Below are 72,089 nucleotides of genomic sequence, written 5' to 3' on the forward strand. Positions count from 1 at the left end.
AAAAGTATTTAGTCATCCACCAATTGTGCAAGTTCTCCCACTTAAAAAGATGAGAGAGGCCTGTAATTTTCATCATAGGTATACCTCAACTATGAGAGACTAAATGAGAAGAAAAATCCAGAAAATCACATTGTCTGATTTTTAAAGAATTTATTTGCAAATTATGGTGGAAAATAAGTATTTGGTCACCTACAAACAAGCAAGATTTCTGGCTCTCACAGACCTGTAACTTCTTCTGTAAGAGGCTCCTCTGTCCTCCACTCGTTACCTGTATTAATGGCACCTGTTTGAACTCGTTATCAGTATAAAAGACACCTGTCCACAACTTCAAACAGTCACACTCCAAACTCCACTATGGCCAAAACCAGAGAGCTGTCAAGGACACCAGAAACAAAATTGTAGACCTGTGCCAGGCTGCAAAGACTGAATCTGCCATAGGTAAGCAGCTTGGTGTGAAGAAATCAACTGTGGGAGCAATTATTAGAAAATGGAAGACACACAAGACCACTGATAATCTCCCTCGATCTGGGGCTCCACGCAAGATCTCACCCCGTGGGGTCAAAATGATCACAAGAACGGTGAGCAAAAATCCCAGAACCACACGGGGGGACCTAGTGAATGACCTGCAGAGAGCTGGGACCAAAGTAACAAAGGCTACCATCAGTAACACACTACGCCGTCAGGGACTCAAATCCTGCAGTGCCAGACGTGTCCCCCGCTTAAGCCAGTACATGTCCAGGCCCGTCTGAAGTTCGCTAGAGAGCATTTGGATGATCCAGAAGAGGATTGGGAGAATATGGTCAGATGAAACCAAAATAGAACTTTTTGGTAAAAACTCTGCTCGTCGTGTTTGGAGGAGAAAGAATACTGAGTTGCATCCTAAGAACACCATACCTCCTGTGAAGCATGGGGGTGGAAACATCATGCTTTGGGGCTGCTTTTCTGCAAAGGGACCAGGACGACTGATCCATGTAAAGGAAAGAATGAATGGGGCCATGTATCATCAGATTTTGAGTGAAAACCTCCTTCCATAAGCAAGGGCATTGAAGATGAAACGTGGCTGGGTCTTTCAGCATGACAATGATCCCAAACACACCGCCCGGGTAACGAAGGAGTGGCTTCGTAAGAAGCATTTCAAGGTTGGCCCACTCATCTTTGCAGAATTGTTGTAATTCAGCCACATTGGAGGGTTTTTGAGCATGAACCACCTTTTTAAGGTCATGCCACAGCATCTCAATCGGATTCAGGTCAGGACTTTGACTAGGCCACTACAAAGTCTTCATTTTGTTTTTCTTCAGCCATTCAGAGGTGGACTTGCTAGTGTGTTTTGGATCATTGTCCTGCTGCAGAACCCAAGTTTACTTCAGCTTGAGGTCACGAACAGATGACCAGACATTCTCCTTCAGGATTTTTTGGTAGACAGCAGAATTCATGGTTCCATTGAATATAGCTCCAGGTTTTATTTCAGGTTATAGTTACAGGTTTTAGCTCCAGATTATAGCTCAGGTTATAGCTCCAGGTTTTAGCTCTAGTTATAGCTCCAGGTTTTAGCTCCAGGGTTTAGTTCCAGGTTATAGCTCCAGGCTATTGTCTTGCTTCTCTGAATATTTAATGAAGGCTCAATGTGCACAAAGTCATTATCAGGAGAGAATCTGGCAGACAAAGTTTATATATATATATAAAAAAGCAGGTCTGTGCCTGTGATGTGTTTTATTTTCATGGATATTATCAGATTCATCCATTTGCATTAAAATTATATATAGTGACACTAAATGAAATCTACAATATGGACTAAGAAGTTCACTAATTAAACAGCTGCAGTACAGAGCGTTGGGCTTGAGCTTCAGATATTTTAATTTTACACATCCAAAATGACCAAAACATTCCAGACATCCACAATGAAATTTTAAATATTCAGAACAGTTTGACAAGTAAAAATTTCAATCCATAGATATACAGGATTTGTGTTGTGACTAATTGTGAATACAGTTTCAGATATCTACAATTAGATTTATGACTGGAAATATTGCAGTTGCAGATATCTGGATATTTAAAATTATGGCTACTACTAATAGGACAGTAGAATCAGAATGAGTTTTACTGCCAAGTATGTTGGACACACAAGGAGTTGGTGCAGTGGCTCTGAGTGAATATATCAACAGAAAATTAATATACAAACATAACTATATACAAAATAAAAATAATAGTAAATAAAAATGCCTTTGTTGGATTCTTACACGACAAGTAAAATCAAAGCTGTATGATATCCTTCATACCATTTGGACTAGGAGAGATTCTGTTATTTAATATATTTATTGGGATTGCTGTGCAAACAGCAAGCCAAAGATATGTTCTTCGTTTTTTCTCTTTATTATTGTTGGGATTGCTGTCTATTATGGTTTTTCTTTAATCGCAGTTTACGTTTTATGGTTTTTTAGGCTTTTTCTGAATTTTACATTGGTGTGTATGGGAGAGAGCTAGAGCTAGCTTTTGCTCTTCAGTTTTTTTCAACTTTTTTCAACTCTTTTCTTCTCTTCTTGCGTCAACTTTCAGCTATATAAACAATTTATATATCAGAGTAGTAGAGATTTTTGTCTTCTTTCAGGTAATGCTGTTCTCATTTTGATAGGACCTACAGTTTTTCCACCAGGTGGCCAAACAGACAGAGAGTGACTGCTCAATCTCTCATTCACTCCCATTATAAAAAAGCTCCAGGAGTTCTGGTGAAAAACACAAATGAAGGCTGTTTCTAACTTGCCACCAATCCTTCATTTTTTGTAATATCTTCACAAAAAGTGGATCAGTCTCTTTGTTGAAGCCTCCTGACACTGTTAGTGAAATAATTATTTTGATAGGTCTTATAGTTTTTCTGTAGTCCTCCATTTTGTGAGGTGAAGTTTTGTTAGCTTCTCTACTCTGGGTGTGTAAAGTGCTGTGTCACTCCCCCTCCCACTCTGGGCTTAGGTCACCATAGCAACAGCTCAACACAAAGCAATAGAAGAACAACAGCTGTCTGTGGTTGGTAATTAAGAATGACTGGCTGCCTAATGTCCACTGCTGTTACACATGGGGACCATTCTCAGTGCACCACAGCATGCTGCACTTTCAAAATAAAAGCCTTTGTTCTGGAGTCTTCCAAAACAAAAGCCAAGAAACAATAAAATTAACTTAAAATGGACTTTGGCTATTGGAATACAGCTTTAGACACTGACCTAGGATGTTGTTAACATCAGCCATCAGCCCAGGAGGCAATGCCCGGCCTTTCACAATATAAGTCTAGTTATTTTTAAGAAGTTAGTATACCTTTGGCAAGTATAATGAATATTCAAAATAAAGTTAAGATTGTAGTCTAATATCATGTGAGTCTCCTGCAGCACTTTGTACTTTCAAAATAAAAGCCGTTTCATAGCATTCTTTCAAAATAAAAGCCAAGAAACAGTAACATGCGCTTAAAATGGACATTGGCTACTGGCATACAGGTTCAGGCACCAACTGAGACCATTTATAATGTCAGCCATGATGTCTTCTTCCAGGAGGACATTGTTGGACTTCCACAATAAAAGTCTACAGTTATTTATAGGACGTTACTGCTCTGGTCTAAAGTATAATAAATATTCAAATTTAAATTTCACATCTTAACTCAAGGTCACATGAGTCTCCTGCAGCATGATGCCTTTTCAAAATAAAAGCCTTTTTATGACATGGCTTCAACATAAAAGCAAAGAAATACGTGTATGGGCTCTTTTCCAGCACATTCTTTCCCTTCCAGCCTTTTTAGCAATGCACATCATTTTATTCTGTTTTTGTGCTTCTTTCACTCCTTACCAAGCACTCCTGGCAAATTGCTTTAGGCACCATTCTGATGTCAGCCTTGCTGTCTTCACTAGGCAGGACATGTTCACCCCCTTTATCCTCCTGTATTTGATTATTTTAGTTACTTTATATTACTAGTTTTGTCTTTCCTCACCTTTCTTTCTTACTTCCATTCTCTTTTGTTGAATACTCACATGTTTTACACAGGTCCGTTGATGAGGAAGTACACAGAGGCGGCTGGGTGGTTCAGCTGATTACAGGTTTTATTAAAACTATACAGAGCGCTCTGGAGATCAACCCTCATGTGGCACACGGAGAGATCTGAGCTCTAGGCGAAATCTATAGAATGTATATACCTTGTAACTTGACCACCGCCCCACATGCCAGTACTTTTCCACAAAAGGAATTCAAACTATTACCATATATGGAGTTGTTATTCCCTTATGTCTCCCCTATAGTAAAGACATAGTGAAGAGCGGTGACCCTGTCACGTGTCTAAACATATAGGATTACACTATACTGCAATACTAGTCACAGAGTGTGTCTGCATTCCCACACTTTCAACCCTTTATTATTCATCCTGTACTTTCTTCGTCTGTCTTTTTCTTCAGTGCCCCTGTTCTCATGCTTACTTCTTGCATTTTTTCCTTACATTCAACTCCTTTTCTTTCATCTTCTTCAACTTTGTCAACTTTTTTTCTTCCTTACCACTTCTTTCTTTCATCCACTTTTTTGACTTTAAAATACTCATCGTATTTTCGGCAGAGTATCAGCTCTCTCATGTAATTTCTTCCGAAATTACCTTTTATAGTTTCATCTTATTCTTCCGTACGTTTTTTGGCGTCTAACTTCGTCCGCATACTTTGTGCTAGAAAGACCATTCAGGTATCAAAATGTTCAGCTTCTTAAGGATATTTATGCTTGTATTCAACTTTTTTATACCTTATACTTTTTTAAATATTCAGCTTTTTTCAAATTTTTTGCCTCATTGAAATGAATGGACAGAATGTTGAAATCCTCTTCAACTTTGTCCTCTTTCAGGTTTAACTGTCAGCATACTTTCAGCTAGAAACACCAATGTGTTAGAAGGCATTAATCTATTAGTCTTGTATTCAGCTTTTTGACATCTGTTTGATTAATCGCAGTTTATGTTTCATGGTGTTTTTAGGCCTTTTCTGAATTTTACATTGGTTTATATGGGAGCAAATGTTCTGAGTGGTGGTGACAGCAGCCAGAGTGGGAGAAGCTGTTAAGTTTATTGAAAATTTTTCTCTCATTTTCATAAAAGTAATAGATAAATTTGTCTGGATTCAGAAAATGTGACCACCAAAACTACCATACTTACACATTTCTTGTCCTGAGCCTCAATAGGACAGGAGTACCATCCAACTGCTCCATTCACTCCGCTGGAAAGCCGAGATGGGGAATTTTGTAAATCGCTCCATAGGCCACATGTCTGACCCTACAGACGCATTTTTCATACCATTGTTATCAGAAGAGTCTTGTCTGTCATAAAATCACAACATTTTTTCAGAAGTAGTCACAGTCTAGTCGTGGTCAGCCAGAGTTTGAGGGGGTTATTTCAGGTTAATCTCTGTCTAACAGACTGTAAACAGGTTACATCTCCATGGTAACTATAAGATGCACACAAACATTCGTACATACACTGAAATACACACACACACACAAACATATACACAGACACCCATGGACAGTCTCATTGACATATAGACACACACATACATTCATTGATGCAGACATGCAACTACACAGACAGACACACACGCATACACACAAAAACAAATACATACACATACCTGTGGAATGACACATTCACACAGGCACACACATTTCCAGATGTACTCAGACACCCAAACACAAATATACATTCATTGATACAGACACATGCAAATTCACACACAGACACACAAAAACAAATACACACATACAATTACACACAGATGAACACAGATATTCATACACATAAACATACAAACACACTCAGACACTTTTCATTGCATTCTTTCAAAATAAAAGCCAAGAAACAGTAACATGAGCTTAAAATGGACATTGTCTATTGGAATACAGCTTGAGGCACCAACTTAGGACATTTTTAATGTCAGCCATGGTTTCTGCTCCCAGGACATAATCAGACTTTCACAATAACAGTCTACAGTTATTTTTAGGAAGATATTACATTTTTGTAAAGTATAAGTTATATTCAAAATACAGTCCAGATTCTAGTATAATGTCCGATGAGTCTCTTGCAGTACTTTGTCCTTTCAAAATAAAAGCCTTTTTATAGAATTTTCTCAAAATAAAAGACCTGAAACAGTACCATGATCTTAAAATGGATGAATACAGCTTCAGGCACCAATTGAGGCCATTTTTAATGTCAGCCATGGTGTCTGCTCCCAGGACATGGTCGGACTTTCTCAATAAAAGTCTACAGGTATTTATAGGAAGATATTACATTTTTGTAAAATACAAGGAATATTCAAAATAAAGTCCAGATTCTATTATAAGATCCCAAGAGTCTCCTGCAGCACTTTGTCCTTTTAAAATAAAAGCCCTGAAAGCCCCCTCAATACAGTTCATAGTTCTTGATTATTCCAACTGCATCAGGCACTTCAAAACTGTCATGATTCCCCTTTGGGACTTCCTGCCAGGACTCTTACTTTGTTTTTGCCCTGTACTGGTCCCTGGCAGCTTTACACACCCAGTTAATCAAGTTCATTGGTTTCACCTGTTTTCAATCACCTTTGTGTTATTCCCCTATAAATACTTCCCTGCTTCCCTTTGTGGGTGTGGAAGCATTGTGTATTGTATGTCGTTTGCAGACAGATCGCAAGTGTTTGTTGTGTTTTGGTTATCGATACCGTTTCATTTGGATTCCTTATGTTCACCGTCTCATTCGGTCGTTATCTGCCTTGTTTTTGAACCCTGGTTCGTGTCCTGCATTTGGGTCCTACCTCTCCTTCTTCTCTCCAGCACACCAACACATAATGAGGACATGCTTCAGCTGTTTAGCGACTAGCGACACAGTTTGCCTCAAGCTTTTTGCAGCAGTCAGCAATTCCAACGCAATTTCTTCAGAAATTGCATTGGAATTGCTGAGTTAATATTTAGTCTAATTACAGACAGGAGTGTGGTTCAGTCATCCTGCCTGTTGTTCTCCACACATAATATATGTTATAGCAACATAACAGATGATAATATGTAAATATTCTGTCTATAATTGACTTTTTGTTATAAAATAGATACGGGGCTCTGTGTGTATGGTCTATATGTAATTATATGTGTAAACCTGCTTTTAACTCCAAAACCTGACTTGGTTTTAGGGTTTGGGTTATAATTAAGTGTGTGTTAGTGTTAGACAGGACTGTGTTATGTGGGTGAATGTCCTCACAGAGATAGCTATACATGTGAGTGTTCTGTGTCTAATTACGACCTCCTCTGTGCTGCACCTCATCACCCCCCAGCAACTCTCTCTCTATAACAAGGACCAGTGAAGGAGCATCATGCTGTGTAACTGTATTACCAACAAGAAGGAGAGGGAGGAGGAGGAAGAGGAGGAGGAGGGAATCATGCACTCCTTACACCTCTGTAAACCTTCACCAGAATGAGAGAAGATCTTGCGAGGAGTCACTGACCGGAAAGAGAGGAAGGAGGACCAAGAGATCTAGTCTGCAAAGGAGGAAAGGTCTGAGGAAGGAGGGAGGACAGAAGTGAAGGTGTTGCTCCTTCTGCTGTGGGACTAAGAGGTTTCTTAATACCTTCTGAAGAAAACCCCTCCCTTTCTCCTTCCCTTTATTCCCCAGGCAGTGAGGCCACGAAGAAACAGAAGAACAAGTGGACGAGCAGAGTTCAGGTGACACACACAGGTAAGGACAAACGGTCTGTTAGTAGGTCAGAGAGGCGTGTTGGCTTTATCTCTTCTCTTTCCTGTGTGTTTTAGGGGCCACTGTGTATTTCTGCATTGTTTATTAGCATTAGCAGTGTCATCAGATTGTATCTTTAAGATTGTGACTTGTTTTTTCGATGGTGTCATATTCTACAGTGTTAATAATGCATGAATCAGCTGCTGCTGGTTTGTTACTAATAATAAGGTCAACTATAGGTAACTGGTATTTCTCAAATGTACTATTTTCACTGTAGGTGATGTTTATTTGAAGGCAAACTGATTCGATGGGTCAGAAGCCAGAAGGAGCTGGTGATTCCAACATTTAACCACAGTCATAAGGAGCCCACATGTAGTGAAGCCTAGTTAGGGTGATTAGTTGACTGATTGAATATCCCTGAAATGATCAGATTGAGTCTCTGCTTTTCCAGTGAACAAGATATTCTCCTGATGAAGACCCAACCCCTCCAAATTACTTGCATACACATTTATTGTACTGTATCTGTTTGAAACACATTTAAATTACCACTGAAACCGAGAGCACGGTGGGTTCGACTCCTGGTCCCTCCCTGGGTACTCACAAACCTTTATACTCTTATCTTGATGTGTTCAGTTCAGGTGTGACCAGGGTCAACATTTATTTAACGCAGTCGGCCGAGGACAGAGACGCCTCGATGGATTTAAGGATGAACTCTGGCTTTTTTTGGCCTTTTGGAAGCATCGAGACCATACATACTGACCGATAAATCCCGTCAGTGTTGATATCTTTGTTTAGAGAGAAAAACACAACGTGTCAGCACCAAACAAAACAAGGTTTCCCACACTGAGTGCTGTGCCTGTCAGCTGTGGTCAGTTTCAGACAGATGGTCAGGGATGGTCAGTGTATATGTGTTCATCCACCTCTTCCTCCTTTCTGTGACCTTCCTCATCTTTTCACTCTCCCTGTGTTTTCTTTCTGTCCACCCTCTGTTCTCTCCTTTCACCCTTCCTTTCCTTCCTTATTCCCTTCACTCAGTGTCCTTCCTTCTACTTCAACTCTCTTCATTCGTCCTTTATTTCTTGCTGCTTCCTTCACTTTTTATTTTCTCTCTGAATGTTCTGTCTCTCTCAGGTTGTTTTACTGTGTGTTAATCTCCAGATGTAAAGTCAAATGTTTAGTTAAAACACACACACACACACACACACACACACAGTCCCTATCAATATTTCAGCATCTAATTACCCCAGCAGAGGTCTGGGACAAAGGTTGTATACAGCCGTGTGTGTGTGTGTGTGTGTGTGTGTGTGTGTCAGAGTCGTGCTTATATTGTTATGTTGTGTGTGCTTCTTATATATCTCCATGGGAGAAATTAGTTAAATTTATATTTGGTTTACAAACAGTTCGTCAACTACAATGATCTGTTTTTTCTCTCCTATTTAATTGGCTGAGGTGCTGTCTGCACTGGACATCACCCTGATCTGTTTTATATCTGTCAAAGGTGTTTCAGTAATTTAACAACAGGCATAAAATATTTGTAGAAAGGTTTTTGTGAATAATTTCTAGTGGGCCAAGTGTGTGTGTGTGTATGTGTGTAGGAATAAATAAGTAAATCAATGTCTTAATAAATAAATGTCCTTATCGTTCCCTTTGTCTTTCTCAGGGTTCTACAGGCGGCTGCTGATGTCCAGTTATAAGAAGCAGAACCATGGTTATTCTACAGCAGGTAAACACACACACACACACACACACACACACACACTGGTAGTGTGTAATCACAAAACACACTGTGTGTATTGTGTGTGCTCTGGCTTCAGTGTCGGCCTTTTTGATGCTCAGTGAATGCGTTGCTGAACTTGTCAGCCTTTCTGATCAACTAATCAGCTCTGACAGCTGTGGAGGCCCAAATGGGTCTAGCCAATAAAACAGTAAAACACACACACACACACACAGATCAACCCTCTGCTGAGACCAACAGCAGAACATTTTCATCTCCTGAGCAGAGAAAAGCAAAACTTTTCCTGCTTTTGCTTCTGATGATTTTGTGATTGCTAAACCTTTGTGACTCATTTAAAAGTTAGTTTTTGTTTTTTACATTACAGTTTTGGATTTTTCTTTTTTACCACTGACGTAGGAGATTTTGAGCTGATTTTGAGTCTTTTTTTATGTATTTTGGGATGTGTCTGGATTTTTCTTCTAAATAAATAACGCCTGTGTATTCAGGAGACCAGCACTTTGACAATATCAACCAGTTGACACAGTAAACAAAAAGGAAGTCTTCGTCTTAGTTAGTTTGCGCATGGTAACCATGACAACAAGCAGGAATGAATCTGATTGGCCACAGGAGGGCTGGGACGCGAATGTCCGCCGTCTCAGCTACAGATCCACCGTCCTCATCCAGGTAAAGTCACATCAGAGGACAGATGTTTCTGAACACCAGAGACTCTGACCTGATTTCAGTTGGAGAAAAAATGTTTTTACGAAGACTTTATGACTTTAAACTGTAATTTACAGGTTGTGATTAGATGTTTGAGCCCACAAACACCTGTACCTGTGTCTCAGTGGCTGATATTTGCAGAGTGAACCTTTGCTATGTCTGTGTGATGTTAAGGTTTTAGGACCCAGTGTGACTTTCCCATATGCAAAAACAAACAGAGAGAAGCTGGACAGTACTGTGGGACCCTCTTGTAGGACTCTTGCATCACGATTCAGTTTTACTGAGTCCAGGTCATAACTGTGTGCACTGATTCCTTTAGTGGCTATTGTGTTGTTTTTGTTCAGTCATGTGTCATGTTCCAGCAAACTGATGAGTCCTGAACCCAGAGGCTGTGAGTCTGTTTGGTTAATAAGGAAAACTAAGTTGTCTGGAAGGTTCTGGTCTCAGTAAGTCAGAAGTTTCGAAATTAAAGTCTGAGTTATTGTCACATACACAATCTCCCTTTGTAGGAGTCCCACAACCTTTATGTTGTTTTATCCAGAATGCTATGGAGTCTGCAGTGTGCCACCAGAGTAAACAAACACTTTGTAGTGTTTAATTCTAATACATTTATTTACTACAAATAAATAAATTGGATTAAAGTGATGCATTAATAAACTCCACAGAAAAGATATTTGCATGTTAACCTTATCCTATGTCCAAACAACTTTTACTTTATATTTTTATTCATATTTTACAGAAATGCAGTGCCAATTGAATCATTTAGTTCAAACTCTCAGCTTTATCTCTATGCATCCATCTGTAAATGTACATAAAAACAATGAAAAAAAACATGATCCCATTATGAGACACTTTATGTGTTTACTGTACTTTTCGGTTTTAGTGTCACTGGAAGCTTGTTTTGTTGTTTCTCTGTGTTGTTTAGTTGTGGAGACCCAGTATTCATTCATTCATTCATGCAGCAGCTCTCTCATGTGTTCACTCCTGCACAAGAGAAGTGAAAAATCAGTCAGCCATAAAGGACAAGGACGAACACAGGCTGTGTTTCACAAATTGTTCTGTCATCAAATATGCTCATGTACTGCACTCAGGCACCTTTCTGAGGTACTTGTACTTCACTTTCATAGCTGCTGGTGGTACAATGTTAGACAGCAGAGGGCAGAGTCCTACCTGAGCCTCTACCTGCAGAGAGAAGCTGTGCAGACTGTAGATACTCAGTACTTTCCCCATTACTGACCAGTTCCTCTTGTCTGCTGGTGTTGGTCTTTTTCAGTGTGTGTGGAGGCGGAGCAGAGACAAATGTTAAGTTGTTCACTGAAGCAGAAAAGGGAGCCAGTCTGTCTGTGGTTTTATGGATGAGTTTAATGCCAGCTGAGTTAGCCTGTCACTATATCTCACCCTGTGACTTTTGACTTGTCTAATGGATCAATCTAAATGCAAATGAGCTGCAGTACCTTCATAAATCACAGTGCTTTGTGCCACCCTGGCTTCAAACGCCCCTAACTCTAATGTTGTTGGATGAGTCTGAGTTTCCAGCGTTTGGTCTCGATGATCCTTCAGTGTTTCAGTCTCATTGGAACAAACTGTTTGGGAACACGCCGCTGCAGAAAATAACGTGAACACCAGCAGAGGGCAGAGCCTGCCTGATAACGTGCAGCCTGCAGTGTGTCCACCTACTGTACACAGCATGGAGAGAGATTTTATTACCTATAGTACACGCTGATGGTAACTTCATACTACAAAGCTGTAGTTTGAGTTGGAGTGAGCCTTAAATCACACTTAGAAACAGTGGTGGGATGTAAAGCATGTGAGTACTTCACCCAAATCCATTTGCATCCATCCATCCATCCATCCATCCATCCATCCATCCATCCATCCATCCATCCATCCATCCATTCATTTTCTATACCCGCTTATTCCTTAACCAGGGTCACAGGGATCTGCTGGAGCCTATCCATTTGCATCTGTAACAAAGTCCTAAAATGATCTTCTGTGCACAAAAACGTAATAATCTGGAGAATATAGAATTATAATATATTTAGAGCAGCTATGATTAATATGTTTATATTGATAGGCAGCAGCTTCCAGCAAAAAAAGCACTACAAACCCAGTACGCAGTGATGAACTGGGGAGGCTAAAACAGAAAACCATGAATACTGGATTTAATTTTGCTGGAAGCCTTTAACATGAATCAAAGGGGACGCCAACCTGCTTTGGACATTAGGAAAAGTGTATGACATCAGTATTGGGATGACACTGTGACCAGTTAGTGCAGGACCACTGTAGCCGGAGCCAGTTACTCAGTGTTTTAATAATTTATATTCAGCTGCTGCGAGTTATTGAATACTTGTTATTCAGTTACCAGCTTGTAATTCACAGGGCTGCCAACATTTAACTCTCCACGAACAGGCAGCAATACAGTTCATGTTTACTGTTTGTTTGGAAGAAGCAATGAAAACAGGTTTTTTAATAAGAGCTGACCCACAGAGCCACAACAACACTTTACCAGACGATTAAAAATCAATGTATTTTCACAGATTATCATTTTGAACATGAATGTTGTTGTTCTGTGGAGGAGTTAACTCTTCTTTAAGGATCTTTGGGGAATGTGCTGTGCATTAATAAGATAGTGAGGACAGAAAATTACAGTGATAAACAGGGAAGATGTTGTTCCCAGTCAGATTCGAACAGGGGACATCATGATTCGTGGTCAGCGCGTTAACCCTAAACCACGGGGCTCCCTGACGGTCTCTGTGAGCTTTGTTACCGCTCCAGCTGTAAACGAATACCTAGTTCATGTCTGGCCTGAATTATTTACCTGAAGAAAGAGACGCTGAGGACACAGGGAGTGTGGACATTACATCAGCGCTGTGCTGCTGTAGTAACACCACACCAGCCCTGAGGTTCGCCTCAGTCATCTTTGTCCACAGCACAGTCTGTGTCTACACTTCCACTGGGGCAGTAGCTACTGTGCAGCACATACACTGAAAACTGCAGCATTTTTAGTTCGTTTTTCATGGTTTAGTAAAAGCTCAATATTTTCTCTTCATTTTTCAGAGTTTCAGTAGTTCAGTTTCAGTATTTCCAGCAGAAATACCCTTGAGCTGTCAGTAGTCATTAAAATGTTTGAAACAGATTATTTGAAGGAGAAATTATGGAGATGAGAACTCACTGTCCGCTGCTTGACTCTCTGCATAAAAGATATCATGTATGATTGTTTCCCCAAAACCTGCAGCCCTGTGTGCTCGGTAAACAGCTGTAGCTGAAAACTGCCTTTGCCTGGTGACATGGATTACTGACTGGGCCTACCAGGCACAGGGCCAGGGGCCCAAGGGATCAAGGGGCCCTAGAGGAGAACAGTGAAGGGGCTGCTAACCTTTACATTGGAAAGCCTCTAGATAACAAAATACAGAGAAAAAGCCCCGTGATGGACTGGTGACCTGTCCAGGGTGGACCCCTGCCTTTCACCGAAAGAGAGCTGGGATAGGCTCCAGCAGATCCCTGTGACCCTAGTTAGGAATAAGGGGGGATGGATGATGGATGGATGGATGCAAAGAAAAAAATTGAATGCAAAATTTGCAAATTAACAAAACCACTAAAAACAACCCCAAACACTACAAAATCACAACCAAAATAAAAAAACACACAATAAATATGGATGCAGAATGACTACGAATAGTGTAGATGCAAAATGAGTCAGAATTGGCACAAAACTACAAGAAAACTCAAACTGGCAACAAATCACATGGTTGCATCTACAAATGTAGGAGCTGCAGGGGCCTCTCACTGTCTGTGTCCAGGGGCCCAGTTTCCAATGATCCGTCCCTGCCTGGTGGTACTTGGAAGACTTATAACGTCATAAATATGGTGTTTTATTTTAAAACACACAAACATAGAGCTGATGTTATCAGAAGCAGAAGTGAAGAAGAGGATTTTGGTGTAACACTGTTGTGGCTCGGTGTGGTGGATAAAACACTTGACTGGACTCAGTCAGTGGGTCATGAATTACCCCATGGCTGTCTCTATTTGCTGCAGTATCTGGTTTGTTGACCTGGGGGCTTTATTGATGTTTAAATGACTTCAGTAACAGCCAGTGAGACTGTCAGCGTGAGGCCGATGATGTGATGGCAGACACTCACAGCTAAAAGCTTTTCCGAGGCCAAACCAGGTCACACACTTTAGTTTAGTCTGTGGTGCTGTAACTACCAGAATCAACAGCAGATCTCAGTGTTGTCGTCTTTTGCTGATTGGATACCAGCTCATCTCAGTTCAGTACAGGAAGACCCACCTGTCAGATCAGAAATGAGCAGAAATGCAGAGATGAATGGATGTTGGAGGCAGAAACACAGAAAACAGACACTGAACAGATCCAGTGTGTTAAATAATTAAGGACTAGGTTTCTGTTGGTCCCGCTCGCTCCTCTGCTCTGTCCGAGGCTGTGGGTGTCTGCCAGGTGCTCAGGTGTAATGTTCAGCCAGCTCAGTTTGCCAGACACAGTATTTACTTAATTAAACTGACATATATATGTAACACACACTCAAACAGCCATCACACACACACACACACACACACACACACACACACAGCCGCTGTTATTCCTAGTCAAAGAAACTGTTGTGGGTTAATCTTTGTCAAATAATTCACTCTGAGTTAATGAAAATGAACTTCATTAAGAATTTGAAGTCCACTGTTTTCACACCAGCCTATCCTATCCCCACTCTGAGAGCTGATTAGACTGTCGTCACTCCATTCAATGGTGATTATCAGCCAGTCTCACTGACATAATGTGGTTCAGGACGTTGTTGTAATCAGTTAATGTGCAGCTGCAGCTTGTAGGTGAGTGAATGATAACAGCCCAGTAGTTTATTTATACCAGGTCAGAGCAGCTGACTGGTTGAACTGAAGGTTGAATTAACTTCAAAATAATCAGACATCAAGACAAAATGACCACGTTGAGGAAACACTGATTCCTCTTGATTCCTCATGTTTTGCCTTTAATAGTTCCTCATTATTAGACTTTCTGTTGTAGAATTCTGTATAATCCACTGTCGCCAAGTGCTTGCTCATAAGGGAATTGTTGGGTTTTTAGTTTTAGTTTTTGTAAAGTGCCTTGAGATGATTTGTATTGTGATTTGGCGCTATACAAATAAAATTGAATTGAATTGAATTGAATAATTAGAATTTGTTAAATAAGAAATAGCAGAATAGAAGAAATAGTGGTGGTATTTATAGTAAAAGCTGTAGTACTCATAGTAAAACACTGTTTTATAATGAGCCTTAATTAGCAGTTCATCAGGAACGGCTCAATAACCGTTTCATTCATTCATTTCTCACTTCTTCCTTAACTGTTTTGACCATATTGTGAAGTATTAAGTCATAGTTAGCAATCATAGACAGCAATCATAGTAAGGACTGGTGTGTTTTTATACTTGTGTATTTACCTGTACAGAAATCCAACACCGCAGACTCACCTGAGGAGGAAGTGGCACTTTGTTGCCATGGGCGACAGGGGAGGCTGTAGGTGAACACAGTATGACAGAGAGAGCGCAGGAGGATCGTCCCAAAGGGTTGGCTGCTGTCTGTTCAGGTTAAAGTGGACGAGGACTAAACAGAGAAATGTGACTTCAGCTGTGAAACCAGGATGTTTTTTAACGTGTGTCGCTGTTTAAAGGGCATTTCAGCTTTTTTAGGTGATGCCAGTGGTGACGTGACCATTGTCCATGGGCACTGAACCTGTGACCAACCGAATCTGTTGAAGATTTTAAACATTTCTCTTTTTTCTGACAGCTATGTGTTTCCCTGTGGACCAATCAGAGTCTTAGTTTGATATTTTATGCGAACTACAGGAAATGACCCACTCATGGGTGTAAAAACACATTCATTTACACACCTTGTGGGTATTTTTCCATTTTTGTGTGAAACAGAGGACTCCTGCCACTGGATGTCACTGTCAGAGTGTGTGTGAGTTTGCACTGTGCACGTGAAGATGTACAAGCGTCGGGATTATGTGGAACTTTATGAGAAGGATCAGGCCAAATGGGTGCTGATTCGCAATGTCAACACTGTGATGAAGCACAGCACGCTGCTGCCGGTCAGTGTGTGTGTGTGTGTGTGTGTGTGTGTGTGTGTGTGTGTGTGTGTGTGTGTGTGTGTGTGTGTGTGTGTGTGTGTGTGTGTGTGTGTGTGTGTGTGTGTGTGTGTGTGTGTAAGATAGAGAGAGAGATGTTCTTAGTTAATTACACATGAATCACAAGGATGTTGTTTTCTTGAATCTGCTTTGAGTCAAGAGTTATAATTGTATGTCTGAAAACAGTGTTTGTGTGAACCTGTGTGTTTGTGTGAACCTGTGTGTGTGTGTGTTTGTGTGAACCTGTGTGTGCGTGTGTGTGTTTGTGTGAACCTGTGTTTGTGTGAACCTGTGTGTGCGTGTGTGTGTGTGTGTGTGAACCTGTGTGTGTGTGTGTGTGTGAACCTGTGTGTGTGTGTGTGTGTGAACCTGTGTGTGTGTGTTTGTGTGAACCTGTGTTTGTGTGAGGGTGTGTGTGTGTGTGTGTGTGTGTGTGTGTGTGTGTGTGTGTGAACCTGTGTGTGTGTGTGTGTGTGAACCTGTGTGTGTGTGTTTGTGTGAACCTGTGTGTGTGTTTGTGTGAACCTGTGTGTGTGTGTGTGTGTGTGTGTGTGTTACTAAAAACATCTTTGTGACACCCTGAACACAGTATGTAAGGATGTACTGTAATTGCAGCCCATTCTTATTTGACTCAACTCCTTAAACTCTATCAACCAGACAGACTTCTGGGGATTTCCAATGAGCAGCTTTTAAAAGTACTTAGGACTGGATGAGATGGGGGGACTGGGATTTTGCAGTAGTGGCTCTTAGGTTATATATATTGTTTACCCCTTCAAATTCAATTACCTAAGAATCTCAATTAAAAACTCATTTTTCAGTCTGGCTCCCAGCTCTGGCACATAATTTATTTTGTTCATATTTATCTTTTACAAAGCAAAGCACTTTGGTCAACTTGTGTTGTGCTATATAAACAAAAAATCAAAAAATTTTAATTTGATTTGGTTTAATAAACCAGGATTTAGCTTGATGTTGTCCACCTTCCTGGAGGAGACCGTTGTAATGTGAGTGGTTTATTTTACGTCATGATGGTACACTGAGAGATAAAATGTTTGTCTTCATGTCCTGTGTGTTATTTAACCTGGACCTCCTCCGATCATATTTCATCTCACTGTAACTGAAGAGACCTGCTCCCATAAATGCAACATCATTATTTAACATAGTATATTGTTGTTTTGACAGACACAAAGAATGAAAGGAAAAAATGCGCCAATACATCATGTGATATAATGTCAGTGTAAAATAATAATCCAGTCAAAAGAGTCTAAAGGTGAGTCTGACTTTATATATTGTTGTCCAAGTGGTGTCCCAGAGCTTCATGTGAAAATCTGAATCAAAACATCCACAGAACTGCAGCACAACAAACGTCTGCTCTGATGATCTGTAGCTTCTAAACACACAGTTTCCAGAAATCTGCAAATCTGTGGAGAAAACTGTGTTTGTGTTTGGCTCTGATTAAACACAGGTGTAAATGTTGGTGTTAGCTGTGATCACATGGAGATGTTTTATTGTTGTTCTCACCGATGTCACTACATCCTCTGCACAATACAAAGGGTTTTAAATCTGTTCCTAAGTAGTGACTGTAACAACATATTGTTTTTGTACAACACAAGAAAAACTTCATATTTTATACAAAAATCTTACACAATATAAAATAACATCAATGGAGACGTTTCCAGATGTCACTTATTTTCTCAAGAACATACTCTTTCCTCCTGATGTTCAGATGAGTCTGAGGATTCTGGGAAAACCTTCTGAACAGCCGCACTAATGTGTGACCTGAATGTAATGGTAATACAGGAGAAAATCATACTGGGACCAGTGGTAGCTGTGCTGCTGATAGAAATATTTCTTGACATGGCTCTGATTTGTCGATACCTGCTCATGACATTCATCCACCTGTACTAACCATCCTTCCTCTCCTGCGTCTCCTACATGACGACTGCCTGTTAGACGTCCTCCCCATCCACCTCGACAGATTCCTGGTACACGTTTGTTGTTTGTTTTTCCAGTGAAGGGATCATCCAGGGTTCATCGTACCATTTTCAGACTGCACCATTTATTTATTTAAATGCTAGAATGAATTTACTGACACTGCTGAGCGTCAGTGAATGTACTGAGAGAAATCAAGTGGAGATGGGTGATATGAGGCCTAATTTAACCCCTAATCTGATCCCTCAGACTGGATTTATCCTGGTGCAGTGTGGAAATGGATTCTAATCATGGGTCTGATTGTTTTAAAAATAGAAACTCCAAATGCACATTCATGGAGACGCTGCAATCAAGGCTCCCTCTGGGTTCTGATTCAGACTCTGATTTAAAGGTTTTGTTCTGTCTCTGATGCTGATTCGGATTCTTTATGATTCTGATCCCAATCTCTGTCCGGGTTTGGGTTCTAATTCTTGCTTCCTTTACAGGGCGACTACGTGTGGTTGGACTTGAAGAGTGGTCGGGAGTTTGAGGTGCCGATCGGTGCGGTGGTCAAACTCTGTGACTCAGGACAGATCCAGGTGGTGGATGATGAGGGAAACGTAAGCACAGAGTATCTTGATGTTTTCTTCAGCTGCTGTGAATCTAACCAAGTGTCTCCACCATAGCAGTGAGCAGATGCTAATTTGATGCTGTGAGAACTAGACTCGTCTTTGGCCTGGAGTGTACCATCAGTGTAGCAGAACCGACTCGTGCTCATCTTGTAAATTTGTGTTGGAGTGAAACAATTAAAGGTTCTGACTCTGCGGCTTGAGTCTGGTCCAGACTTGTTCCCTCTGTCAAGATTATGGTCTTGAAGTCACATGTTTTAATTCAATCATGTGCCCTCACAGTGGGAGTCTAGAAATGACTTTTCCCAATGAGAGTCCAAGTTAATTTTGGAAAGATAAAACTGTTTAGTTGTGCTATTTGCCGTTTGGGATCAGGAGAGTCCTAAAGCTCCAGCAGCTGAAGTAACTTCTCCTCTCCCCCCAGGAGCACTGGATCTCCCCCCAGAACGCCACCAACATCAAGCCAATGCATCCCACCTCCATCCACGGTGTGGAGGACATGATCCGCCTGGGAGACCTCAATGAAGCTGGGATTCTCCGCAACCTGCTCATCAGATACAGAGAAAAACTCATATATGTGAGTGTTCTTGTATTAATGCATCATGATTACAGTGTGTCTGCAGTGACATGTTGTTGTACAGATGACAAGTTAACAAGGTGGAAGTCACATATATATACTACCTGAATATCCCTTCAGGTGTGTTATGACCATCACACCTACACTTCTGCATATTTTGTCCTGTGTCAGTAACAAATCCAACCTCAGGCTTCTGCTGAACTTCCTGCTTCATTCTCTCTTTTTCCACACCTTCTTCTTCTTCTGTTTCCTCTGGAGACAAACTGTGGGGGCAGGGTAAGGCAGCTCCTGCATGTCAGGCATGAGTCTGCGCACCTCATACTGTTTTTGTAATGCAAACACCTGCATGTCCTCAAAACTGCAACAAAACTAGATTTTCTGTTCAGCTGCTCATGTTAACTGCATGTATGTTAGGAAAAATGATGATGGACATGTCACTGGAATGAAACTTCTTTTATTTTATTTTGCTCTGCACAACTTTTGCGTCTCCTTTTTGTGCTAAGTGCCTGTTATCCTGAGTGTGGCGTACTCTAAGACACAGAGTAGACGTCTAAACTAAATGTTGTTCCTGGAGGGGAGAAGATGAAACATCATTTTCTGCAGGATGGGTCAGAATGTTTTATGGGACTGGTTCACTGCATCTGTTTCCAACATTGCCGCCTGTTCTCCCATGGGGACCACTGATCAGTTCTTTTTGTCGCCCCTCAACATCTGATCTCATGTCACCTCATCCCTTCTCCACCTGCCGCTCGCCCAGTCCCATCCCCAAACAGTAGTGTGGGCAACATGCATTTGATTTACAATAATTTAAATAATAAACTGCACATAACAATGTTGGCAAATCTCAGTCTGAGAATCAGGTGAAAAAACAATTTCCATTTATTATTTTTAGTTTTTTGTCACATCAACTTCCCTGCACAGTGAGTGCTGATGGAAATTATACTCAGTATCTACACTAAGTGAAGGCCATTTTAAATCCTTTTTTAGCCGTTTAAGACGTAAGAATTTTAACATTTTTACAATTTTAACACCAAACAAGCTTAGAAATCACACTGCTCTGCAAAGTACGGGTTCTAGAAGTCAGTTAACATTATATGTTTTTACAGATAAAACACTTTTTATAAAAATTAAAAAGTTTGTAGTTTTTGTTACTTTCATTTTGCTGATGTTCCTTCATTAGATTGTGAATGGATACATCATTTGTGACTACAGTATTTTTTCCTAAAGGATCTGAATGTTTCTGCTGCCCAGTAAATCTTACAGACTGTTGCCTTGAAACTGCTGAAACAGCAGCTTCAGTCTGAAAAATCAGCATCACATCAGCCTTAAAAGTCTGTAAATCCGTACGTTGTCCTGGTCTGTGTGCAGACGTACACAGGCTCCATCCTGGTGGCCGTCAACCCTTACCAGCTGCTGCCCATCTACACGGCTGACCAGATCCGCCTCTACACCAACAAGAAGATTGGGGAAATGCCGCCGCACATCTTTGCCATCGCTGACAACTGTTACTTCAACATGCAGAGGAACAACCGTGACCAGTGCTGCATCATCAGGTAGGACAGAGCTCAGGCGGCAGGTTAAAGAAATGCTGGATGTATCATGATGCAGACATTTGTGCTTTTATGAAATGGGTGAACTTTTCATCAACACCATCAGTCACACTTTAAATCTGTCAGACACTTCAGTTTATGAAAAATCATCAGTGGCTCGTGCTGAAGTTGTTTTGGGGGAGAAGCCTGAAGAAAAGCATCAACTGTAGAAGCAGATTGTGTCTTCAAACTGTACAAGGATTATGAACAGCCGCCAGATGTTGGTGATGCAGGTTGTGAATGTAGACTGGACACGTTCACAAACTGACTCTTAGCAGGTTATGACTGGCCTCTGCTGCAGCAGGTAGTCTGGCCGCTTGTCATAGACCTCTGTAAACATGTAGGTCCTGTGTGTGTGTGTGTGTGTGTGTGCGTGTGTGTGTGTGTGTGTGTGTGTGTGTGCGTGTGTCTGTGTGTGTGCGTGTATTAGTGGTGAGTCTGGAGCAGGGAAAACAGAAAGCACTAAACTGATCCTGCAGTTCCTGGCAGCCATCAGTGGTCAACACTCCTGGATAGAGCAGCAGGTTCTGGAGGCCAACCCCATACTGGAAGGTAGCATCACACACACGCACACGCACACACACGCACACGCACGCACACACACACACACACACACACACACACACACGCACGCACGCACGCACGCACGCACGCACACACGCACATACACACACAGGTGATGTACTAATGTTTACTGTGGAATTTTACTTTATCTTCTGTTATAACATTACAGTTCCAATCTTCTCAGTTAAAATACTTAATTTAACATATAATTCTTATATTTAGTTTATATATCACCCTAACTGCCATGAAAAGGCATTTTATTTTTCCTGATTAGCATCTTTATATCAGTTTTTGTGGCTCTGCTCTGTCTAATCCAATGGCCCTTTTAAAAACTCTTTACAATAACAGTACCCTACGCTAAACAGTACATTAAACTCTGGGACACGATGTTTAAATGTGCATTCAGTTTATTTTCAGGTGCACTGTGTCAGTTTCCCAATAAAGCAACACTGGGACATCACACTTCTCCACCTGGGCAGAGGTTTGAACCTCCAGTGTGTCCTGATGTCTGGTCATTGTCACCGGTTTCACTTGATTCTGTTCCAGCCTTTGGCAACGCGAAAACAATCCGCAATGACAACTCGTCTCGCTTTGGGAAATACATCGACATCCACTTCAACAAGAGAGGAGCCATAGAGGGAGCCAAGATAGAGCAATACCTGCTGGAGAAGTCCCGAGTCTGTCGACAGGTACGATGCCTGTCCACCTGCTCCAGGGCTGTGACAACCTGTTTCTGCAAACCTTTGATTTGTTTCATCGCCTCTTACATTAACCAACTTTTTCAAGCTTATTTTTCTGTTTTATGTTATAAAAGATTGTTGTTTTTCTTAGACAGCATCAGCAGATATGACTACATACAAATAAAAATGTTTCAAATATAGAATAATTAAAAGCAAATACATGGATGTAATAGTAACATAACATTAACTACTGTGTTTTACACTTTATTTTATTACTTTTATTCTTCTCATCACTGTTCTTTAATGCCTTTTTTGCAGTCTTTTTATGTTTCTTTGCCTCTCTGGATGCCTCTGTGCTGCTGTAACATGGGAATTTATCCCAGGGTTCAGTAAGTTCTTATTTTATTGTTTTCTTTGATATAATGATGTTTCTAATAATAGATTTATTTTTCTCTGTCCAGGCCCATGATGAGCGAAACTACCACGTCTTCTACTGCATGTTGAAGGGAATGAGCACAGACGAGAAGAAGAAACTGGGGCTGAGTAAAGCCACTGACTACACCTACCTGACCATAGTGAGTATCAGCCTGTCAGAATCAGCCTGACAGTATCAGCCTGTAACTGACACATAATAAGTTGTCACCAAACTGACTCCATTTCCCATCCACCCCTGTGCTCCTGTGCAGGGTAACTGTACAGTGTGTGACGGCCGTGACGACATGAAGGAGTACTCTAACATCCGCTCTGCCATGAAGGTACTGGTCTCCGGCCCTTCACTGGTTTCAGGACAGGAAGTGAACAGGACTCACAGGTTTGCTCTGCTCCCCCTGCAGGTGCTGATGTTCACGGACAGGGAGAACTGGGAGATTTCTAAACTGCTGGCTGCGATTTTACACCTGGGAAACCTGCGGTATGAAGGTAAAACACAGAGCTGGTCTGTCTGCAGCAGCTTCTCTCCAGAGCCTTTGTTCTCTCAGTTGTGACTTCCAGGCTGGTTTCAGTTCATTCTGTACCTGTTCTTTGCCCTGAGTTTGACCTCTCAGGCTTGTTGGGGCAGTAAGGAGCCTGAAATAAATTCCTGCACACACACAAACTTCATGGTTCACATTAAAAAAGCTATTGAATCTTTATTTTTACTTAAGATTATTCATATTTTGCATCTTTGCCACGTCTTCTCTGAGGATCCATGAGAAGCAACATTGTGTTGTGTTTCATTTATGTCTGTGAAAATTAAATAAATGGAACAAAAGACAAAGACAAGGTGATAAGGCTCAGCTCTGAGAACAAGTATCTGTCAGGTATCTATGAAGGGAACTAAATGTGATAGGCAGAGGGTTACAGACCTTTACAAAGCGTTTATAGTTTTATGATGTTGCCATAATTATCGGCACAACCTGAGTTTTTGTTTTCACTTGTAACGTTGTCACTCGACAATCTGTGACGTTTTTTAACCAGCTTCCAATAACAAGTTTGCATCTTTGCATTTATATGTTTAATTTACGCCATCGACCTTTGACCCTGCAGCTCGTACCTATGACAACCTGGATGCCTGCGAGGTTGTGCGCAGCCCTCACCTCAGCACTGCTGCTACGCTGCTGGAGGTGACACACACACACACACACACACACACACACACACGCACACACACACACACACACGATTCTAAATCCATAATATCATATTAAACCATAAAAAGCATGTGTTAGAGCTACTGCAGCTGGTTGTACACGAGGGGCCAAATAAACAAATATTGTGTCCAACTTAAATCAAACCAGGACTGTTCAGTTTTTCTCTCCCCACTGATTCATTTCATTTATTAAAGCGTCTCTTCAGAAGCTCTGACTCAGCAGATACACTCTGACAGTGATGTTGTTTCTCTATAAGACACTGTCTGATGCCTGTTTGACCTTTGTGTGTGAACCTTGTGTGTCCAGGTGGACGGGAAGGACCTGATGAACTGTCTGACCAGCAGGACTCTGATCACCAGAGGAGAGACCGTCTCCACCCCCCTCAGCATGGAGCAGGCCCTGGACGTACGGGACGCTTTCGTTAAGGTGCAACACTTCGTGATCCAACGTGTCCTGCAGTGATTTGTTTGTTAATGCTCTCATCAGTCTGTCGTGGCTGTAAACGTGAGAGCTGCACTGTGGATTCATCCAGTACAGGAGGCCAGTTCTGTTCACTTCCAGTCAAATGTGTCTCTGAGCTCTGACAAATGTCTTCAATGCATTTTACTCAAACAACAAGCGTTTATGTGTTTTTACTCCTGTTGTTTACATTCAACATGTTTACTGCTGTGCTGCTGCTTCTGTTGAAGGCTTGTCTCCACCTGTATTGGTGGGAATGTGGATCACATCATCGTGTGTGTGTGTGTGTGTGTGTGTGTGTGTGTGTGTGTGTGTGTGTGTGCATTCAGGGTATTTATGGCCGTTTGTTTGTGTGGATTGTGGAGAAGATCAATGCAGCCATTTACAAACCCCCGTCCTCACAGCCCAAAGCTCTGAGACGCTCCATCGGACTGTTGGACATCTTTGGCTTCGAGAATTTCACCGTCAACAGGTACAACACACACACTCACACACACCTTGCAGCTCAGCCAGTCTGTCTCATTTCCAGCTTTTTCTCTTAACTGCAGTTTTTTTTGTTTTATTTTGGTTTGTTTGTTTTCTGACCACAGTGAGTAAATAAAAAAACTACACACAGCCTATTATAAGGGAACATATTTTAGGAGGACATATGAAATGACGACATCACAGCCACAGGTGAAGAGGATCTGTGGTGCAAATTAATAAAATTAATTAATAATGAATTTGCATTGATCAGCTCAGCTAGTTTGCTGTGTGTTGCAGCAGCAGCTCATAGTTTGTATGTTGAAACGTTTAGTTTAGTAGAAATGAATAAAAAGAAATAAAATCATGGATTCTGTTGTAAACGGCTGTCATCTTTTGAGGCTCTTATTTTGGAAAGCAAACCTATTCAACAGTTTCTTCAGTTATATCACAAATTGTTGGTTCGGTGATATGTTTTTAGTCTCTTTAATACTGAACTCTTTGGGGTTCCCTGCATTGGAACCTGGTGTGTGAAACTTTGCACTGAGTTGGAAATAAACCATCTGCACTTCCTGCTGTCAGAATAAAAGGAGGTCTGAGCAGCCAGGAATCGACCTGTTCTGTTTCTCGCCTCCTTCCTGCAGCTTCGAGCAGCTGTGCATCAACTTCGCCAACGAGAACCTGCAGCAGTTCTTCGTCCGCCACGTCTTCAAGCTGGAGCAGGAGGAGTACAACCTGGAGCACATCAACTGGCAGCACATCGAGTTCACGGACAACCAGGACGCTCTGGACATGATCGCCATCAAACCCATGAACATCATCTCGCTCATCGACGAGGAGAGCAAGTTCCCCAAGGTGTGTGCGCTCGGGTGGTGGATCAGTTATTGCAGGTTTAGGGTTTGGGGCCGAGCGTTAAGTAAACAGACTGTGCTTGTGTCTCCTGCAGGGCACCGACAGCACCATGCTCAACAAGCTCAACTTCCAGCACAAACTCAACACCAACTACATCCCCCCAAAGAACAACTACGAGACGCAGTTTGGCATCCAGCACTTTGCTGGGGTGGTTTACTACGAAACCAGAGGTCAGAGCCACTTCACACACACCAGACAGAATTTACAGACGCACAGATTTCAAATTAAAATTCCCCTTTATTTCTGCACGTGCATATACAGACAGATGTTTTAACAACTAACAGGTTTCTCCTTTCTGAGATCACTTTTCATTGCTTTGACACAAAATGCAGTCAGTGACCACAACTTTCTAAATTCATCAAGGTTTCTCACTTAAATCCATACTCCACTTAGCAGATGTAAAGCCTGGTCTAAACCAAACGTCACCGTAAGCTAGACATTTATTCCATTCTGCTGAAAACAGCAGTGAAACACTGGTCCACAGCCCACCTCAGGAGGGTGTCACTGTTCCTTCCACTTTGCTACGTTCAGAGGGTGCTGCAGGAAAGACGGGCTGTGATGGGTGATGAACATGTGATGAACATGTGTGTTTAGTAAATATGTATATATGTGTATATGTAATATATTAATTACTATAATTTTAGTTTGTGCACTCTGATCAAAAGCCGCCAAAGAAAGTCTGTTAAAGAATATTTTCTCATGTCTGATGAACCTCTGTGACATATTCTGTAAGACAGCACATTCCTTCTGTTGTAATATAATCTGCTTCATGCTGTTTCACAGTAAACAATGATCTCTGTTGTGATGCCACCTCATTCGTGTTTCAAAGTTTGAAACAAAGATAGTGTTTCGGGTGTGAGATTCATTGTTGTGCTGAGCTGCATGTTGGTCACCAATTGTGTGTGTGTGTGTGTGTGTGTGTGTGTGTCCTGCAGGCTTCCTGGAGAAGAACAGAGACACTTTATATGGTGATATCATCCAGCTGGTTCACTCCTCCAAGAACAAGTTCATCAAACAGATCTTCCAGGCTGACGTTGCAATGGTAGCACACACAAACACACACACACACACACACACAAACAAACACACACGTATTCTGGTCATAATAAACAAAAAAAGTTGAACCTTGTAAAATCTGAACATCCAAGAAATGACTGATTACATAAATACAGCAGTGTTGTCATGAATCACCCAAGTAGTTCAAGTAGTAACAGTCAGTAAATCATAATAGGAAGAGGTCACAGTTTGTCTGAGGATGAACAGACAAACCACCTGTCCAATCTTTTCTTCTTCTCTTGCCTTTACTCGCATGTTCCTCAGTAATGTCCAGCTCAAAGCTAACATTACCTTCTTCTCTGTCTTCCTCCTGTTTGTGTGTGTTTACTTGCGTGTGTGTGTGTGTGTGCTGCTTCTGGGCAGTTTCTGTGTGGTAGTTCAGTAGGTCTACCTGGGAGCATTATCAAGGTAAATCTGAAAAACACATCCCAGTGACTCCGAACACCATCAGAACCAAAACCACTACACCAGCTCCACCTGTTCATTTCCTCACACCTTCATCCTCGTGTTTCTTCTTGTCAGTGCAATCAGAATACAACTCCTTGTCCTTCATCTGTAATGGTATGAGGCCAGTGGATTATTTCTGATAAAATTCATATACACACCAGATCCATCTGTTTTTCTTCCCAGCAACAAAATCACAGCCCATTACTTATATTTTCAATGATGCAAAGGTGCCTCTTTATCTACAGAAATATCTTTGACCAAGTGAAAATGCCACTTGTGTTTGTGTTGCCTGCTTAAACCGCTTTAATGAAGTTAATCACGACTCTTAAGACTACATAGTAGTCTAAGCCCTACACTCAGTTTACTTCTCTTAATTACAGATGGTGGATCACGGGTTTATTGTGAAAGCATTGACCCGAACTGTTAACGTTGTCATCATGTCTAACTTGACGTATAAGTAGCTGTAGTTCCTCATTGCGACCACTAGAGGGTAGTGAAGACTCATTATTTAATATCCACACTATTTAAAACAACTCATCGTTAATACATGTTTCACTAATACTCCTGTTACTCACTAACTCGTGTTAGTGTCTGTCACGCTGATATTAACTGGTTATATTTATTAATATTAGCGATTATTAATAGCATTGATGAATTTTCGTGTAGTTGTTATCACCGTCACCGCCAGAGGGCAGTAAACACTGGAGTCAACAGGAAGTCGGTGCAAAGCCTGAAACAATAAAATACACACGCTTCCTGTGAAATCTTCAAAATAAATGTATGGAGAAAGACAAACAGGGGAACAGTTTGAATGTATTACACGATGCAGATTGCGGTGTTGCCAGATTGGGCTTTTATCCTCTTTTTTCCCGGGGCTGTAACATTAAATTAGAATTTCTGAAGTGCAGATAATGTGTGAGTTGAAAGGTGCAAGTACACACAGGTGTCCTCAAACCAACAGGTAATTTGTTATTATAGTTTACTGAAAGTAAACTGCACAGCTCATGATGGAAGCTGCGTTATAAACTCAAAATACACATCACTAGGTCAGATCTCAACACACCGCGTTGAGTAATATTAACAACAAAAGTAATAATAGTAATCCCCATGTTTGATGGTTAGCTTAGACATCTAGCGAAAATATACATTCATAAACCACATTAGAAATTACACTGTATAAATCCACAATCCACAATTTTCCTTTTTAATTTTCCATCAGTGTCAAAATAACAAAAATCTCTATCAGCGGGTAAAATACTGTTTGATAACTAGTTAGCTTGTTGCAAAATGTGTCACCGCCGAGCTACAGTCAGGTTTAAGTAGTCCTTGATAATAAAATCCAGTTTTGACAAAAAGGGATTATGTTGATGATCACAGAGTTGATGGTTTGTGGTCATGCTGAGCAAAACGCTGACCTGGTCACAAAATTTAACAGGTAACACAACACGCCGTAACACCTTAGACAGGATTAGCGTTAGCAAACGTTAGCGGCCTGAAGTTAACTGGGCCTCAGACAAAATGTCTCGTTTTCTGTTTCTGAGCATTTTAAACACGAACATACATGATGTTACCACTTTAGCTTTGATAGAACTAACGTTAGGCTAGCTGTTTTTACCATTTCTACTGTTTGTGCTGGCTAGGCTAACAGCACGAAGCTAGGCTAGGCTAACAGCTTGGCTAGCACTACCGTGATGGTTTTTGGACTCACGTGCTGAACATAAACACAATTGTGAGGTTTGAATTAGCCTGATTAAACAAAATTATTTAGTGCTTTTCAGTGGAAAAATTGTAGATTTTACTGAATTAGATTTGACAGGTCCAGTTTCCAGAATAGCTTAAAGAGGCCTTGCATTAAAAAGTGTTAAGTATAAAGTTTTGCTTCTCTCTAGTGCTGGTTTTGGATCTCCTCATGTTTCAGATGTACACACCCTGACAAAAGTCTTGTCGCCTATCCAAGTTGTAGTAACAACAAATAATAACTTGACTTCTAGTTGATCATTTGGAATCAGAAGTGGCTTATATGGAAGGCAAAGGCCTCTATATTACGCTTATTTTACCAAAATAAAATCTTATCATGCCGTGATTTTTAATTATTTAATTAAGACAGAAAGGTCACACTTTGCTTAGACAAAAGTCTTGTCACATCTTTAAAGGATTCAACCAGTCACAGATTTGAATGTCACCTGTGACAAACACTGAAAGTCTTGACAAAAGACAAAAGTCTTGTCACTTAACAGAAATAATGTACAGTACAGAACATAAAGTCATGGTGCAGTGGAAAAAGAATATTGTGTATGACTCCCATGAGCTTGGAGGACTGCATCCATACGTCTCGGCAATGACTCAAATATTGTATCTGTCTGACCGAATTAGTTCCTACAACTTGGATAGGCGACAAGACTTTGGTCAGGATGTGTATATCTAGTGGTAGACTTCGCAAAAAGGATGGAAATGGCTGTAGTGAACACGTTTTTCCAGAAAAGGGAGGAGCATAGGGCGACATATAAGAGTGGAGGCAGGAGTACACAAGTTGATTACATCTTGTGCAGACATTTCAACCTGAAAGAGACCAGTGACTTCAAAGTAGTGGCTGGGGAGAGTGTAGCCAGACAGCATAGGATGGTGGTGTGTAGGATGACTCTGGTGGTGAGGAAGATGAAGAGGACAAGGGCAGAGCAGAGGACCAAGTGGTGGAAGTTGAAAAAGGAAGAGTGTTGTGTGGCTTTCAGAGAGGAGCAGAATCAGGCTCTGGGAGGTCAGGAGGTTCTTCCAGATGACTGGACAGCTACAGCTAAAGTGATCAGGGAGACAGGTAGGAGGGTACTTGGTGTGTTATCTGGAAAGAGGAAAGCAGATAAGGAGACTTGGTGGTGGTGGAATGAGGAAGGCCAGGAGTGTGTTAAGAGGAAAAGGTTAGTTAAGAAGAAGTGGGACACAGAGGGTGGAAGAGAACAGACAGGAGTACAGGGAGATGCAGCGTAAAGTGAAGGTAGAGGTGGCAAAGGCCAAACAAAGGGCATATGAGGATTTGTATGATAGGTTGGACTCTACGGAGGGAGAGGTGGATTTGTACAGGTTGGCGAGGCAGAGAGGCAGAGATGGGAAGGATGTGCAGCAGGTTAGGGTGATCAAGGACAGGGATGGAAATGTGTTGACAGGTGCCAAGTGTGATGGAAAGATGGAAGGAATACTTTGAAGAGTTGATGAATGAGGAAAATGTTAGAGAGCACAGAGTAGAAGAGGTGACTGTTGTGGAGCAGGAAGTAGCAAAGACCAGTAAGGATGAAGTGAGGAAGGCGTTGAAGAGGATGAAGAGTGGAAAGGCAGTTGGTCCTGATGACATACCTGTGGAGGTATGGAAGTGTTTAGGAGAGGTGGCAGTAGAGTTTCTGACTGGGCTACTTAACAAGATCTTGGAGAGTGAGAGGATGCCTGAGGAATGGAGGAGTATACTGGTGTACTGGTGCCCATCTTTAAGAACAAGGGAGACGTGCAGAGTTGTGGAAACTACAGAGGAATAAAGCTGATGAGTCACACAATGAAGTTGGGGGAAAGAGTAGTGGAGGCTAGGCTGAGGTCAGAAGTGAGCATTTGTGAGCAGCAGTATGGTTTCATGCCAAGAAAGAGAACCACAGATGCAATATTTGCTTTGAGAATGCTGATGGAGAAGTACAGAGAAGGCCAGAAGGAGCTGCATTGTGTCTTTGTAGATTTGGAAAAAGCGTATGACAAGGTGCCGAGAGAGGAGCTGTGGTTTTGTATGAGGAAGTCTGGAGTGGCAGAGAAGTATGTTCGAGTGGTGCAGGACATGTATGAGAGCTGTAAGACAGTGGTGAGGTGTGCTGTAGGGGTGACAGAGGAGTTCAAGGTGGAGGTGGGACTGCACCAAGGATCGGCTTTGAGCCCCTTCTTGTTTGCTGTGGTGATGGACAGGCTGACAGATGAGGTTAGACAGGAATCTCCGTGGACCATGATGTTTGCAGATGACATTGTCATCTGTAGTGAGAGCAGGGAGCAGGTGGAGCAAAATCTAGAGAGGTGGAGGTTTGCTCTGGAAAGGAGAGGAATGAAGGTCAGCTGCAGTAAAACAGAGTACATGTGTGTAAATGAGAGGGACTCAAGTAGAACGGTGAGGTTACAGGGAGTAGAGGTGAAGAAGGTGGAGGATTTTAAGTACCTAGGGTCAACAGTCCAGAGCAACGGAGAGTGTGGAAAAGAAGTGAAGAGACGTGTGCAAGCAGGTTGGAACGGGTGGAGGAAAGTGTCAGGTGTGATGTGTGACAAAAGAGTGTCAGCAAGAATGAAAGGAAAGGGGGACAAGACAGTGGTGAGCCCAGCAATGTTGTCTGGTTTAGAGACAGTGGCACTGAGACAAAGACAGGAGGCAGAGCTGGAGGTAGCAGAGCTGAAGATGTTGAGGTTCTCTCTGGGAGTGACGAGGATGGATAGGATCAGGAATGAGGACATCAGAGGGACAGCTCATGTTAGATGTTTTGGAGAAAAAGCCAGGGAAGCCAGATTGAGATGGTTTGGACATGTTCAGAGGAGGGACAGTGATACATTGGTAAAAGGATGCTGAGGTTAGAGCTGCCAGGAAGGAGGCCTAGAGGAAGACCAAAGGGGATAGGGTTAAATGGAGGCAGATGATTTGCTGTGGCGACCCCTGAAGGGACCAGCCGAAAGGAAAAGAAGATCTATGAACTGTCCGCACTTGGTTTGAGAGTCAAAGTAGATAAATTATCCAGAATTTCCCCCAAAATATGAAAGATTAGAGTAAACTTTATTATACAAATAGAAATCTGTGCATGACTTTGTTGTTTCTTGTTTCCTCTCATGTTAATTATCTTATGGCCCCACAGGTCTGTCTCCTGACCCTTTAGTGGGCCCTGAGCTTTACATTGGGAACCACTAGACTAAACTAGCTTCCTGTCAAGGACCTTCAACAATTAAATACTGCGTACACACTGTTTCTGTATTAAAACATTGACACTGTCAGATAGGAACTATGTCTGTCACTGTCATTTTACTACAGTGTGAGTACTTTTACTTTGAGTACTTTTAGTACAATTTGCTGAAAGACAAATATACTTTTAAATCTATATGATTATAGATGCAGGTCTTTAACTTGTAAAGAAGTCTTTTGAGTTTGTTAAATTTGTGCTTTTATTTGAGTAAAAGCTATTTTAAATGAAGATGGTCAAATATGTCAAATTAACAGTTTAAAATAAAGCTACTACTAGTACTCATTATTTTCTGAATACATCAGTCCAGAAAGTGTAATAACATTATAAAAAAATGCCTGTACTGTTTCCCACAGACCAAGAGTGTATTTAATTTATTTATTTTACCAGCTCTCCAAAGAGCCCAGAGGTCGTCGGTTTATTGTCTAAGTAAAATCAATTATCATATCTACACGTTTGAGAGGCACCAACCAGCAAGAGTTTATCATTTTGCTTCACAAATATTTGTTTTCTGCTGACTGACTAATCGTTTAACCCACTAAAAACTGCACCAACATCCTCGTGTTCTGTCCTCACGTCTGATCTGTTTTCAGCTCTGAACTTGCAGCGTCAGCCAGAAAGAGACTTTTTATATTTAGAGATGGGAGAGAGGAAAAGCTGTCAGAGCTCAGGAAGAGAAGAGAGAGTCCTCATTGTTTCTGACCCTGACACTTTCTGTGCTGCTTCACTCGGTGTGTGTTTAGGGGGCAGAGACCAGGAAGCGTTCGCCCACCCTGAGCAGCCAGTTTAAGAGGTCTCTGGAGCTGCTGATGAGGACTCTGAGTGTTTGTCAGCCTTTCTTCGTTCGCTGCATCAAACCCAACGAATACAAGAAACCTATGGTGAGTATCTGCACTCTGGGTGGGAATAGAATAACTTTGCTTTTTAGGGATTTCATTGACATGTGGTGCAATAGAGGGTAAAGCCATTTGATTACCAGTAGTAGGGTTAGAGTTAGTTGGAAAACAAGCTGAAGATTTGCACCTTAAGTAAAAGTATATGAAACTAAAAATACTTCAGAGCAGAGCAGGTAAAAGCCCCGTTAAACCCTCTTTACATATAAGTACAGAAGTCTTAGCAACTTAATACATAAGTAGGTATTTACATTAAAATGTCTCTGCTGGTACATATGCTGTTACACATGATGTTATGGTTGTTAAGTGAAAGATGAATGCGTCTGCTGCATTTTACTGTTGCAGCTTCTTGAGGTGGTTTTAATTGCTTCACGTACAGGTAGTTCAATCCTGTGGTTCCCAACCTAGAGGTCAGGACTCTAAAATGGTCACAAGATAAATCTTAGGGGTTGTGAGTCGATCTGCTCCGCACATTTAGCTTCATATATTTGTTGTTATTGTGAAATGTTGTTTTTTTCTTTCAGTGAAGAAGCAGTGGAGCATTATGCTGTTGTTGACCTGACAGCCGTTTAAGCTTTACAGATTATTCATCAGCTGAGGATGTAAAGAGAAGCAACAATCCAACCTGATGCTCACACATTTCGTCCTTGTGTTTGTGTGTGTAGCTGTTTGACAGGGAGCTGTGTGTGCGTCAGCTGAGGTACTCAGGAATGATGGAGACCATTCGTATCCGCCGGGCAGGATATCCAATCCGCTACACCTTCGTAGAGTTTGTGGACCGGTACCGAGTGCTCATGCCTGGAGTCAAACCGGCATACAAACAGGTACAGTGCAGCTGCTCCACATAATGTATTTACAACACAATACTTAAATAAGAAAACAAAACCATAACATGTAAGATGTGACATCCTACACTGTGAGGAAACAAGAGATGTCTTTATAAAATCACCTCAGCTCTGACAGATTTAAAGTTAGTTCTCATCATTAGCACGCTTAGGACTAAAACAGGATTGTGTTCAGCTGCAGCATTTCTTATATCATTAAATACAATTTAAACATTTGGTTAAAGTGTCTTTTATTATATTCCAGTTACAAAAATAATTTAAAGCCACCATTGCTTAATATGAGCTATTCTTTGTATTCAACCAGTTCTACATGAGGTGTGTGTGTGTGTGTGTGTGTGTGTGTCTATGATTCTTTTGCTCACATGTATTTTTCCCTGTTACACTTCTTATTTTAAGAAAATTAAATGAGCAGATGTTTCACTGAGACAGTTTAGTAAATAATGTTAACGTGTGAATGTTAGCATTAAAGTATGGCCTCACAGAGCTGCTAGCATGGCTAAGACGTCAGCAGAATAAGACACACCATGTTCACGGCCCTCTGTCCCATCAGGAGGACCTGAGGGGAACCTGTCAGAGGATCGCTGAGGCCGTACTCGGCAGAGACGACGACTGGCAGATGGGAAAAACTAAGATCTTCCTGAAGGTACCTTTAAGATGGTTAGCAAATTCTTCATGTCGTGGCAAAATGCACTTGGAGGCAAATCTCAGGTTAAAGAATGGCAAATTTAATAGGCAAAGCAACAGAGTCACAACAGAGAATACGGTCTGCAGAACGGGTCAATATCGATTACCACATGTTGTTCTGTTGGACTGAGATGTGTGGACTTTTCTCCATTCTGATGTTTTGGACTGAACACCTGGAACTCTTAATCATTTCTGCATGTTTTTATGTTGACTTGCTGCTACAGGTGGGTAGGTGTACCTAATGAAGTGACCATTAAGTTACTTTCCAGTTCAGTTCTTCAGATGGGAAACAGTGTGTGTTTTGGTTTCCCTGTGTGTGTGTGTGTGTGTGTGTGTGTGTTTATAACTGGGAATGTACGCTGCAGGTGTAAATATGTGTGTGTCTCTCGGTCTCAGTTTCGTGCCTGGTGGGACAGATGTTGTCCAGAGGTCAAAGGTCATTAATGAGATACATGCGTTAGTGGGTTGCCATAGTGATAGTGTCCTTTCCTTTTCCTGAGGTTCAATGAAAATATCAGGTGGTGATGGTTTTGGCTCAGCAGCTTGTTTTCACAGTGTGGGACTCCTGTAAAACGCCGCCTGTTGAAACATCGTCTTCCTGCTGCTGGTTTTGTTTCCACTGTAAACTTTAAGTTTTGGTGTCTTGTTATAGTACACACCCCCTGTCGCTCTCTTCTCTGTACTGCCACCCTTTAAATAAAGGCTGAAATGCACAAATTAATGTTAAAAAGGAAAGAAAACCTGTGATTTAGCCTAGTCCAGCTGAGGTCAGTGTGTCTGAACACTTTGCTTTCAGGGATAAGGTTGATTTTTACAGCTCAGACCAATTATTTCCAAAAGCTTAAGTCTCTGTGGTTGATGTAGTTATGCAGTTCTAATGGAAAAGATAAATATAGAAAAGGATAATGTTAGTACAAAGACAGGTATTATTTTAGAGACAAATTGTTTCATAGATATATATGTATATCACTGACAGACCATGTGCTGTGTATCGTTTCACTGGTATTTGTGCAGTTATTGAAATGGTCAGTGAAGTGAACAGTGGGATATCTCCAGGTTCAGACTAGTTTCCCTCTTGCCTTTGGAGATATCGAGGGTTATCTTGCAGCAGCTGCAGCTGATGAGTCTGGTCTGTGTGTAAAACTGTCTCAGACTGTGAGTCTGTGGGACCTGGATCATTGGAGATCACATGCTTTTCTCTGTTTTACATTGATTAGACACATCTCTGTGCAGGACAGGACAGGAAGGAGGAAGTAGACAGTGGCAGGGTGGAAAGACAGGGCGGTACCTGCGCTTCCCCGACAGGATGTGCTCAGATCAGCCAGAGGGCAGATGGGTCGATCGGAGGGGGGGGGGGGGGGGGTTTCAGCTGTTTGTGCGTCAGGTTAGCACATTTCAGATTACTTCCTGCAGCTGAGGAAAAGTGCTGCAACTGTAGCAACAGACATGAATGTTTCATAAAGGGCTGAATCTTAAAGACTTTGCCGATGCCCGGACCTCTAGCGCCATCATGAGGCTTTGAGTAAAGTGCAATGCCTTTGATTTTATTTTGTGTTTTCTACATGTATCAGCCGGTTAAAATATCCAGAGTTAATAGTCATGTTTGTATTTCTCTATAAAGAAGGGGATAAACCATAAAGTGACAGTGAAGCTGTTCGTCTTCCTGCTGTTTGACTTTGCTGCTTCCTTAATTCTGTCCGAGCTGAGAAAAAGGAGCCGCATGTAAGTGAGCAAATAAAAGTAAAAAAAATGAAAACATGACTTGGTTAAATAATGAAATGGCTGTGAAATCCTTGTTCCCCTCAGGATGAATAACTTTGGTGACCATCTGTCGTTGTCCAGCTCCATCATCCTGACACAACTTTAATGTAGTCACTAGAAAACTAATCAACCAGAGCAGTGAAGCAGCAGCAGTTTGGGTTTTGTCTTTGTCTGTTATTCAGTAGTTCTTTCTCCTTCTGTGTAGGATCATCACGACATGCTGTTGGAGATTGAGCGCGACAAGGCCATCACTGACAAAGTCATCCTCATCCAAAAGGTGGTTCGAGGTTTCAAGGACAGGTAGGACTCCTGTTAAACAGGCCCTGGATCAGGTTACAATACATTATACAGAAAAGTGCAGTTTTCTCCTTTTTGCCATGTAAAGATTCTGGAAAGCTGATTTCTCATTTTAGATCCAACTTCCTGAAGATGAGAAAGTCGGCTGTGCTGATCCAGAAGACATGGAGAGGATATCACTGCAGGAAGAACTATGGAGCTGTGAGGACTGTCTCTGTGTTTCACACCCACAGCACATTCATTTAGAGAAAAGTCATAGGTCACAGATTTTGTTGTATCAGGATGATTGTCATCCATGATGCAGCTGTAGCTGAGTTTACGTCACTCATTCTTCTTCTTCTGCTGACGTCCTTCCTCGTCTGCATCCCTTCAGATGAGGGCAGGCTTCTCTCGCCTCCAGGCTCTGGTTCGATCCAGGAAGTTGTGCGCATCATATCATGTCGCCCGCCAAAGGATTACATGTTTCCAGGGTCGGTGTCGGGGTTTCTTGGTGCGCCGGGCGTTCAGACACCGGCTGTGGGCCGTCATCACCGTTCAGGCCTACACCAGAGGCATGATCGCTCGCCGGCTCTACAAGAGGCTGAAGGGAGAGGTAGAAACACAGAGCAGTGCAGTTTAACCAAGTACACAAGTACTCCACACCAGTGTACACATTTCAGCTGCTTCAATTTCTGCTACTTCTACTTCATCTCCACCAGAGGCAAAAATAGTATTTATCCATTGAATGTATCTGACAGTCATTTCACAGATTAAGATTTTCCATGTAACCTTGATCAACAGACTTGATCAAATGCTTCTTTTACAGTTTTACAGTAGTTTCTAACTTGTCTTTGCTGTTCAGGTAACCGGTTTGTTTGTTACTGTCTGGACTGTCTGTATCCCTTCAGTACCGCAGGAGGCTGGAGGCTGAGAAGATGCGACTGGCTGAAGAGGCCAGACTGAGGAACCAGATGTCTGCGAAGAGAGCGAAGGCCGAGGCTGAACGCAAACACCAGGTGGGAGAATTCGTACAAAATCCTCAGTTTATATATCATCTTTAAACGAACTGCAGTCCCTTGGTTAAGCTCAGGAGAGACACTATAGTGATACACCCAGTTTTTTTCAGATAATGTTTGAATTATTGTTATTATTAGTTTGCTGTTTCAGAGCCGTGTGACCTTGTTTTTTAGGAGCGTCTGGCCCAGCTGGCCAAAGAGGATGCTGAGCGGGAGAAGAAGGAGAAGGAGGAGGCCCGAAGGAAGAAGGAAATGGTGGAGCAGATGGAAAAGGCCCGGATGGAGCCCGTCAACGACTCGGACATGGTGGACAAGATGTTCGGGTTCTTGGGGACGACAAATTCTTTCCCGGGCCAGGAGGGACAAGCCCCCGCCGGATTTGAGGTGACAAAGGGTTTTTCCTCTTACCTGAAAATCAGGGACTTTCTGTTGTCAAACCCAATGAAGCCACAAATTATTTGGTCAGTATAATGATGTCCTGTAAGACTGAACTGAGACAACATCATACAGATACACATGCTAAGGATTTCATTCACCTTTTTATAAAACTTTGTAGTGATCTGAAAACAGTTTTCCAGCAGTCGCAGCTTCCTGGTGTTTCTTTATGTCTTTATTGATGCATTTGGTTGATAACATGAGTTTGTTTTGAACTTTCTGTCTTCAGCTTAATGTTTGTGGTTTTTCTTCATTTATGCAGCTGCTGCCTAATGCATTAAATGTTGAAATTAAAATTTAAAGTTATGTCTGTGTGACGTAGGTGAATGATGATGAGGATGTGCAGCATGTAGAGAATGAGCTGAACAACAGGATCGTGACAGTGTGTTATTTTGACATAGCTCAGAATTAGTAGACTTTCCTTCTGGAGGTTTTAACCTGTGACATCCTGTCTCCTCCGCAGGACCTGGAGCGGACCCATCATGAGCTGGAGGGGGAGGATCTGGACGAAGCTCTTCCTCTGCCTGAGGATGATGAAGACGAGGATTTATCGGAATACAAATTCGCCAAATTTGCCGCCACCTACTTCCAGGGCACCACCACACACACCTACGTCCGACGACCCCTCAAACAGCCTCTGCTGTTCCACGATGACGAGGGAGACCAGCTGGTATGTCCTCTTTGACTTCTGACCCCACAACAGCATGTGCAGATTTTTTGTTTTTCTAGGGTGGATGTTCATGTCTGACTGAGTGTTAATAAAAAAATGATAAGAAAAGGGAGGATGAGACAGTGTGGTGTGGTAAACATATCTTCCATGTCGTGGCCCAGGCTGCTCTGGCAGTCTGGATCACAGTGCTAAGGTTCATGGGAGACCTGCCAGAGCCCAAGTACCACACGGCCCTCAGCGACGGAAGTGAGAAGATTCCTGTCATGACCAAAATCTATGAGACGTTGGGAAAGAAGACATACAAGAGGGAGCTGCAGGCACTGCAGGGGGAGGGGGAGGTGAGGAAAAACTGATCTACGTTTCCTTCTGTAAAAACACACATGCAGGAAAAGACATGAGACACGACAAACGTTTTCCTATTGGAGTCATAGGGTGTGAGTATAAAATGTTCCTGCATCAGGCCCGACATGCTTTAATTGTGAACATTTCGAGTTCAATGACCATCTCAGCTCATTTTCCTCAGGACTTTCCTTCACATCTTCACAGTTTTAGCCCAGTTTTACATTGAATATTAGAAAAGTCTAAAACTTGTTCACTTCCTGTTCTCTTTACTATTTACTCTTTCACCAGTTAAATGTTAAATGATCAGGTGAATGTCTCTGTCTATAAACTTTTCTGTCCTGTTCCTGGTCCAGACACCGCACTCCGACAGCCACAAGAAGAACAGCGTTCGACACAAACTGGTGTCCCTCACCCTGAAGAAGAAATCCAAGATCACTGAGGAGGTGGGAGACAAAGGCGGTTAGAAAATCCGACGGCCTTCCTGAGAGATTCATCTCCCTGCAGTGTGTCACACAACCACAAAACATACCATCTCTTTTCGTTCAGGTCACCAAACGCCTTAATGATGGCGAGTGCGGTCTCCACGGCAACAGCATGCTGGAGGACCGGCCAACATCCAACCTGGAGAAACTTCACTTCATCATTGGCAATGGGATCCTGAGACCAGCACTTAGGTACACACACACACACACACACACACACACACACAAAGTGGGTTTATTTCATCCTTTCTGTGTCCCAATGTGTCTGGAAAAGACGTCAGAGCCTGATCGGCTGAGTGTGATCGAGAACGTCAAACAGACAAAAGTGAAATCCTTTGTTTCCACTTGTGGATTTGAAAATAAAGCTCAGGACACCGCAGACATGTAAATCTGTCAACAGTCGATAGTGGAACCTTTATGTGGCCTGCTGTGTGTTTCAGGGACGAGATCTACTGTCAGATCTGTAAACAGCTGAGTCAGAACCCGTCCAAGAGTTCTCACGCTCGCGGCTGGATCCTCATCTCTCTGTGTGTCGGCTGCTTCGCCCCCTCAGACAAATTCGTCAAGGTCAGGACATCTGATATTTTCATCATCTCCTCTGTGTATAGGGGGACGCAGGGAGGCGGGGCTTGATCTCAACCCAACACAGAAACACACTCACATTCACACCTATGGGCAGTTTCACCACCAACTAACCAAACCTGCATGTGTTTGGACTGTGGGAGGAGAAAACCCACAAGGACTGCAGACTCCACACAGAAAGGCCTGGAAATATATATATTATATATATATATATATATATATATATATATATATATATATATATAAACATATTTCCTTCTGAATGCTTCCTCAGAACCTTTCGTTGTTTTAGTTCTTTGCTGTAAATGTGGGACTTAGAAGTATTTTTTTTTATTACAGTACCTGAGGAACTTCATCAACAGTGGGCCACCAGGTTACGCTCCGTACTGTGAGGAGAGGCTGAGACGAACATTTGTCAACGGGACAAGAACACAACCCCCATCCTGGCTTGAGCTGCAGGTGCACATACACACACACACACACACACACACAGACTGAGTGCCTGTTTTCTAAGGTTTAAAGTGTTTAAAATGTCTTTTCCTTGGACCATTTAAATCCTGTTTATATCATCAGAAACATCTTTAAAATCCAACCGCTGTTACACATAAAAGTGAAATCCTCTGCTGTAATTATTCGTCTTCAAGGTTTTTGATAATGGGACAAAACTCATGAATGACTGTGTTATAATAGATCTGTTCTGCCTTCAGGTGTAATTTCAGAACCAGGCACAAATTCACATCTGTAGTCTAACATGCTGCATCTGCGAATAAATAATGATAATAAAACATTATTTATTTTGCCTCGTTTATACAGAGATCTGCAGAACAACAGAACTAACAGTAAGGAGGATTTTTATAGTAACAAAACTAATAACAAATGAATAAGATCAATAATTAATAAAGGACCACACTAGAAGGCCAAATACAGTGAATTTCAAAATAAAAGCAAATTTAAAAAGATTACTTATGAACCATTTTACCCGGCTGCTTCAGCTGTGTTACTGTGCTAGTAAAACCAGGGTGCAGCACACAGCATTGTGCAGATGTGGATCTACAGGTGGATTGGACTATAAAGTCCTTAGTCCTGGATGAGGAACAGTGAAGCTGACAGTGATCTGATATTTGTTTCCAGGCCACAAAGTCGAAGAAGCCCATCATGCTGCCGGTGACGTTCATGGACGGCACGACCAAAACCCTGCTGACGGACTCGGCCACCACCGCCATGGAGCTCTGCAACTCTTTGTCTGACAAAATCAACCTGCAAGACCGCTTTGGCTTCTCGCTGTACATCGCACTGTTTGATAAGGTGGGCACACCCACACATTGTACCACACATTTAAGAACTAATTGATCTTTTGTGTAAATTGTTATTCAAAGCAGAGTCTTTCATGCTTCTTAAAGGGTTTGGGAACTTTAACATCAACAAAGTTTTACCTCTAAACCTGAAATTAAGATTTGATTCTCAAACAGCCTGAAAAGTGAGAATCAGAAAAAAATGTTCTTGCAACTTTCAAGATGTAGAACTAAAACCAGTCCTTGACAGCAAAATGAATACTCCTGATCTCTTTGAGCAATGAGTTTAAATGAAGTATTCACTGTTCCATAGATGATCTGCCCCTTATGTGTCAATCAGTCCAGAGGGGAAAAAACTGTTTAGTGAACTAAATGTTTGTGGCAGCAGTAAGTGGACCTCCTCCTCCTGCAGGTGTCCTCGTTGGGCAGTGGGAGTGACCATGTGATGGATGCTGTGTCGCAGTGCGAGCAGTACGCCAAGGAGCAGGGCGCCCAGGAGAGGAACGCCCCCTGGAGGTTGTTCTTTAGGAAGGAGATCTTCACCCCCTGGCACAGCCCCGCTGACGACCAGGTCGCCACCAACCTCATCTACCAGCAAATCGTGAGGGGTGTCAAGTTTGGTGAATACCGCTGTGACAGGGTGAGTGCATTTTTCTTTACGCTGGTTTTTATTTTAAAGGAATATTGTGTTGTCAGAACTGAACTGGGGTGTAGTAGAAACCACTGGACCCCCTTTCTTTGTCACCACACATCTATACTCATCATATCTCAGGAATTTATGTGCACAATACAATAAATATGAGAGTTTCCTGCTGCTGAACTTTAAGACTGTTTGCAGAAACCTATGAACATAATAACTGCATCATATTGTCTTTTTCACATTTCAGTGAAGACCAGGTTGACCTGAGACCAGTAACAGTCTCTCATCCTGCTGAGAGCTGAACTGCACATTTCAAACCTGCTTTCTTCTGATGTTAAACATCAGTTCGCTCTGCTGCAGCTGCTCAAGGGGTTTCTACAAACGTCCTCTGTGTCCTCCCATATTTAAAACACATAATGACCAGACATGTAACTTACAGTGTAGCAGTGGCCCCATTATGACTCCTTAGTAAATCAGAGCACATGCAGTTTCACTGGTAGCACCAGAGATGGTCACTGTCTAGATACAGTCCATACTGTGACAAGTAGGGAAAACATGCAGGGAAAGGATGAGCAGAGGACTGATGAAGACAAAACAAAGTTCATCTTCATTTTTCCAGAGATTCTCAGATTTTAATTTGCCACTATCTGTGTGTGTGACCCCAGGATGACCTGGCGGAGCTGGCCTCTCAGCAGTATTACATCGACTACGGTTCTGAGATTCTACTGGAGCGCCTGCTGAGCCTCATCCCGTCCTACATCCCAGACAGAGAGATCAGCACCTCCAGGACGGTGGAGAAATGGGCTCATCTCATCATGGCCGCACACAAAAAGGTGCCATGAACTGTAGGGAAGCTGCAGCTCTTAGTAACAACCACTTTATTCAGTATTTTGTTTAGGACCAAATACCTGCAGGAAAAGTACATTCCCATCAGCCTCAACTGTAATTTGTAGCATGCTAATATGCTAACATGAGATGTGAGCATGAGCAGAGCCACTAACAGTATGTAGGTTTATTAGCACGAGTTGTTTTAACATATACAGAAACATTTGTTACTGCTGATGCAAAGGTACATGAATGGAATTTAAATATAGAAGGTTTTTTATTTTAAATCTACTGGACACTCTGTGTTTGGTGGAGTTGGCCTGCATTCAGACTGGGGGGCATGTAATCCCATCTGCCCACACAGATGTTTGTTTCTGCCCATGACCAAACGTCTGTGCGTCCTCAGGGCATCTACACCCAGAAGAGGTTTGACCCTCATAAGGTGAAGGAGGAAGTGGTGGACTTCGCTCGCCACAAGTGGCCGCTGCTCTTCTCTCGTTTCTACGAAGCCTTTAGGTTCTCAGGTGAGAACGTCTCCGTCCTCTGGGACACGTTAAGACACGATCTGAGGACGAACCAGAGAGTCATAGACCTGTTGTTAACTCACTGCACATTCCTCTTCATCATCCTTCCTCAGAAATGACACGTACATATTCAGTTTACAGGAAACTACTGGACCTGTAAAATTCAGATTTCCTGAAAATATTGTTTCCGTCTGTGTCTGCACCCGTCAGGTCCCAGTCTGCCCAAAAACGACCTGATCGTCGCTGTCAACTGGACGGGGGTTTACTTTGTAGACGAGCAGGAGCAGGTCCTCTTAGAACTCGCATTCCCAGAAATCAATGCAGTCTCCAGCAGCAGGTGAGGAATGCTGGGAGCTGTAGTCATTTAAAGGTTCAGTGCTTATTATTTAAATTTAAATTTAGATGTATCAGCAGAAAGAGAACATAGTATTTATAAATATGTTGTTTCTTTTACCCATGATGCCTTTAACCTGAGCTATGTAGCTGTTTGACCCAGAGCATCTGGTCCTCACTTGATCTAGACGTTTTGTGCCTGAACATGACCAGATGTTATTCTGTAACGTTTTGGAAGAAACTCCCACACTCATGTTCAGCTGACAGGGGCATGAAATCTGAAAGTGCTTGTATGTGTGGCTCAGTTTGTCGTTTAAATCTGAGCACTGGTTCTTTCAGGGGAGGAAAGCTGCAGGGTCAGAGTTTCACTTTGGCGACCATCAAAGGGGACGAGTACACCTTCACCTCCAACAACACCGAGGACATCCGCGACCTGGTGGTGACCTTCCTGGAAGGTCTGAGGAAGAGGTCTAAGTTTGTGGTGGCACTGCAGGACAACCCCAATCCTGGTATGACAGTGGCACATTTTATTCTGTGATGTATTTTATTGTTCTCTGAATCCAAGAAATGAACTGGAATGACAGAGGTTTGATTCATATTCTAGGAACATGGAAACTTTTTTTATTTATTTCTGTGTGATGCAGAATCAGACATCAGACAGTTCAGATCATCCTTTTAGTTCAGAAAAGTTTAGGGTTCAGTTTTATTTAGATTATGTTTAAAGCATTAATCAAAACTAAAGTCTCTGTACAATGAACATATCAGAAATCTACCTAATATAATAATCTAGATGAAGTTTGTTTTTGAAGTTCAGGATCTGAAAATGTTCTGAAATAATTTGTCTTTGCAGATTAAATGAGAACATAGTGTGTGTGTGTGTGTTTGCTTTGTTGTTGAATCTTTATATTGTGTTTTATTTCATAATAAATATTGAAAACCAAAGCTTTTACTACAGGCCTCAGTGTATTCCACCAAGAGTATCTAAAGTAAATATTTAAAGTATTAAATTCAAAGGTTTGTGGTTCATGTGCTTCAGTATACATGAGAGAGATTTCCATCAAACACGTTGACAGTAACGTTCTGTACTTCTTCTCCCACAGCCGGAGAGGAGTCAACGTTTCTGAGCTTCCTGAAGGGAGACCTGATCGTGTTGGACCAGGACACCGGCGAGCAGGTCCTCAACTCTGGTTGGGCACACGGCATCAACGAACGGACCAATCAGAGAGGAGATTTCCCAGCTGACTGCGTGTATGTGCTGCCCACCATGACCCGACCTCAGCAAGAAATAGTGGTGAGTGGTAAAAACACATCAGGGCTTTAAGATAAAATTCTCCTCCTCGTTTTATTTCTGATGAAGATGAAGCTGATTCAGGTGTTACCTTCAACAAACGCTAACCCGATGTTCAGTAGTTTCAGAGCCACTTGAGGAGTTTTCTCCAAACGTCCACTGAGCAGCAGAAACAAAAGCTTGTGTGATTGTGTTATTAGAAATGTACAGACATCATATAAATAATAACAGCTGAGTCCAAGGGATACGATTACTGTATTCCTGGTTCCTGTTTACTGTAATTTTACTGTTAACATTACGTTACCTTACTTAGATTATAACCATAATACACTTTACAATCAGCTAAATCAGCTAATTAAATATTTAAAAACTTTAAATAGTAAAGATTTCTCTGTAAATGAAGGTAAACAAAGCAAGATGAAGCAACAGGACCTCAAGACTTTTACTGTCATAAAATCATAAACATTTCCAGAGTTTATTGGAGGCTGATGAGTCTGTGGGCAGTTTAATCTGATCTGAGAACACCTGCCTAATGGAAGTCAGGTGAATCTATGTAATGTAACCTGGTGTGATCCTTCCAATCAGGCGCTGGTAACCATGACACCTGACCAGCGCCAGGAGTCGGTTCGTGTTTCACAGCTCGTCCTGCCGGAGAGTGACGGCAGAGTTGAACCCTACACGCTGGAGGAGTTCTCCTACGATCACTTCAGGTACAAAACGAACATCCACAGCATGTACAGGTGTGTACAGCTGCTTAGCAACACAAACACACACACAGTCAGACTAAAACACACACACAGTGCAGCAACTCAGTTCTCAATGCTCTGAAAAGTGCCTCACGTCAGTCCAGCAGATCAGGGATCAGTCCTTCCTTTTTTCTCACACGCCTTTTCCAGACCTCCTCCCAAACACACACTGAGCAGGGTGATGGTCACTAAGAATCGTGGGAAGGACAAGCTGTGGAGCTGCACCCGGGAGCCGCTGAAGCAGCCGCTGCTGAAGAAGGTCATCAACCACGAGGAGCTGGCCCAGGACGCCTGCATGTCCTTCATCGATATCCTTCAAACAGCTGCCCCATAATCAGATAAGTCTTCATGTATGTTCTACATTCAAGCCAGTCTGGTTGCTTGGTTCCTTGACTTTTGGCCCACCTATGATGAAGTACATGGGCGACTACCCATCCAAACGGACCCGCTCAGTCAACGAGCTGACGGACCAGATCTTTGAAGGGGCGCTGAAGGCCGAACCTCTGAAAGACGAGATCTACTGTCAGATCATCAAGCAGCTCACCGACAACCACGTCAAGTAGGTCCCCACAAACATCAGTGCACATGAAGGACCCTGACCGGTCTTTGTGGCTCAGCAGGCAGAACCTGTGTTTGTCTGCAGGTACAGCGAGGAGAAGGGCTGGGAGCTGCTCTGGTTGTGTACTGGTCTGTTTCCTCCCAGTAATGTGCTGCTGCCGCACATCCAGCGCTTCCTTCAGTCCAAGAGACACCACCCGCTGGCTAGAGACTGCATGCAGAGGCTGCACAAAGCTCTATGGTAAAACGTCTCAAAACATCTGGAGATCTTTATTTATGAAGCCAAGGTAAAAAAGAAAAACTAAAATAAAAACTATGATTTTCTGTCTTCACTGTATAAACTAAACCCATAAACTGCGACAGTCATCTCTCGTTTTCTGTCAACTTTCTCTTTACTGTGTGACAAAGGTGAGAAACACTTGTCACTGCACAGAGAGGATGTGGTGGCAGTTCAAAACTCAAAGATATTCAGTTTATAAGATTAAAAAGTTCACGGAAAATCATATTTTAGCGACTGGAAACATCTTTATCAAATATTTTCTATGATCCATGAATCTGTTAATTGTTGCACCTTTATTATTTAAAAGACTGTCATTGGGGTAAAGCTGGAAATAATATAATAATAAGTGACTTCATTTCTCTGACCCACCTGAGATTTGTTTTGCTGTGTTTTTGATACTGTTGCCATGGTAACAGTAATGGATCCAGGAAGTACCCCCCCCCATTTGGTGGAAGTGGAGGCCATCCAACACAAGACAACTCAGATCTTCCACAAAGTCTACTTTCCAGACGATACAGATGAGGTACCACACACACACACACACACACACACACACACACACACGCACATATGTTTTCACCTGCCAACAGGAAAGTGTTTGAAAACTGTGACTGTTGGTCTCAAATCTTTCAGGCGTTTGAGGTGGAGTCTGGCACCAAGGCGAAGGATTTCTGCCAGAACATCTCAACCAGACTGCTGCTCAAATCTGCTGAAGGCTTCAGCCTCTTCGTCAAGATCTCCGACAAGGTCAGAGCACAGGGGATGTTTCTGAGAAATAAATAATGTTGTTGCTGTTTTTAAAGCAGCTTTATTATTGACAGGAAGAGTATCATCCCTCCTGTTTCACAAAGTTTTGACCTCATGTTATTGTTTCTAAAGCTGCTGATGAATCTATTTCTGTACAAACGTTTGTTTTAGAAGATCAGATAAGATAAGATTACGTTGTTGTAAAGGCAGAACTAATGCATTATACACACTTTTTACAATTTATGTGTGTGTGCTGCAGGTGATCAGTGTGCCAGAGGGAGATTTCTTCTTCGACTTCGTCAGACATTTGACAGACTGGATCAAGAAGTCTCGACCTGCTAAAGATGGTCTGTATCTGTGTATTTGATTGAACCAAGCTGCACTTGAAGGAAATTGAAATTAACCATTTTAATATTTCATCCTGTTTCCTTCCACTCCCCAGCAATTGTTCCCTCTCTGACGTATCAGGTGTTCTTCATGAAGAAGTTGTGGACCAACACAGTTCCAGGGAAAGACTCTTTTGCCGACTCCATCTTCCACTACTACCAGGTCAGTTTGATGGAAGTTCTGCTGAGAGACGGGAGATTTTAGTCATGAGGTTTCAGGCAGAAACACTGTCCCACATAATCAGATCAGCTGTTCCCTGTCTTCATTAGGAGCTGCCTAAATACCTGCGTGGATACCATAAGTGTTCCAGAGAGGAGGTTTTCCAACTTGCAGCGCTCATCTACCGCGTCAAGTTTGAGGATGACAAATCCCATTTCCCTACAATTCCCAAGATGCTGCGGGAGCTGGTTCCTCAGGATCTCATTCGACAGATGTCACCGGACGACTGGAAAAGGGTAAACCTGCAAAACTCCACTGACAAGACTTGTAATTATATTGATAGTGATTGTAAAGTAGTTTTTTGTTTTTGAATGTGTTATGTTTCTATTCTATCTCTATCTAGTTTCTAAGTTTCTATTAGTACATTCAATTGAGTACAGCTGTGGTTCAATATATATATAGAGAAGAAGAGAAGAATATGAATATGACACGTGTAAAAATACTGAATGTTCTTCACATAGAGACTGGACTGGTTACATGATCTAATCATTAACAGTCACTTCAGTTTGTAGTTGTCTACCAGTCATTTATACTAGAAAAGGTTTACCTGTTGCTGTATCTGTGACCACTTTTATTCTGAATAGTTTTAAGTAATTAAAGAATGAATAGAACCTAATAATTATTACTGTGTGTGTGTGTGTGTGTGTGTGTGTGTCTGTGTGTGATGGTTCCAGTCTGTGGTTGCCTACTTCAACAAGCATGCTGGTAAATCAAGGGAAGAGGCGAAACTGATGTTCCTGAAGATCATCTACAAATGGCCGACCTTTGGCTCCGCCTTCTTTGAGGTCAAGGTAAACACACCTGAACCTGCCACCTGTGGCTGTAGCTGTTCTTTCATATGAGGTTTGCTCAAACACTTTACTGCTCAAAGAATCATTTTGTTTATTATTTAGAGAATTAGAACTTATGTTAAACAACAGACTGAACTCGAGTTTTAATCTGAGCACTGGGGCTCAGGGTATTTCCCCACATCTCTACAACACGGTCAGTGATGGCAAAGTTAGCGTTAGCTCCAGAGGTTAGAAAAACAAAGGTAACACAGATTTACACTGAATGTGCAGAACAACAGAAAGCTAAATGTAGAAACAGCTTTGTTTACTGGTACAAACAAAATGATTTTATAGCTCCAACCCTGTGTTTCCTGTTCTTGGGTCTTTAGCAAACCACAGAGACCAACTTCCCAGAAATCCTGCTGATCGCCATCAACAAGCATGGAGTCAGTCTCATCGACCCAAAGACAAAGGTTTGTGTTTATGTAGAAAGAATTCCTGTTATCTGCAGTGTTTCACTTGGTCCCTGAGCCTGATCCCTGCGTGAATGTGTGCAGGACGTCCTGATCACACACCCCTTCACCAAGATCTCCAACTGGAGCAGCGGGAACACCTACTTCCACATCACCATCGGCAACCTGGTCAGAGGAAGCAAACTGCTGTGTGAGACCTCGCTGGTGGGTGGCAGCGACACACTGACATAAAACACACTCACCTAAAGTTTTAACCCTTTGTAGCTTTGTTGGTAGACACAGATCACCAAAATATGTCCCTACAACTATAGAAATTTCTACATCGGTATTGATAACCACACTGTGCAGAACCAGCACTGTTAGTACATTTAGCTGATAGTATTTAAGTATGAATGATTCACTGTGACTGGTAATGAAGTATTTGTACTAAGCTGTATTGGTACTTTGGTCCAGCTGTTTTCAAGTGTGTGTGTGTGGTGTGTGTGTGTGTGTGTGTGTGTGTGTGTGTGTGTGTGTGCGTGCGTGCGCGCGCGTGTGTTTGTGCCTGCCTGCCCTCAGGGCTACAAGATGGACGACCTGCTGACCTCTTACATCAGTCAAATGCTGACCACCATGAACAAGCAGCGCTCTGGGCGGGGCCACAGCAAGTGAACTTCTTACTGGCAGGAGGCTGCTGAGCTCATCCGGCTCCTGCGCCCCATTGGCCGGCACTGCAGCTGGGGGCGGACCTTTGCCTACCAGCTGTGGAGGATGAGCCGCAGTCCTTCTGCTAGCTCAGAAGGGTCCAGGGTCACCGGGGAGAGTCGGGCCGACAGCAGCGACCCCGGTGAAGGCCCCAGCAACTATTACCACTACAACTCCAGCTATGACAAGGACGAGCCGTCCAGCGAAGATGACTACCTCTGACTGTCCAGCACCTTGTTCCCCCTGCTTTGGTTCGGGATTCCAGAGTCAGATCTGTGGTCAGAGACGGTGCTCAGTCAGAGCTGCCATCAGGTCGACTGGATGTGACTGTATGTGACTGTATGTGGCATCAGGACCTGTGTTGCTGCCGTGCTGGGCAGAGCTCAGCCTTTGGTGGATGTTGCAGTGCCCTCCAGTGGCAGCAGGTGTTTACTGCACCAAGGACTTTGCTCTGTAACAACAGTAAACTCCCTAAACCTGACTTTTGTTTCTGTCTCAGATTGTTTTTACCATGTTGTACTAACTACTGGGCTGTTGTGCTGCACTGTGAGCATGTTAACGTGGTCTGCAGGTCTTGGACAATCCAGAGCAGGCTTTAGAGGGGCTAGGAGAATTACATTCATTTTTCTTTTCTTCATTTTATACCAGCTCATATTATTTGTATTAGTAGAGTTATTCTGTACAGTATCTACAAAGATGTTCATGTACATTCATATTAATAAACATGTACTGAATAAACTGGTTTTCCATCCTTTGACAAGTGTGAGTGTGAAGTTAAATCTCATCCTGCCTGCATCCTGGGCTTCACACTCCAAGGTGTTTTGGAGCAGTTACAAATGATCAGTATCCGTTGAAACAACATTTCTTCATGTTTGGAAAATATGAATTGATTTGCATTTGATTATAAAGATACAGGAAACCTGGTTTATATCCGTTTTCACTGACATATCGGATTTTCAGGAAACATCACAGCTGAAAACTTTTTTTTTTTTTTCCACAGAAGACTGGCCAAAAAAACAAAAACGACCACAGGAAGGAAAAAATATTAGACCACCGGGATCCTCTAACAGTTGGGTGTGGAAACACCAGAGAGGTTAGATTATTCTGACAGTAACCTGAATATCATCAGACTGATCCACAGGGCTGTGCAGCCCCTCACTAACATTTACATAAGAAATATATAAAGACAACAGAAGCAATTTACAGAAAACAGTGACATTTCTAGGAGCTGGTGGCTTAAAGGTGTGATATTCTGAGGCAATACCAGCAAACTCAAATTTAATCGCAAGAGAAAAAAAAACACGTAAGAGAGAAAACACACGAAAAATGGATGGATGGTTTTGGCTAAGAGCTTCAGTTTACTGCCATGGTCTTCTGGACAACACAGTTAGACGTCAGTCCAATCTCAGCCTCATAGCAAAAAAGAAAAAACAGACAGACAGCGCCACCAACAGCCAAAGCTTTTTTCTAAGGTTTTAATACCAGTAGCATGTACAACCAGAGTAAATTACAGTAAAAACTGAGAATGCTTCTATAAAATAAACTAAAAACAGTCACTCAGTACAGTACAAGATAGAAAATGAAACACACAGTGAACCTGTTTAAACAGTGGCATCATCTGGACTAACTGTGATCATAATATTAATACTATTAACCCACTGCAGCTCGTTATTCACAGACAGTGAACAGAATATTTGTGCAGCAGCTGAGAGTCAATGTTTCTGTCCACACTTCGCCTGAAAATGTCTCATCACTGGCGCAACAGATTCCTACAGTCACATTTCAAGGACGAGCCAAACACCAGAATCACCGCATGAATTTAAATCATGACATCCACACAGCTTTGAGTCAAACCCATTACTCTGTTTAATTATCCTGGAACATGCCCTGTAAAAAACTAGTTTCTATCTATGGTGCATTCAATGCAGCAAAGCAGCGTTGTACCAACAGGAACTGGGTCAGAAAAGAAAGAGAGCATCAAATAAAGCCTTGCTCTTTACATTTGCCAGAACAAGAAAATCTTTTTCATGCATGGAGAAGGTTGGTGCATCAGTCTGGAGCTGAAATTAAACAATGAGAAGCTGTTCAGTTTATTTCACAACCTGACGATGCATTTAAATGTCGTCATCACCCGTTTCCTCCGAGCGTCACAGATTGTCGCTGTTTTTCCCTCTAGACCTTCTTTGTGGTTCGAACACACTGATTTAGGTTTGCTTGTGTCATGTTCACTGGAATAAAGTGCAGAGCAGCATGCGAGGGTCACGTGCACGTGAAAACACCTAAACACAGCCACGGTTTCACTGGCTGTTTGTGGTAAATATAGAAACGTAAAAACCGAGCCTGAGATTACAAACTGCTTTCAGGATGATAAGTGAGTTTAAAAAGATTTTCCAACTTGTTGACAAGTGGTTACACAGGAAATGTGTATGTCAGCTGACTTCAATACAACCCAAAACATCTTTCACTTTGTGATATCAAGCTTCTTATACAACTCACCAGATTTTGGTGAAAGTATGTAACACACTGTGCAGCAGTGAAGTGGATTAAACTGCAGGGGTCTGAGAAAACATGAGCATGTCCACACTCCAGAGCTCTAAACAGCAACAGACTCACCTCATGTGATGATTCACAATCAAACCACACAAACTGCCTTTGTACCCGACTGTTTCATACTGACGTTTCTGTGGATGCTGAAAAACTAGACGTGCAGTGTTACTTTGGGAATGTGTAGTAAAAGCTAACGCTGGATAAAGCTCAGTGTTGCCTTGTGCCCAGACTCATGGTGACTCAATATGGTTGTGCAGCTCTAGTGATTGGTGTTTGCTAAAATCTTTAGATCAGCTACTACATGCTCAACAGCAGCACAGTTACAGCTCAACAAAGCGCTAACCACATACTATGATACTGTACATTAGGTTGCAACTTTGCAACTATTCCTACTAGACTATTAGTGTTCAAGTGTTTCTGACTTCAGGACAAAGGACCACACTGACCACATCATCTTTAAGAGGTTACATGTCCAGAAGTATCAGAACCTGACAGAACATGTGGCAGTCCACCATGGAACTAAAGGACAAAGACAGGACAGCCTCAAGTCTACCTGAGAACTTCTCAGTCCAAATATTTAAGTGTCAGGGCAGAAGGCTAAATGCTAAGGAAAGGCCAGGTGGCTAAGGTCCTGTGCACATGGATGAATAAAGGGATTCTGGTTCTAAACGACAAAAAAAAAAACAAAACCAAAGCCTTAGTCTTTTTCTAATGGCACTTACAGCAGTGTGTCTCGCTTCAGCTCCAACTCTGTGCAGAAACCGGCAAAATCCCTCAAAAAAGTCACTAACCTGAAAAGTTGAGACAAGACACTCTGGATATCAGCTCTAAAATCACTTTACATTAGAACAACACAGGACAGAAGAACCACAGTCAAACCTACAGAAAGCATGTGTGCGTATATGTTTGAGAAAAGAAACAGATGCTGTATTTACTGCCTCATAAAAAGAGTAAAGGTTTCTCCAAAAGCATCTTCTACATCTGTATTTAGAGCAGCTCAAATGACATTTGGCATGAATCTGTAGCCAAACTGAAATAACTCCCAGCCATAACATTCATGTTCCTGCTTCATAATACATTCACCTTAGTACCTGCGTAACACCACCATCACAAACCTCAGGTTTACATTCACGCTGTCAGTCCAACAGTTCACTCTGCATCAGACAGATTAAATTTAAGACGTGTTTGAAGCTTTGGCCTCACACATCTGACATTTCTACAGCTGAAAATCAAAATGTTGATGTCTCCTGCTGTCAAGTTACAGTTTTTGTCACAATCGGCTCTCACTGAGTCAGAGCTTCCCCTCCGCTCCAGAACCCCAGCTGGAAAGAGAGAAACCGGCTCATGTGTCAGTGCAGCAGCACATGTTCATTATTTCTTTGTTCGTTCTTCTAGAGCTTCAGTTTACTGATGATTTGCGTTGTGGAGCTCGGCTGGTGGTGTTCAATGACCAGAGATGAAAATGTTCAAGCATGTCAGGGCTGGTTCAAACTGGCCCAGGTATTTGAACAGCATGGAAATGGACACTGGTGCTCCTGGGTTCATATCTAGAGTCTCTGCTCCATCCCTGATGGCAGATCAGTGAATGAGGTTTGGTGTTTGGTTCAGCAGGTCAGCTCCTGCAGGTGTTGGCCCACAGACTGGGACAGGATGAGAGATACAAGCAGCTACATCATCTCTCTTCTGTACCTCCCCATCCTCTCTCTCTCCCAGTCACTCTTCTGTGATGGTGGGCAGGTGAGGGGTGCTGGGTGAACTGGGCGTGCTCCGTAGGTCAGGACGTACATTGACGCTGGAGATGGACCACACATCGCTCAGCTCTGCAAAGGGTCAAATCAAAGGGCCAGAGGTTATACTTTCACAGGTCAAGGAACAGTATGGGCCAGCCATGACAAATGATATGCAATCTGCTCAGTCTAGTGCGTAACACACACTGCAGTGGAGACACTACACAAGAGAGACGCTCTGATTTTATAGGCACAATGTTGAGAACAGCAGCAGCATTTTTAGGTGTTTCTCAAACATCTGAGACGCCTGTTATTCATCTAGGTCACATGATTTCATTTCTACAACACATGACTCCAGAAGCAATGGTTTGCTGTTGCTGGCCAAGTGTTGTGTAATCACAACAGACATTTAAATCACACAAATCTCTCTTTATGTTGTACACACTTGCATACTGACACATCTACATCCACACTCTAATACTGAGCTGTGCAGTCTCAGAGCTTGATATGGGCGTCACAGGGGTTAAATGTTTGTCTCCCACAGGAAACATAGAAACTTGTGTAAACAGGGTTCAGGGGTCATACAAGCTTTGTGGAGGGCCGACATGCAGGGCTGACATGCAAGATATCATGGGCTGAAGACCAAGGGGAGGGAGACGAGGGCTCCAGCAGAGGGTTCTGAGTGGAGGGGACTCCAGCGAACACAGATGACCTCTGAAGAGTCTGACACACACACACACACACACACACACACATCAGGAGATCACTGCATGTAAGGATGGGCACCATAAAAATAATATCATCTCTGCTGGTTGAGCAACAGCTTGAGCCAAACTACGTTTAAATGGAAACTCTACTAAACAGAGTAGAAACAACAAACGAGCATCCACAAGACACAGACACAGAAGCAGCAACAAAGAGGAGAAAGGCGTTCTCATTACCTGTCCTGAACTTGCTGTATGGTCCGTTCTCGTGAGGCTGACGGCTGCCAGACCAGAAGGGCAGGCCTCTCTCTCTCCACCTGACACACCATCAAAGACACATCAGAGCAGCAGAGAATAACCAGGTGTGTTCATGCATTTACAGTGGTGCTTTGACACGGCCACATGTGACACTGTGCCTGCTTTGATGTGTATAGTGAGCATGAACGTGTGTGTGTGTGTGTGTGTGTGTGTGTGTGTGGATATTAAGATAAAGCCCAGGTATCAAACAGAGAAAAAAGGGACTGATGATGAAAGAGATGATGTGAAAACAACAGTATATAAAGTAAAACAAAACCACAGAGGAGGCCACGAAAAAAATACACAGTGAAACCAGAACTTCCACCATCTATTCCTGAAATAAGAAAACCTCATTCAAAATCTCATTAACATTTCTAACTATACAAATAACTAAACTACAGTCTTGTATATTGCTACTTATTCAATAGCCTTTAACAAACACTGTTTCCCAGAATCCCTACACACCACGGCTCAACAGGAAAGGAGAGTGCATGAGTTATTTCATACATGTCAGTAACAACGGAACACTGTTGTATGTTGTTGGATTTTTCTTAGAGTAGTGAAAGTAAACTCCAGGGACCAGCTTTAGTTTGTCATAAAGACTGACAGAAGAAATGTTGAATGAGAAACTGAATGGACTTATTGAAGCTGGTGGAACAGAGACGCTAAACTGGAGGTCAGGGCTTCAGGTCTCTATCCAAACTGCCATGGATCAAAGACACATCATTCAGCCTCAGTGCATCTCAGCTTACATATTAATAAGACCTCTTCAGCTTCGCCACCCCAACCCCAGAGGCTTTAATGAACAGAGCAAAGGAATAATGACAGCAGCGTCTGTGTGCGTTTCTCATACCAGTGGAATATGAAAACTGCGATGATGAGGAAGGCTGACACCGCATCAGTCAGAGTCCACATCAGACTATATTCCTCTGGAGTCTGGAGACAGAAAGAGGCAGAGACAGAAAGGCTTGATTACACTTGGGGAAACAAAAGCTCCTCAGACTTGTTGGGACAGCTCCTGAAGACTGAACATGAATGTTATTACTCATCTTATTGAAAATAAACGACTGGGCTTAGACCTCAGCACTTGTATTAAAATGTTCAGCAAATGCATTTGAATCTAGACAGACGTGCAGGTGATGAGAGAGAACATTTATGTAACCCACAGGATCGGTCTTCAAACACCCACGAAACCGGCTGAAGAGATTTAGAGCCGACACAGACCCTCCTACCTTCCCACTCAATGAGCGTCACAGTGGATATGAGCACATTCTAGACACCTGAAATATAAAAGTACAAGACTGGTGTTCTCACTGGACTATTCTGAGCCTCATGGCATAACCCAGTGTGCCTGTAGACCTACAGCACAACTGAGCACTGGCAGACAACATGATGTGGATTATTATTGTAGTGTTACCAATTATCACATTTGAAACAGGTCAAATTACTTCTGCAGAAATCTGGTATCACAAACTAAACAACCAAATGACAAAACCAGATTTACAGATGCCTAAACATTGGAGATGCTGCAACACTGGCTTTGGTTTTTGTTGTTTATAACAATGGTTTAAAGCCAGAAGCTGATAATGTCTACAATGAACAATGCACTATAAGCCTCTGTTCATTAGCCTCAGAAACACAATGTGTTTTCTCACAGATGACCTTTATTGAGCAGCAATAATTGTAATATCTGATAATGGATCAGCAGAAGAGTTAAATCCACTCACCATGAGGAAGAGCGGCTTGTGGATGTTCGACAAGATGTGGATGGAGTTGGTGGTTACGGACTGAGCTCCGGCACACCAGGCCAGAGTGTAGAGCCAGGGCTGGCTGATCACATACAGGTTAGTGGTGATGTTCACTGACTGGTACTTACTGTGGAGAGAGGAGAGGAGGCAGGAGGAACACAAAGAGTTTGCTTTAATCACCTGGTCCAGAGACCAGAGAAATTACAAAAAACGATGAACATCAAAAGTAAACCTCACTACACCTGGTACATATTTGTTTGCTGTAACTCCTGTTCTCCTTTGTTCTATGTTTGCACCTGGTACATATTTGTTTGCTGTAACTCCTGTTCTCCTTTGTTCTATATTTGCACCTGGTACATATTTGTTTGCTGTAACTCCTGTTCTCCTTTGTTCTATATTTGCACCTGGTACATATTTGTTTGCTGTAACTCCTGTTCTCCTTTGTTCTATATTTGCACCTGGTACATATTTGTTTGCTGTAACTCCTGTTCTCCTTTGTTCTATATTTGCACCTGGTACATATTTGTTTGCTGTAACTCCTGTTCTCCTTTGTTCTATGTTTGCACCTGGTACATATTTGTTTGCTGTAACTCCTGTTCTCCTTTGTTCTATGTTTGCACCTGGTACATATTTGTTTGCTGTAACTCCTGTTCTCCTTTGTTCTATGTTTGCACCTGGTACATATTTGTTTGCTGTAACTCCTGTTCTCCTTTGTTCTATGTTTGCACCTGGTACATATTTATTTGCTGTAACTCCTGTTCTCCTTTGTTCTATATTTGCACCTGGTACATATTTGTTTGCTGTAACTCCTGTTCTCCTTTGTTCTATATTTGCACCTGGTACATATTTGTTTGCTGTAACTCCTGTTCTCCTTTGTTCTATGTTTGCACCTGGTACATATTTGTTTGCTGTAACTCCTGTTCTCCTTTGTTCTATGTTTGCACCTGGTACATATTTGTTTGCTGTAACTCCTGTTCTCCTTTGTTCTATGTTTGCACCTGGTACATATTTGTTTGCTGTAACTCCTGTTCTCCTTTGTTCTATATTTGCACCTGGTACATATTTGTTTGCTGTAACTCCTGTTCTCCTTTGTTCTATGTTTGCACCTGGTACATATTTATTTGCTGTAACTCCTGTTCTCCTTTGTTCTATATTTGCACCTGGTACATATTTGTTTGCTGTAACTCCTGTTCTCCTTTGTTCTATGTTTGAACCTGGTACGTATTTATTTGCTGTAACTCCTGTTCTCCTTTGTTCTATATTTGCACCTGGTACGTATTTGTTTGCTGTAACTCCTGTTCTCCTTTGTTCTATATTTGCACCTGGTACATATTTGTTTGCTGTAACTCCTGTTCTCCTTTGTTCTATGTTTGCACCTGGTACATATTTGTTTGATGTAACTCCTGTTCTCCTTTGTTCTATGTTTGCACCTGGTACATATTTGTTTGCTGTAACTCCTGTTCTCCTTTGTTCTATGTTTGCACCTGGTACATATTTGTTTGCTGTAACTCCTGTTCTCCTTTGTTCTATGTTTGCACCTGGTACATATTTGTTTGCTGTAACTCCTGTTCTCCTTTGTTCTATGTTTGAACCTGGTACATATTTGTTTGCTGTAACTCCTGTTCTCCTTTGTTCTATGTTTGCACCTGGTACATATTTGTTTGCTGTAACTCCTGTTCTCCTTTGTTCTATGTTTGCACCTGGTACATATTTGTTTGCTGTAACTCCTGTTCTCCTTTGTTCTATGTTTACGTGCACATGGAATTGAATGAACTTAGCTGTTATAAATAAGTAACATTCAGCATCTTATTTCATATGATTAAAGACAAAAAGGAAGATAGAAATTAGGGGACAAAATGCAGAAGAGACGAGGAGACAAAAAGTGGGGGAAGGAGGAAAAGGAGTAAAGTGTGAACAGAAGGCAGGAGAAAAGGACGGAGGATGACGTGACAGATACAAGACGGATGTTGCAGAACAGGCAGGAGGAGGGAGGGTTTGGAATAGAAGGAATGAGAGGATGAAGAGAGGAAAGGAGTGCTATCATTTATCAGACTGGCAGTATTAAATTAGCCTGACACACATGTATCTCTCTCTGTATCTCTGACTGTTGGGATGGAAGCATCCTTTGAAAGTCTAATGAATGATGTGCTGAAACAAACAGGGGAAACACAGGTAATTAACGAGAAGAGGAAGTGAGAGAATCTACCCGATTATATAAAAATGTAAATAATGAGTACTTTTTCTGTTTGTGACAATACCAAACATTTTGTTCAAATGTTTTGCTTTCACCCCAGGAAAGACCCTAACCCCTAAATGCAGAATTCACCAGCTATGGTGTCCGTCCTTTAGGACCCTGAACCAGTGGATTTGGACCGAATCAAAAACAGTAAAACCTGCCTTAGATAAGATTCAACTAACTACATAATGCACTGTCATGGGGGAGTTAAAATGTAATATGTGAGTTAATGTAACCAACAAACACAGGCATTTAAATTAGTGATATTAATACTTCGACACAATTTTAACAAGTGCTTAAGTGTTTTAATATATTTTAAATCTAGAGCCCTCACTGGTTGAGATATTTTTCATGTAAGACAATGTGAGGCCCGGGCCAACAGTGGTATTAAAAACTGAGTTGGACAACTATAAATGGAAAGAATACATTTTAACATGACTGTCAGGTTCAGTTCCAAAACTGATCAGGTCTATTGGATCACCAAGTTCAGGTTAAATATTTAATTTTAATAAAAGATGGAGTGGTATGATTTAAGGCTTTCTATATTGACACATCAAAAAAGATGAGGTTTTGTTGATGAACTGGTGTTAAAATGAAAGTTCAGCCCTGGTAGTGAATTCTGGCTTCTCTTCTAATCATCTAGAAGTCTGGAGTTAGACTCAGAGAAGCACCATGTAAAGTTTGACTTGTGAGACATCTGTTACCACAACATGATTCATCCAACCAGGCACTTCAGGTTGATGACTAATGTAGTGCCATGAAAACTGACATTTTCGTATTCTGATGAGATAATATTCTGAAGATGAATCAACATCAATGAGGGAAAACTATTTCAGTGGACTGTTTGTTAGACCGTCAATGTGTGAGTCACTCGACCATCTTTCTCACCTCTTTTTTCCAGATTGTTCTTTATATACAAGTACATCCCAGCCTGTCTGCACCTCCTCCACTGCCTCTCCTCACTTCTTTTCCTTTCACTTTCTCTCTCCTGCCATGATTTTTTCATCCTCCCCCCCCCCAATTTCTAAAAGCAACAATAAGGAGTCACTAAGGATGTGGGGGCCATCTGTAACTGGAGTTATATAACAGCACACACACAGAAGTGAAATGGTCACATTTCTCTGAGTGAGGCTGCATAACTGAGTACTTGAATGTACTGTATGTCTTTATTTAGGGGTCATAATTTTATGTTTTAAAAAATCCATGGGGATTTGATTGAATTTTGGAATTTACCATATTTCAAACATATTCTCTATTTTGTGTATTTCTGGTGCATTACTCAGAGCACAACAGAACTTCACTGTTTAGACTCCTTAATTAAAGTTAAATGTGTTTGCGGCACATTGTGCATGAATCCTTCTTACCTGCAAACTGCTGTCACAAACCATGGGCTTCAAATTTCCTAAAAAATAGTTTGTAATGACTGAATGATTGTGGGTGGGTACCTGATCTGTTGCTGAGACATAGTGCTGTAGTGCAGGTTCAGTCTGATGATGTGGCTGTCTGTCAGTTCCTGAATAGATGCCTTTTCTCCAGAGGTCTGCTGCAGCTCTGGGTCCAACGCCTGGACCAGCTCCCTGTCCTCAGATGGCAGCCACAGCACCTAAACACACATATACATACAAAAAAAAAAAAAAAAAACAAAACCACACAATCATAGTCACAGTGGCCACATACACACACACATACCATAATTGCACAAATATGACATCACCACCAAAGTATGTTTTACAGAAAACAGCAATAGCTTCATTCATTGAATATCATCTACAACAACACACAAAGCCTGAGTTCATACAACACACTTTTATTTAAACCTACATTTAAAAGTGTGGGTGATTTTTTTTTTTTTTACCTACACCCACCCTGTACCTGTGAGGAGTTGATGTGGGCCCGCACCACCTGCAGAGTGGTGTTGATGTATGACTGACTGTAGGGATGTCCATATGGTGGCCTGCGTAGGTCAAACAGCACTAATCTCCCGTTACGTGACGCTACTTCCAGGAACTGGGCCAGTGAGGGCACTGACTGGTTCTGGGCCTGGGAGTGGTCCCCCTCAGACAGGGATGAAACTGTACCAAATGGATCCCTCTGTGAGAGATGAGTGAGTGTTTAAAGGCAAGATCATATTTCTATTAACTATTTGGGGATAAAAACTGTTGCTATAAAGGAGTTCAATGTTGAAAAAAGATTGAGAAGTTATAGAAAAGAAAAAAATCTGTTATATAAAATCAACTTAATTTTTCCTCTTCTAGCAGTAAATATGTCAACTTTTGGGTTAATGGGCGACCTCAAATATGTGTGAAACAGCTTGAAAGAACATATTCATATCAGTTCTCTGGTCAATGGATTAAAATGTCTGCCATTCTCCTTTCAGGATGAATTTCACACATCAGTGAAATACACTGCATTCATTGAGCAAACCAAAACACATCTTGAAACACCTGCAATTTGTGTGTGTGTTGGTCTTACTGATAAAAACCAGTCTCCAGCATTCAGCTGCTGCAACTCGGCCCAGGTGAACATAGAGGCATCGAGCTGTGTTCGATTTGGGAAAACGTCTGCAACATTAGTGGTTCTCATCAGAGTGGAGTCATGCATCAAGAAGGGAACACCATCGTAACTACAGAGAGATGATGGAGAAATTAAGAGCGAGACAAAGTGAAGAAGTAGAATGAGAGTGAAGAGAGATGACAAGGGAATATGAATGAAAGCAGATGAGTGCATGGAGGAGAAGAGAAAGGTGGATGATTAAAGTCACCATAAGAATTCAATTCTCAAAGCACTGCTCAGTGCTTAAAACAACAACTATCAAATTAGGTCTGACCTTCATAGAATCATCTATCTTACACAGGAACACACAGCCAAATAAGCAACCTTAGTGAGCCTGTCATCTCAATTACACATCAGTGATATCAGGTATGTCCATGTCCATAAATACACACTAATAGACTGCCTCACAAAACCCTTGCCAAGTGTACTTAAATGAGAAATTGTCATCATTCATGCAGGCCGACCACACACACACACACACACCACACACACACACACACACACACACACACACACACACACACACACACACACACACACACACACACACACACACACACACACACACACACACACAGAAACTCAGTGGGGTCACCAGCAGCATGGGATTAAGCTAACCTACTAATGCTGAACCATGCCATGCTGTTAATCCCTGTTTTCAGGCTGTAAATTAGTGTGCTACTCCTAGTCATGAACTAATGGGAGAGCTAACAGCTAACTGGATGAGCATGGCAGTAATCACCACAGCACTGAGCATAAATATACACACTTAGATACTACATGCCCTCCAGCTGTCCATTCCAGAGATGCGGTATGTCCCTGCAGCCACCATATTGGACAGGTAGCGTAACAAAAATCTAATATTTCTATAGAGTGTACAGATTATTGTGAAGGTCATGCAATTTTAACAGTTACACATCCTGAAAAACTTGTCTTACAGTTGTGTACAACATGCTCTTTAATTAGAGAATCTATGAAAGCAGCAGAAACATCTGTGTTTCCTACTATTTGAACTGGCCAGACTGCTCCAGGAAACGTGGCAGTGGATGAGACAAAGTTCAGAAGGCCTGATGGTGTGTGTGCATATCTATGAGTGCTGAGGGTAGCATGCTGCCAGTGGTTCTGCATGATTAGCACGAAGACACAGACGTGGCATCAGTTCACTGTTAACCCACTGCTCTGTCAATTATTTCAACAGCAGGAAAACATGTGCACTCATGTGTTATTAAACACTGCTGACAGATACTTTTGGTTTTACTTGACCTTAAGACAACCGTTCAATTAGACCAGCAGTCAATAATGAAGGATGGAGTGATGATCTACTCAGCCATCTACTTCACTTGAATCAATCTGTGGAGTTTTCTTATGTTAAAATTCTGTTTTTCTCACCAAAATGTGATATAAACAAAATGGGGAGTCTTTTGCCATTTTATGCTGCCACATAAATTTAAGACATTATATGGAAATCCAACAAAGTAGTTAGAATGTACTTTTTCAGTTTTGTAGTGTCATGTCAGATATAAGACTGGGTAGAAGATGCACAAACCAACTATTAGAACGCCACAATATTAACTTTACAAGAGGACATGTTGTACAGACACATACAGACAGTAGTTAATACCTGATTGTGACATCAGTCTTTAATCCCACTCCTCCAGCTTCCACTGCTTTCTCAAACGACATCACAGTATTCTCTGGAGCAAGCTGCAAACAGAGACAAAAACATTCTCAGAGTGGAAATAACAGCACACACAGACGCACAATCACAAACATACACAGTGACCACATGTCCCAGTCTCAGCAGGAAATTTGATGACTAAAATCAGCAGTAAAACACAGACTGTAAACAGAACTGAGGCAGCCCCAACTGTCACACTTTCAGCTCAGTCTCACCATTGGAGCTCCTCTGTGTCCGATGAGTGTCGGGGCAGGCCCCAGAGTTCCTGCCTCTTTAATGCAGGGAGAATACATTCCCAGTGGGACCAGGTAGAGGGAGAAGAGCACAGACAGGTAGAGACCCAGGACAGCCACCTGACGCACTGATGAATACACATCATTCAAAATTTAGAAATCATACAATATGCCATTAAAGTCCCAAGTCAACCCTGGCTTTTACCTTTTCTTTACCCTTCGTAAAATACCTAGACACTCTGCATCACAAGTGACAACTGGTGATAATTAACTGCCAAGTCCATATGCACTATACTGTGCACACACTAACTATAGTATAGACACATAAAAAATAGATGTAATCTTCACCCTCTCAATATGGCCCAGTTAAGAATTACAGGAGTGTGGGAACCAGAACATAATATACTGACAAGGGTCAACATGCTGCTCTGGTGCTGAACAGCAGCCATATGGACAACAGACAGAATAACTCAATGGTAACAATAATATAAAAATCTACTGTAGCTATTTGTACGTTGTATGAAGTTGATTTTAATCCTGAATTAAGTTAATGAAATAAAATGTTACAATCTGTTGCTACAATAGATTATACTAACCAATAGTTCAAACAGTCCCCAAAAACAAAGCTTGTGTGTATGTTTCTGTACCTACATGTGTGTATGACATTCAAATAGAGACAGTAACATACAACTGTCTTTATTGGCCATTTGACAAAAAATGTCCTTACCAACATACACTGTTGGTTACCAGTTCCAAGCTTAGCCCGGCACCCATTCCCTCCTACATTAAAAACCCATTAGTGTTTGAAAAACAAAACAAAACTCCCCAGTCAAGTCGGTCTTTAGACACCCACGCTTGGCGAACACAGGAGAGTTACTGTACATTACATCCTGTGCTTTGGCAAATCTCTCTTTCCCTCATCTCCTGCCAGGAGAGACCCTCGACATGACTCAGCATCACTATACCCAGTAAGTCACCATGGCAACCAGAGACAGTACCCATGGAGACCAAAGGGAGACGCAGAAAAACACAGGTCAAAGTCATTCAATGCAGAGGAAACGGTAGGTAGACAGAGCACAAGACAGAGAGCAACCCAAAGACAAGTAAAAAGAAACAGAACAGGCAAGAAAAGAGACTAGGACAATGAAGAGACCAAAAAACTGAGAATGAAAAAAGACAGAAAACATCAGGGAGACAAGAAGAAGAGTGCAAAAACTGAGGAGGAAAAACAAGTCATTGATTTTCTGTTAAGAGGAAGTGGAAGGGGAGAAAAAGGGTGTGACATCACTGAGGGTTCACTGCATTTCAGCACAACTGTACTCCCAGTGGGAGGGGCAGTTTAGTTCTACTACAACTGAATATTTTAGAGCTGAAACCCTTCACAGTCTTTTTTTTTTTAGTGTTTTTCCCCTCCAGTTACTGTCATTATTATCACTCTAAACATTTAAGAAACAAAAACTTACATGCTACATATGTTTGGCTCTTATTTACCCTTGAACAGCTGACTAAGTATCTTCCTACATGTTAGTGTGTTTTTGTTTTCTTACAGATCTACTTGTTTACATTGTTGCCCAGTACATAAATGATTTGGTTTCACCTAAAACATTTTTCATGTCCCAGCTAGTTTAACACAGATAAAATCAAGTTTGATAAGACACATCTACATCTGCTCCAATTGGATGTTCTTATAGAGAGTCAAAGTCCTGCCTCACTTCCAGAGTTAGCTTAAATGCTAACAAAGACACACACACACACACACTCAGCAATCAGCTAGATTACCTTTCCTGTTCATGCGGAAGAAGTGCAATGCAATCGGCCAGGACAGAATCGCCATAAGTGAGACAGCAGCCACGTGGAGGAAAGGTGCTGTCACCTAAAGATAAGCGGAAGAGAATGATGGCAATGAAGACAACAAGGGATTGGCAAAACTGTTAACACATTTCCCCCATCCATAAAGCACAAATTAAAGTTTGTACAAACATAATAAAAGTACCCATAGTAATAAAAGATAATGATGTATGGTTTTATTTTGTAGGAAAAAGTCGACTGCACTGCTCTCTTAGCTTTTTGTGCTACATATTAAACGTGGGTTTTCGTCTCTATATAGGATGTTGAAAAGTAAAAACCATACAAAATCACAGGCCTTACTTGTTTAACAGCATTCACATAGGTTTCTGTAAAATTAGCTGCAGTGATTGGCTGGTGTGTCAGAAGTGGCTGACCTGCAAAGAGAGCAGGAGAGTCTTCCATTCTTTGCTCCAGACGTCAGACAGGATGGCGGTGGCTGTGACTGAGAACACCAATGTCACCACGATGCCAGTCTGATACAAACACCGGAGGAAAACTTATTAGGACAACATCCAGTAATACAAGGGAGGACACAAAGTACAAGAAACTCTCGGTCAGTGTTTCTTTGGTATGAATGTGTGTACGTACCTTGTGGCTCCAGTGCAGGTACAGCCTCTGACCCTCAGTAAGCAGACACACTGCCAGCACCTGAGAAATGTGTAGATGTTTATTAAAATCTTTTATGTAAACATGCTTCAACTAACTAACCTGCAGAGAATTTGCTTCTTTTGTAGTTTATGAAAAAAATTTAACTAAGCATATCAGTTTTAACCAGTATAGTTTCTACTTAAGTCAGGATTTTCGAAAATGAACATTATTTAATTTTAACTATTTATTTTTTAAGTCAAGGTCAAATCCTCAACTTTTTATGCCTCAGGAGAACTGTAAATGCTCAGTGTTATCAGTTATTATATGCCTGTCTAAGATGAATATGAACTGTGGGGATTATTGCTTCAGTTTATCTTTGTTCATTTTTCTGTATTACATAATAAGTGCTACATAATATTTGCCACCTAAAGCAAGTGGCCACATTTCAAAATGTCATAGTGCTGGGGGAGAGATGTCAAGAGGCTGATGTGCAATTGCACATCATGAAACACATTATTCCAAGCACACAGGTCTAGTAAGAAAAACATTTAAAGTGATACTCCAACCAAACCATCAAGTTGGACCCATCAGACACTGTGTGACAACATTCTACTACTGGTGATCAACTGGGATAACTGGTATTCACTGGTTAGAACAGCAGCAGTAAGGTCAAAGTTTGTGATCCACACAAAGTTTTATTCAGCACCTCCAAAGATTTGCATTGTTTGCACATGCTAAACGTCTCAGGAAATTTTAGCAGCATGCATACCAACAGCAGAGCGATGTATGTGAAGAGTGCAGCAGCAACGACCAGCAGGACCAGAGACCAGGGAAACCAGAAACCAAGAGTCCCAAAGTTAAACCTGCAGAGACACAAGACAAACAGATTACATACTCTGTGCTTCATGCTCTGAATCAAGTTCAAATGACAGGTTACCTCTTGAAAATCATGAAAATCACAATAATAAACACATTAACTGAGAGTGTGCGTCAACAGGTATGTACAAAATGTGCTGTGTATGACCCACCAGTCAAAGTCATTGTAGTCATTCTGAGCTTCACTCCAGAAATACAGGAATACAAAACTCAGGAAGAAGGTGAGGATCAGGAGGCCAAAACTGCCACACTCCACCTGTCACACGCGCGCACACACACACGCACGCACACACACGCATACACACACACACACACGGAAATCAGGAGTTGCCTCACCAAACATGAAACTCAGTTCTTTGAATGATTACCTACTATATATCTGAAGGTCAAGGATCATTTGCATTTTCAACATTAATGAGTCTGTAATTTTAAAAGCTTCTGAGGCAAAGGGTTAAAGGTTTGAGTTGAAGCTGGCAGATACAACTTGATCATATTACAAAGTGCATCTGGGAGCAGTATATTTCAATACCAGCTGACAAAGTGTATACCTGCTTATTTTTTCAGAGAAAAGCAGTAACTGACTGTTGGAGTCAGCAGGTTGGCAAAAAAACTGGCTAAGGGAATCCAAGCTCTCTGCAAGATCAGCAAACTAACCAAACCCAACACGCATTGTATACCTGTGTGTGTGTGTGTGTGTGTGTGTGTGTGTGTGTGTGTGTGTGTGTGTGTGTGTGTGTGCGCGCGCACGCGCGTACTTACCTTGCTGCAGCAGCACTCTCCTGGCTGTGCCCGGGCTCTTTGGTATCGTCTCCATTGGCAACCATAGAGTCCAGCCAGACAGGAGACAAACGGCTGATGTTCATACCTGATAGAGCAGATTAAGAGGCATACATAAACATGTTTCCTGAGTCCAGCATAGGCCCAAAATATTATCGAAAATACTGAGAGAAATTTAGAAATCTGGTGTAGTAAGCACCTGAGCTGCACCACTAATGGGTGGGGTTAGAGGTGATCTGAAATGTTGTTTGTGGTTTGAAGAGGCCAAAAGAATGAAGATGAACCTCTAGCGAAGCAACTGAGCTACCTTATGTCAGAAGGGCTGGATTCTCCCAGTTTCTCTCAGATCATGTGAGTAATTAAAGATTATAAACTACACAGAAGCAGCTTGTGAAAAATAAGGTGGGCAAAAATGGTTCATATTGACAGTGGTTTCAGATTTAATGAAATGCATCCAAATCCCCAACTCTACCACTGTGACTACATACGGCAGACATACTCATTTGTCAGATGATGTATTCAGGCAATTTCTGTACAGAAAGGAGCATCGTGACTCATCACACACAGATGGTGGGCTGCTGGACTTCAGGACAAACTGTGCTCTATAACAGGCCTTCACAACAAAGTTTGTAGATCACTAAGAGGAGGACATTCTTTGAAGACATATCTTTTCAGTAATGTAATAATCTTATTTAAACCACATCAAATTATAGTCAGTTCCACTGCACTACAGTAATAACAATATACACTATTCACCAGGGGAGACAGTAGGGAATATAAAAAAAACTTTTCTTGTTTTATTTTGCAATGAATGACATTTGATGGATGGTCACTCCACAAAATTACAGTGCTCTCTTCAAAGTAGTGTGAATGCAACAAAAACTAATGACTGCCACTTCATTCCTGTTTGCACAGCAAACCAATGCTGAAAGCAAAGTCACTGGTTACAAAAATGGCATTAGACAGAGAAATCAGACTGCGCTGTATGTCAGAAAATAAACTTCTTGAGTTTGAGGTGTCCTCAGCATCACTGACTGGGTGATGTAATGTGTGTCATTCTGTACCTTTGCAGCAGCTGCCGCCGGACCACCTTTAGCTTCCCCAGTTTCAGTCTGGTCACGGGTATACACTCAGCCACAGCCTGGCATCACAGAGACAGAGGGAGCGAGGGTGAAGAAGCAAGAGAAGTAAAAGGAAGGAAGATAAAGAGGAGACAGGAGAGAGAGAAAGAGGCAGAGGATGGAGGAAAAAGGCTGCACTTCGGCCACCACGCGTCCTTCACCTACAGAGAAGAGAGAAGAAAGTTTAATCAATTTAAAATGTATTTACAGGGCAAGCAGACTCAACTGACTGTCTGGGGTGGGGTGAGGGGCTTGGTTGTCCAGGGTTTATTACCATGGCCTGCTTAAACTAACCCAGAAACATACATGGACCCATATCAACGATAACTGTACACAGGCTGTGTGATTGTACGGTGTCCGCTAAGGTGCCACACACACGCCTGTTTAATATGCTAATCAGTCCACATTCAGAGCTGCCTAACATTTGACTGTCATAATAAATAAAGTTTTTTTTTTTCCCCCTCACTATAGTCTCATCAGATAAGACAAGTTTATTAAACTGGTCAAACAAAAGTATAAGATGAAATAAGGCTGCAAATGTCTGACAGCATCGGATTGTTTGTCTTGTCTACCCAACAGTTCATCTCTCTGTCAGCCAACATAATTCTTCTTGGTGATTTTAACATCCACTTCGACAATCCCAACAACACCACAACAAAAGACTTCATTTCCTGTCTGGACAGCTTTGGGCTCCAACAATACATCACCTCCCCAACACATTCTCTAGGCCACACCCTCGACTTAGTCTGCTGCTCTGGCGTCACAGCTCAGTCATGTTCTACCCTCGACACCTCCTTCTCCGACCACAAACTAGTCTGCTTTAACTCCAAACTACCTATCTTCAAATCCCACCTCTCCCGCACCATCACCTTCCGTAACTTAAAGAACATCGACCTCCCCTCCTTCACTGCTGCTCTCAACAAACTTTCATGTACTAATTATTCACCGTCCCTCTCCAACATGTTATCCAATTTCAACCGTGAGCTACGAAATCTACTCGACACCTTCACCCCACTCAAAACTAGATCTGTATCCTTTACGCACTCTGCTCCATGGTACACCCCCGAACTCTGCCTCCTCAAAACCCAAGCCCGTCGCCTTGAACGTCTCTTCAAAAAAACAGGTTCATCCACCCACAAGGACTTATACCTAAACCACATACTGAAGTACAAGCAAACCATTACTCAAACAAAATCTGACTTCTATGCCTCTCTTATTGTATCCGCCTCTGGCTCCACGCGTTCCCTCTTCTCCACTGTCAAAAATTTATTGGGCCCTCCCGATACTCCTCTCTTCCCCTCACTCTCCACCACCTTGTGCAATAACTTCCTGGATTTCTTCTCATCAAAAATCGAAAATATACACCAGCAATTTCCCCCCATCTGTGACACTGCGAACTGCCTCCACTGTACCTTACCCTGTCTATCAGTATCCTCCCTGCTTTCGAGTTTTATCATTCCACCCACCACGGTTATCTCTTCCCTGATCCTCAAATCCAAACCCTCAACCTGCAAACTTGACCCCCTACCAACCAACCTCGTCAAGCTCTGTCTCCCCTCTCTCCTTCCTCATGTTACCCACATTGTTCACACTTCCCTCAGTTCTGGTATCGTACCCCCATCACTCAAGACAGCCATCATCACACCAATCCTAAAAAAACCTGGTCTCGATCCTGCGAACCTTAACAACTTCCGCCCTATCTCCAATCTCCCGTTCCTCTCTAAAATTCTTGAAAAAGTTGTCCACCACCAGGTCCATACCCACCTTGCCGCCAATAGCCTATACGAACACTTTCAATCTGGTTTCCGCCAACTTCACAGCACTGAAACTGCCCTGGTCAAAATCACCAACGACCTCCTAGTAGCCGCAGACTCTGGCCTTGTCTCCATCCTCATCCTCCTTGACCTAACTGCAGCTTTTGACACCATCTCACACAATATTCTCCTCCATCGCCTTGCTTCCATCGGCATAGCCGGCTCGGTCCTCTCATGGTTCACCTCCTACCTCTCTGACCGCACCCAGTCCGTCCATCTCCAGAACTTCCACTCTCAGCCCTCTACTGTCAGTTGTGGCGTGCCCCTGGGCTCTGTCCTGGGGCCCCTCCTCTTCATTATTTATCTCCTTCCTCTCGGACATATCTTTAGGCAACATAACATCAATTTCCACTGTTATGCAGACGACACCCAGCTCTACCTCTCTGCTGCTCCATCTTCTGCCCTCCCCCCTCCCTCCCTCCTTACCTGCTTACATAATATCAAATCCTGGTTCACCCATAACTTTTTGAAACTCAACCCCGACAAAACTGAAATTCTCCTCGTGGGCACCAAATCCACCCTTTCTAAAACCAGCACCTTATCCATTCTAATTGACAACAATACTGTCCTCCCCTCCCCCCCAAGTTAAAAGCCTGGGTGTCATCCTAGACAGTACTCTCTCCTTCACTCAGCATATCAATACCACTACCCGGTCGGCCTACTCCCATCTCCGTAACATAAACCGCATCCGTTCTTCACTCACCATCGATAGCACGGCCATACTCGTTAATGCCTTTGTCACCTCTCGTTTGGACTACTGTAACTCACTCCTCACTGGTCTACCTCTCAAATCACTTCATAAACTACAACTTGTCCAGAACTCTGCTGCCCGAATCATCACCAGAACTCCATTCTCACATCATATTACCCCTGTCCTTAAACAACTTCACTGGCTCCCTGTGTCCTTCCGTATAAACTATAAAATCCTCCTCCTCACCTACAAAGCCCTCCACTCTATTGCCCCACCATACATCACTGATCTACTTCATATCTATTCTCCGCCTCGTACTCTCCGCTCCTCCAGTTCCACTCTCCTCTGCACCCCTACAGTGCGCCTGGCCACCATGGGCGCTAGATCCTTCAGCCACACTGCGCCCCGCCTTTGGAACATTCTCCCTCATCGCATCCGGTCGTCTCCGGACTTATCAACTTTTAAATCATCACTCAAAACGTATCTGTTCCGTATAGCGTTTTCCACCTAACTCTCTTAACTTCCCAAAGCAGCCCGTGATGTTCTACCACCCTCTGCCTATTTCATATTGTCTCATATTGTTTCATATTTGTTGTTCTGTCATCTGGGTTTTTGTGTTTCAATTTGCTTTTGCTGTACATCGCCCACTTCCTGGATGCTCTGCACTTTTGCCTTTACATTCTGGCCCTCTGTTTATGCATTGTTGTTATTGTTGTTTTAATGCACTCTATGTATTTCATGCTGTATGCTTCCTTTTTCTCTCTGTAAGGTG

General features: G+C 42.1%; 2 protein-coding genes across 2 annotated transcripts; one reads left to right on the forward strand and one right to left on the reverse strand.

Moving 5' to 3' along the window:
* Positions 1-9,399: 9,399 nt before the first annotated feature.
* myo7aa (myosin VIIAa) lies at positions 9,400-50,617 on the forward strand. Its single transcript, XM_026298487.1, is given in 50 exon segments — positions 9,400-9,417; positions 18,670-18,783; positions 19,217-19,369; positions 20,738-20,922; positions 21,389-21,510; positions 22,069-22,211; positions 22,664-22,777; positions 22,889-22,957; positions 23,036-23,120; positions 23,727-23,803; positions 24,137-24,256; positions 24,619-24,761; positions 25,396-25,606; positions 25,698-25,833; positions 26,599-26,705; positions 32,871-33,008; positions 33,686-33,844; positions 34,416-34,508; positions 36,516-36,610; positions 36,724-36,808; positions 36,981-37,199; positions 37,495-37,602; positions 37,777-37,986; positions 38,501-38,707; positions 38,869-39,045; positions 39,403-39,492; positions 39,596-39,723; positions 39,972-40,098; positions 40,453-40,572; positions 41,245-41,418; positions 41,818-42,045; positions 42,711-42,878; positions 43,277-43,394; positions 43,605-43,731; positions 44,067-44,236; positions 44,828-45,018; positions 45,601-45,725; positions 45,912-46,069; positions 46,167-46,320; positions 46,405-46,560; positions 47,016-47,034; positions 47,036-47,122; positions 47,233-47,346; positions 47,606-47,693; positions 47,789-47,895; positions 48,003-48,188; positions 48,627-48,743; positions 49,112-49,195; positions 49,280-49,399; positions 49,754-50,617. Coding segments are annotated over 50 exon segments (6,537 nt in total). The 3' UTR covers positions 49,847-50,617.
* A 2,642-nt stretch (positions 50,618-53,259) lies between these two features.
* gdpd4a (glycerophosphodiester phosphodiesterase domain containing 4a) lies at positions 53,260-69,128 on the reverse strand. The gene is made up of 18 exons (XM_026314531.1): positions 69,119-69,128; positions 68,951-68,973; positions 68,756-68,832; positions 67,674-67,779; positions 67,067-67,170; positions 66,808-66,901; positions 66,039-66,098; positions 65,825-65,923; positions 65,382-65,475; positions 63,585-63,730; positions 63,313-63,395; positions 61,611-61,761; positions 61,011-61,229; positions 60,584-60,741; positions 56,882-57,029; positions 56,008-56,090; positions 55,095-55,174; positions 53,260-54,246 (listed from the first exon to the last, which is right to left on the reverse strand). Exons 1-18 carry the CDS (start codon positions 69,126-69,128, stop codon positions 54,140-54,142), a joined length of 1,842 nt encoding a protein of 613 aa, XP_026170316.1. The 3' UTR covers positions 53,260-54,139.
* Between the last annotated feature and the right edge of the window lie 2,961 nt (positions 69,129-72,089).

The sequence above is a fragment of the Mastacembelus armatus genome, chromosome 13 (genome assembly GCF_900324485.2).
Source record: "Mastacembelus armatus chromosome 13, fMasArm1.2, whole genome shotgun sequence".
Taxonomy (NCBI): domain Eukaryota; kingdom Metazoa; phylum Chordata; class Actinopteri; order Synbranchiformes; family Mastacembelidae; genus Mastacembelus; species Mastacembelus armatus.

Excerpts from the sequence above, each read along its gene's own strand:
- gdpd4a (XM_026314531.1), bottom strand. Across the intron at positions 66,099-66,807 it reads CATACATCGCTCTGCTGTTG|GTGCTGGCAGTGTGTCTGCT; the intron begins GTATGCATGCTG and ends CACATTTCTCAG. Across the intron at positions 63,731-65,381 it reads CTTCCGCATGAACAGGAAAG|TGCGTCAGGTGGCTGTCCTG; the intron begins GTAATCTAGCTG and ends TGTATTCATCAG.